This window comes from Spermophilus citellus, assembly GCF_964194105.1.
Source record: "Spermophilus citellus genome assembly, chromosome: 4".
Lineage (NCBI taxonomy): Eukaryota > Metazoa > Chordata > Mammalia > Rodentia > Sciuridae > Spermophilus > Spermophilus citellus.
Window position 1 is genome coordinate 182,431,921 of NC_138185.1, and position 72,089 is coordinate 182,504,009.

Sequence of the window (72,089 nt, forward strand, 5' to 3'; positions counted from 1 at the left end):
TTCACCTCTCCTTGTTTCATAATTGTCATCTTTACATTAGGAAATAATAATAGCACATATTTTTGGTGCTGTAAGAATTAATTAAGCTTTAAAAAAATATGGCATATTATCAAATGTAACAAAAGTGTTTGATCAGTGAGATAGCCCTTGCCCACACTAAGTTATTCAATATAATGATAACCTTCTTGATGATATGTTATGTCAAAAACTTCAAAAAGGCTGGGTGTGATGGTGTATCCCTATAATCCCAGCTGCTCTGGAGGCCAAGGCAGGAAGGATCACAAGTTCAAAGCCAGCCTCAGTAATTTAGTTAGGCCTAAGCAACTTAGCAAGACCTTGTCTCAAAACATAAAATAAAAAGGACTGGGGACGTGGCTCACAGTAGTTAAGTGCCTCTGGGTTCAATCCCTGGTACAAAAAAAAAAAAAAAACCTTCAAAAAGAATATTCAGGAACCAGCTAGGAGGGAACCTCAGGCATAGCAGGACTTTGATGGCACAGAAGAAATATACAGGGTTTCCATTAGAAAAAAAAAAGTTGGGAATGGAAAATGGTACAGATGTCATGAAAAAGTTAAGCTCCTAAAAAAGTTAAACTACATAGAAGTACCATATGACTCAAAAATTTCACTCTGAAGAATGTACCCCAAATAATTGAAAATAGGTACTCAAACATTTAAGCACGCATCTTCATAGCAGCACTATTCACAATAGCCCAAAGGTAGGAAGAACCCAAATACCTATCAGCTGATATGTGAATAAACAAAGTGGCATAACCACACAATGGAATATTATTGAATCCTAAAAAAGGAAGTGCTGATGCACAGTACAATGTGGGTGAAAGCCAGTCTCAAAATAGCACAAATGGTATGATTGATTTACAGGAATTGTCCAGAGTAAGTAAATCTGTGGAGATAGAAAGCAGATCAGTGGTGCCAGGGAATGGGAAGAGGTGAGAATGGATAGCAAGTGCTTAGTGGGTATAGAATTGTGTTTTGCCGTATAGACAATATTTTAGATGTGGAGAGAGGTAATGGTTGCACAACATTGTGAATATACTAAATGTCACTGACTCATTCACTTTAAAATGGTTAATCTTAAGTTTTGTGAATTTTACCTCATGAAAGCATATATATGAGTGTACTTTCTTTGTAATAGCTGAGAAGGCAGAGTGTTCTCAGGAAAATCATTAGTTTCTAGCCCTTCTGGGCCTTTGTTTTCTTATCTGTAAGAGAGTTAAGTTGGACTTGGTGACCACTAAGATTCCTTCTAGTTCAAATTCCAAGATCAAGAAGTTCAACATTCTTCTTTCTCCTCTTCTCTTCCACATGCTTAAAAATGGCTGCATTCTGGGCTGCAGATGCATGCTGGAAGACAAAGTCATAACTGAGTGACAAGGAAATTAATTGGTTTCAGTTATTAATATGAAAAGATATTTTAATATTTGATATGGTTGTATCTTAAGTGTTCCTCAAAAGCCCATATACTAAAGGGTTGGTCACCAGCCTGTGGTGCTATTGGGAGGTGGTAGAACCTTTGTGAGGGGAGACCTAGTGGGAGGAAGTTAGGTCATTGGGAGTGTGCCTTGAAGGGGCTATTGGAACCCTAACCCTTTCTCCCTCTCTTTTCTTCCTGATCACTATGAGGTGATGTACTATACTGTCACAGTCCCAAAGTGATGGGACCAAATGACTATGGACTGAAACTATGAACCAAAATGGATCTTTGTGCATCATAAGTAGATTATTTCAGGTATTTTGTCACAATGACAGAAAACTGGGCACTAAGATTCATTATTGAAATGACACAAATTAATGGACAAATAACTAAAACAAATGCACTTTAACAATAAGCACGGGCTTTGTTTCTCTGATGCTCAGTCTCAGAGCCCATGCCTGACTCCAGGTGTCTCTCCCTTCTGTATAATCATGCACTCTGATTTTTGACAAAGTATCTCTGACTCCTCTGCTAAATGTAGTGCTGGTAACCCCAACTGATGGAGGGGTTCTTGATGAATTAATAAGTGCCCTTACCAAGCAGGGTTGGTGCCATAGGATTGAATTCCTCTCTAAACTGCCCATGCTTTGAAACCAAAGTCACCAGTTACTAGAGCTTCCTTAATCTATCATTCTAGTTACAACTAGACTAGTTCCAATTTTACTCTGAATTTATTGAAAAATTACTTGAACAGTAAATCAAATTATCCAGTCCTGGGATTTATAATCCTGGGTCAACATGTTCATTCTGGGAGGTAGGTATATAATTGCCTGTATTTTACTGACCAATACCTCCTCTACCAGCTACTGTAGGTTTCCAGTCCTTGCATATGCTCTAGAAGTATCCTATTCCTAGAAGTATACTTATTCCTAGAAGTATCAGTTATATCTAGAGAAAACCTTCAGCTAAGCCAGGTGTTGTAGCACACACCTGTATTCCAGGGTCTTGGGAGGATCTCAGGTTTGAGCCAGCTTTAGTAACTTATCAAGGCCCTAAACCACTTGGTGAGACCCTGTCTGAAAATAAGAACTGAAAAGGGCTGGGAATATGGCTCAGTGCTAAAGGGCCCCTGTGTTCAATCTCCTGTAGCAAAACAAACAAAACCAACCACCACAACCAACAACAAACTTCAGCTAGAAAAATTATGGCCAAGGATTATGTGTCATTTGTCCCCTTTTTAAATTCTGGTCCTCTTCAGGGATATCTACTTCTGCTACAACAGTCCACAAAGCTGCAAAAACTGTAAGCCACTGCCACCAGGGCCTATATTCAGGTCACCTCACACTAGTTTTCTCTTGGTTATTCTGTTGTCCATAGTGTCTCTGAAGGAGATCACTGGAGGGGTCAAAGTGGCTTCTGGCTACATGGGATTCAAACAGAAGTGGGAAGAAGACCTTTCTCACTTTTATTTTTATTTTGGCACTGGGATTGAACACAGGGGTACTCTACCACTAAGCTATATCCCAGCCCTTTGTATTTCTTTTTTTTTTTTATTGATTATTTAAAGCATTACATAGTTCATGATATATCATCTTTCATACATTTGACTCAAATTGTGTTTTGAACTCCCATTTTCACCCCAAATACAGATTGCAGAATCACATCTGTTACATATTCACATTTTTACATAATGCCATATTAGTGACTGTTGTATTCTGCTACCTTTCCTATCCCCCACTATCCCCCCTCCCCTCCCCTCCCCTCCCATCTTCCCTCTCTACCTCCCCTGCTGTTGTTCAATTCTCTCCCTCTTTTTCCTTCCCCCTTGCCCCTCATAACCTCTTATAATTTTATGTATCATTGAAGGTCTCCTACCATTTCCATGTGCTTTCCCTTCTCTCCCCGTTTCTCTCCCCCAATTCGTCTTTGTTTACTGTAGTCTTTGTTTACTGTAGTCTTCCTTCCTGTTCTGTTCTTAGTTGTTCTCATTATATCAAAGCAGACATTTGGCATTTGTTTTTTAGGGCTTGGCTAGCTTCACTTAGCATAATCTGTTCTAATGCCATCCATTTCCCTGCAAATTCTATGATTTTGTCATTTCTTAGTGCTGCATAATACTCCATTGTGTATATATGCCACATTTTTTTTATCCATTCATCTATTGAGGGACATCTAGGTTGGTTCCACAGTCTAGCTATTGTGAATTGTGCCGCTATAATCATTGATGCAGCCGTATCCCTATAGAGCACTCTTTTAAGGTCCTCAGGGAATAGTCCGAGAAGGGCGATAGCTGGGTCAAATGGTGGATCCATTCCCGGCTTTCCCAGGAATCTCCATACTGCTTTCCAAATTGGCCTCACCATTTTGCAGCCCCACCAGCAGTGTACAAGTGTGCCCTTTTCCCCACATCCCCACCAACACTTATTGTTGTTTGACTTCATAATGGCTGCCAATCTTACTAGAGTGAGATGGTATCTTAGGGTGGTTTTGATTTGCATTTCTCTGATTGCTAGAGATGGTGAGCATTTTTTCATGTACTTGTTGATTGATTGTATGTCCTCCTCTGAGAAGTGTCTGTTGAGGTCCTTGGCCCATTTGTTAATTGGGTTATTTGTTATCTTATTGTTTAATTTTTTTGAGTTCTTTGTACATTCTGGATATTAGGGCTCTATCAGAGGTGTGGGGGGTAAAAATTTGTTCCCAGGATGTAGGCTCTCTATTTACCTCTTTTATTGTTTCTCTTGCTGAGAAAAAACTTTTTAGTTTAAGTAAGTCCCATTTGTTTATTCTTGTTGTTAACTCTTGGGCTATGGGTGTCCTATTAAGGAATTTGGAGCCCGACCCCACAATATGTAAATCGTATCCAACTTTTTCTTCTATCAGACGCAGTGTCTCTGATTTGATATCTAGCTCCCTGATCCATTTTGAGTTAATTTTTGTGGATGGCAAGAGAAAGGGATTCAATTTCATTTTGTTGCATATGGATTTCCAATTTTCCCAGCACCATTTGTTGAAGATGCTATCCTTCCTCCATTGCATGCTTTTAGCCCCTTTATCAAATATAAGATAGTTGTAACTTTGTGGATTAGTAACAATCATCAATTTGTATGCACCAAACAATGGAGCTGCAACGTTCATAAAACAAACTCTCCTCAAGTTCAAGAGTCAAATAGACCACAACACAATAATTATGGGTGACTTCAACACACCGCTCTCGCCATTAGACAGATCCTCTAGACAAAAGCTGAATAAAGAAACTATAGAACTCAACAGCACAATCAATAACCTAGACTTAACCGACATATATAGAATATATCAACCATCATCAAGTGGATATACGTTCTTCTCAGCAGCACATGGATCCTACTCAAAGATAGACCATGTATTATGCCATAAGGCAACTCTTAGTAAATATAAAGGTGTGGAGATAATACCATGCACCATATCTGATCATAATGGAATGAAATTGGAAATCAATGATAAAAGAAGGAAGGAAAAATCCTACATAACATGGAAAATGAACAATAAGTTATTGAATGATCAATGGGTTATAGAAGACATAAAGGAGGAGATGAAAAAATTCTTAGAATCAAATGATAACACAGACACAACATACCGGAATCTATGGGACACAATGAAAGCAGTTTTAAGAGGGAAATTCATTTCTTGGAGTTCTTACCTCAAAAAAAGAAAAAACCAACAAATAAATGAACTCATGCAACACCTCAAAAACCTAGAAAAGGAAGAGCAAAACAACAGCAAATGTAGTAGAAGACAAGAAATAATTAAAATTAGAGCAGAAATCAACGAAATTGAAACAAATGTATTTCTTATTTTGAGACAGAGTCTTGCTCAGTTGCCAAGGCTGGCCTGGAACTTGCAGTCCTCCTGCCTCAGTCTCCCTAGTAGTTATATATTAAGCTGTGCCAGCCCCAGTACTATTGACTAGGCATCTACTATGTGTTAGGCACTGGGGTTCCAAGGATGATGGGTTCCTGTCATCAAGGAGCTGCTGTGGGAATTTAGATGACAGCTTTTTGAGTCCTAGCCAGCTCAAGCCTTTATCCCAAGGAGGTGTAGCTCCCATTGTCATACAAAAGTGCCAACTCATCACTAATTTGGCAGGACCCCTGCTCTCAATATAACTAGAAGTTTCACCAAAGTTTCTTAGACCCTCCACCACTGATGCCCCTCCTGAACATCCCGCTGGCTTTAACTTGACCACATGTCTCTTCTTCTATCATATAGCAGTATCCTTCCATTTTCTATGCATTTATTTTTGGGTATTAGGGAATGAGAACCCAGGGGCTCTTAATCACTGAGCCACATCCCCAGCACATTTTTATTTTTATTTTATTTTATTTTTTTTTAAAAAGAGAGTGAGAGAGGAGAGAGAGAGAGAGAGAATTTTTAATATTTATTTTTAGTTCTCAGCGGACACAACATCTTTGTTGGTATGTGGTGCTGAGGATCGAACCCGGGCCGTACGCATGCCAGACGAGCGCGCTACCGCTTGAGCCACATCCCCAGCCCTTATTTTTATTTTTTTATTTGAGACAGGGTCTTGTTAAGTTGCTTAGGGCCTTACTAAATTGCTGAGGTCCTGCTTCAACATCCTGACTTGCTGGGATTACAGGCGTGCACCCCACCCTTACCTTTTGTTCTTGATCTGAACTTCACTCCATTTCTCCATTCTGAGCCAGATAGAGAGGGCAATTGGAAGAGTTAAAGTGAAAAGGCTGTAGGGAATTGTGTAAAAATAAACAATACCTGCAGAGCCAGTACATTCTTTTGGTCAGCTTAAATGAAAAAACCTGAGGGCACAATAATGTGAACTAAAAATGTGGAAATGGCTTGGCTTGTTATTTATGAAAAATTTCCCCCTAATTCTGATCTCTGGTATTTGGAAGGAAAGGTAATAAAACATATGCAAAGCAATCAGCTTATCTGTGGAGAATTGGAAGTGTCCAGCTCTCTCATGTGAGTGCAGCTGCTTGTGGAAAAAGTGAGAGGAGAGACCTGGAATAGTGACCTGGAGTGTGACTTGGGGGAGGGGGGCATGCCCATGTCTACTATTACATGAACATGTGATTAATTTTGAAGGTAGAATTTCAGAACATCATATCGTAACAAGAAGCTTGAATGACAGTCATAAACAAGAATGAAATTATCCCATTTGCAGGAAAATGGATGGAATTTGAGAACATTACATCAAGTGAAATAAGCCAGGCTCAGAAAGTCAAGGGTCATATGTTTTCTTTCATATGTGGAAGCTAGAGAGGAAAAAGGAAAAGAAATGTGGGAGGGCCGTCCCTTGAAAATCAAGGGAGATCAGTAGCACAGAGGAAATGGACTAGGAGAAGAAAGGATGGAAAGAAAAGGGGGAATACTGGAGAAAGATATTGCCAAATTATATTATATGCATTATGAATATTTAACAATGAATCCTACCTTTATGTACAACTAAAATGCATACACAAAAAAGAAGCCTGAATGATAAGTGAACGAAATTATGTGGCAAAGCAAAATACAATATTGTAGGGGTCAGCAGATATGATCTAGCATTTCCTCATTGTGCATATCCTCTTCGTTTTAGCATATAGGGCATGCACACAGTAGAGGCTAAGAGAAATATTTGTTAACGGGTTAATTTAAGTTAAAACTGGATTTCTTTCACTCTCTTAGTGACATAAACCTCCTGACCTGGGTCAAACAGCAGAGAAAAGGGGAATAAGGAAAGACTCCAGGTAAAGCTAGACTGAGACCACTGTTTAATAAACATATTTGCTCCTGGGTTTATCACCGTGCTCAGAAGCCTGTGAGGTGACTATCCCAGAATGTGGCAGTGAACTGTGTTGTGAATTTCATGTACATTTCAGAGTGAGGATCCAGATTTTCAAGTTTGCAGTGGGATTTTATGCAAAACAATATGCAAATCGAGAGCATGCTAAAATATCCGTCTGTTCTCCAGCCTTTGCCGGGTCACAAACAACTGAGGTTGCAGCGAAGCTCGCCCGGATCCTCCGCGAGGGGTAGATCGGGACGGGTAATCGGTTGGGGGAAGGGCTGTCCTGGAGGCGTTCCCAGGGCGGGGCAGGGGCGTGGCCCGTGACGCGCCGAGGTCTGCCGGCTTAGGGGCCGGACCTCACCCTCTCCCCGCCTCCGGCCGCCGGCGCTGCAGTGGTGGCTAGGCATCTCCAAAAGGGGCCCTCCGACTTCTCGCGGGCCAGTCGGCCCTTGGTCGTGGCGCCCTGGAGTACTCTCTCGGGTCCTTGAGCCGCGATCCCTTCTCCCCAGAGTTGTGAGCAACTTTCCCCGGTCTCTGGCTCTACTGTGGTTTGGGGACCTTTGCCGCTGCAGGTTGCTGAACTCCGGGCCCCGCACCTCGGCTTCGCGCTTCTTAGGTCCACTCCCTCTTCTGGTGCACCCTGGGGGTCCCCGACCTCGGCTTTAAGGGCGAGATGCCTCTAGGACACATCATGAGGCTGGATCTGGAGAAAATCGCCCTGGAGTACATAGTGCCCTGTCTACACGAGGTCGGCTTCTGCTACCTGGACAACTTCCTGGGCGAGGTGGTGGGAGACTGCGTCCTGGAGCGTGTCAAGCAGCTGCACTACAACGGGGCCCTGCGGGACGGCCAGCTGGCTGGGCCGCGCGCCGGAGTCTCGAAGAGGCACCTGCGGGGCGACCAGATCACGTGGATCGGGGGCAATGAGGAGGGCTGCGAGGCCATCAGCTTCCTCCTGTCTCTAATCGACAGGCTGGTCCTGTACTGCGGGAGCCGGCTAGGCAAATACTACGTCAAGGAAAGGTCCAAGGTAGGACGCGCTCGGGCGCCCCACCGCAGCTGCCGCGGGAATCGGAGGCATTCCGAATCATGTTGTACGTGGCCTTCGCTGGGCTGCAGCGAACTTTGGTTTTTAATCAGAAAGTCATCCTGATTTGTGCTCTTATATCCTTTCTTATCTCCCTCTCCCGCCCCAGATCCTCTGAGCGAAAGTCCATGTTAAGTCAAGGGACTCAGGTGTATCATTATGATGACCTCTGTTGACTTTGAAATAATTGTTCTGGTGGGTGATACAAACAGAACAACTGTGGCTGTTGGTCCGATTTTAAGACATGAAGATTCTCAAAGATCCAAATGAGCGAAAGCATATTAGAGACACACATGTACTCATAATCTTAAATGCCTACTTAAGTAGCCACTTAATCCTTTCGTTGTGGTCAGAAGGGATTCCTACAACAGCACTCCGAATTCTGGAGTCACTTGCGATTTTGCCTTGTGGCAGTTGGGTTTGTGGAATTTAGCAGGGGTGAGAAGAAAGAGTCTGACCTGTCAAAGGCTAAAACTCCTCTTCCCTTCTCAGTGCTGCCCTTGACCTCTTGAACCCAGGATACTGTTAGACCATCTCCCTGACTGAAAATTCCCTCCTGCTGCTGAGCTCCACACCATCACCTTCCTTTTTTTCTGTCAATTAATTGCAAAATCCACTCAAAACAACCGGCTAAGTGCTCCTGAGAATGGTCAAGTGTCTTAGGGTAGAAAGCATATTTTTGTACACATAGTGGGAAATGATTGCTTGGGTGGTAATTTATCTTGGAAACATTTACAGTAGATTGACAAAAATTGGCAACATGTAGGTATCGTGATGTTGGTGCATGTACTTTACTTTGGGATAGTCTTGCTATTCAGTCTTTCTTCCTTCAAATGATAGTCCAGCCAGTTTTCCAGTGGCAGTTCTTTTATGCTCTTGTATGAGGAGCGCTCAGAATGATGGAAAACTTGTCCTGAAGCACTGTGAGGCAGAGAGCATACTAGCATGTGAGGAAAAATGAACACTCACCTTTGTACCATCCTTTGACAATAAATGTAATATTTCTCAATTTAAGGTTTATCCTGTGATAAACTATTATCTCATTTTCCCCCACAAGCTGAGAGGAGCACTCTTAATGAGACTGAAAATATGAAGTGGGTTGAGATGGGTGAGTGGGATGGGCAGCCATGGATTGCTATATATCTTTCTAACCAGGAGGACAAGGGTCTGCAAGCATAGTAGTAAATGGACACAGAGTAAATCTTAGAAGAAAGTATTGCTTTCGAAATTTTACTTTGATTTGGGAAGAGTTCAGAATTGAACTCTGTAGAAGACTGATGTTGAAGTTTTTTGTTTTGTTTTGTTTTTTTACTTCCATGGGTTTGTGGTGTTGGATTAGAAAGTCATTTGTCTTTTGATCAGTTTTGTTTTGCACTGAATGACCTTGCTGTTCTCCTGGGGTTGGAGAGGGGGAGGGGGAGGGGGAGAAAAAGGAGAGGGGGAGGGAAAGCCTTAGTGTGGTGGAGGTGCTTATTGCTTCAACCTGGAAGAGCAAATGGCTTATCAGGTTTTTTTTTTTTTTTTTTTTGAAAGTTTCTTCTAAACTCAGGTGTTAGGAATTCCACCCTTCTCCACCCTAGCATTCTAGGAACACAGTTTTGCTCTGAAGGAAGTCAACTAGTAGAATGATGATGTCACTAACATTTGAAAGTTAAATATTTTTATCTAGTTTTGTCTTAATTGATGAGGATAGGGTTTCAGGCGAGAAGTTAACTCAAATGAAATGAAAATGCTGTGTAAGTCAGGGTAAGGAAAAAAATCTCTAGATATGATTCTTCAGTCATGGGTTATCTTCTGGGTGGATAAATAACTTTTCAGTTGACCCAGTCAGAACGTGACTGAGAGATAGAGAAAATTCATCTTGTCTGCTGAAAAGACATCTGCCCACACCCAGATTCCAGCTTTACTTTGGCTATTTTGGCACAAAGCTCTTCATTCCTGTCTTTAGAAAAATCACCTCTAGGTTGGAATAATCCCTGGTCAATTAGAACCAAGACACAAACCAAGCTTGAGCAATTAGTATTTTTTTTTTTTTTAAGTTTGGTTTGCTTGTCTAAAGAAGTCTGTGACCTTGGGTCTTGTAGTCAAAGTTCATTATTAAAGCATTGGAGAAACACCCATTTCTGTATGCTATATGTTAGTTTCACCTTAATGTAACCTTTTTTCTTCATTACTGGCTTTTCTCCTTCAGTGGAGTCCTTTGTTTGGGCTGCTTCCCAGAGTAGTGATGTACATAGACCCAATTTCCTGCTGTATCCTTTAAACAGGTTTTCAGTAAAAACTAAATTTTCAAAAGACAGAATTTGTACATATATTTTAAACTTATTTGTAGCATTCTATTAAACTTTTCAAACAGACAAATGTAGAGGCTAATATGAGTTCCCTTTACCCAGTTTCAACAATTGTCAATATATACATGTAGTTTAGACCAACTGTTTTTTAAGTACTTTAGATTTCTTGGGGTTATACTTAGGAATGCATACATCCTAATGAACTTTTTTTTTTTTTTTTTTTTTTTTTTTGCTGGACTCTTATTAAAGGTCATTGAATAATGTAATGTATATCTTTTTTTTTTTTGAGGTATGAGGAATTGAATTCAGTGGCACTCTACCACTGAACCACATCTGCAGTCCCTTTTTTTTTAATATTTATTTTTTAGTTGTATTTGGACACAATACCTTTTTTTATTTATTTTTATGTGGTGCTGAGGATTGAACCCAGAGCCTCACACGTGCTAGGCAAGTACTCTACCACTGAGCCATAACCCCAGTCCCGTAATGTATATCTTAATGAATACATAGCAAAGGCAATAGAAATAAACAAGAATATATACTGGACCTAAAACTGAAATAATGAAAGAATTACTTCCTGCCAAAAAATTATTATTGGTCAGAATTTATCTACTTAATCTTTGTTGGAGAAAAAAAAAAAACAGGGTGCTGAAGACCCACTGGGGGGAGTGATTTTCTATAATGCACTGCAGAATGGCGCCCCCTAACTTCAAGTATGATCCTTGCTTTCATGCTAGCAAAGGATTTCTTATCGGTTTGTTACTCCCTCCTGGAGAGTTTAGACTATATCCAAGATAAATACTGGTTATAGTTTGCTCTTTTTCTTTGGCTGCCTAAATCTTGTAAATGGCTGTTTTCCAGAGAACGTGTAATTTATAGAACCAAAAGTTCCCTCTGCTTGAAGCAGTTCACTGTAGACTCACCAGTTACTAACTCTAATAATAACAAAAAACTTTTATTGAGTAGTTTGTGCTGTCTGGTACCGTGTTAAGCACTATACAAATACTATCTTCAGAACCACAATCTTAAACAAATTGAGCGCTTAAATAATTTGCCCAGGGTTTCAAAGTGGTAAGAAGCAGTTTATGAAAGGGGTTAGGGGATTAGGTTTCCAGTTACTAAACCTCGTGGCCTTAAGTAAGTTGCTTAGGTTTCACCAAGTGTAAAAATGGGGGAAGATAATATTTAAAGTTTTTTTTTTTTTTTAAGTCCTTGGGATAGAACCCTGAGCTACGTCCTCTGCCCTTTTTTATTATATTTTAAGACAGGGTGTGACTGAGTTGCCTAGGCTGCCTCAAATTTGTTATCCTCCTGCCTCAGCCTCCTGAGTAGCTGGGATTACAGGGGCTGACCCGCATGACTTGTTCACCAGAAAGCTTTTGAGAGGAAGAAACATTAAATAGATAATGTACATAAAATTCTTAGTAAAATTCTGATCTTCATCAGTGTTATAAGGCTTTAAGTGACATGTGGGAGTCCAACCCAGATCCGTCTGACTCCAGAGTCTGTACTCTTAACCATTATCTTCTCCCACTTCTTACCCCTTCATGTATTCAGCTTGTGCTGAGGGAGTATTCACTTTGTGGGGTACTGTTTCAGAGCTGGGGGTACAACAGTGAGTATATTCAGATATACCTTTGAATTTTAGGAACCTTTAGTGCACACTTGACTAATTCTTAAACTTTACAAAAAGACTAAACAGGAAAAAAAAATATTGATGTCTGTCAGTTGAGTATATCTAAGAAAAAAGGGACTCCTGTGGTAGTGTTTCCTATTATTTTGAGGAAAAGTATTAACAACATTGGGTGTAGGGATTCCTAACCCAGGTGTCTCTGGACAATGATGTTCTGAGGGTTGCATTGTGAACAGATGGACCAGTCTTTTTTCCTGGAACCAATCTAGAGGACTATTAAAAGGACAAAAAGTTTATGAATAAAAGAAAAGGTATTACAAGGTGCTGTTGAACAATAACAGTTTTGGCCCCCCTTCTCATGTGATGTTAGGAATATTCTGATTGTTTGTTAGAACTTATCCTGGTTGCAAGCTACTTGAAGCAAACATGGGCTAGGATGTCTCTCAGGATCCAAGTGCAGGAAAGGCAATCAGTGTTCTCAGAAGACTGGAGCCATGAACTAGAAAGTCCTTCAGATTCAGGCCATCTGGTGTGTTAGTTCCTTGAGTTTTTCGGCCTCCATTCTTGCTTCTCTGCTTGTGCACCTTATTTCTTCCCCTCTCTCCTTCTAATCAGATGGCTGCCCTATGATAGCCAGTGCAGCCTTCAGTTCCAGGTGAATGGAGGCTTGATTAACATTACAGAATTCATATTTTCATTGCCTTGGAGAGAGTCTGACTGTCCCACTTTGGCTCATGGGACATGTCAGCCTTGGATGGGGTGGTGGGAAGCACATAAAATCAGTCATGTCACAAAAACAAGGTTGCCAGAGTCTATGAGAGGTGCAGTTCTCAGAGCACAGAATTTGTGGTCTGGACACCATAGCCATATTTCTGCAACTAAAATCTTAAAAGTCTGTGAATAAGGTATTTAAGGGACTGAGGCACTGTTTGAATCTCTGAACATTTTTTTTATAAGGATTCCTATAAAAGGTAACTTATCTCTTGAAGGAAGGAAGTTAATCCAAGGAAATAATTTATGGAATACAGTTCCAGTGACAGGGAAGCAAGGCATTTTGCTGGATGAGTTTTCATGGTGTTCTTCGTCTATTTTATTGAGTGACACTTGGAACAAAGAAGGGAGAGTGGTGAGAGTGTGTGTGTGTGTGTGTATGTGTGTGTGTGTATGTGTGTGTGTTTGTGTGTTTAATTTACATTCCTCTTGCTCAATTTTGGGCCACTGGCCACTTAATCACACCCTTATCTGCTTGCAGTAAAGCCCGAAATTAGGGGTTATCAATTTAATTTGCAAACCATTAAATTGCCTTGAACTGTGGTAGATGTGCACATGGATGGGGGAAGTACGGGTGAAATGACTCTAAAGCCACCTGAAGAAGTGAGCTGAGAATTGAGTATGGTACAATAGTTGTCACCAACTTTTTTTTTCTTGCTGACTTTTTTTTTCTTTCTTTCTTTCTTGCCTTCCCTATCGCCCCCCTCGGTGAAAAAGTCCACTTCTGGGCTCATTAGTCATTTTTTCTCTTTGGGCTTTATATAATTTCTCTATTGTTTAAAACTAAATGATCAGTATAAGTAACCAGGACTTTAATAGTAAGGACTATTAGAGTCAGAGAGGTATCAGAAATCACATCCACCCAATCTCTCAGTCATTCATCAGTTGTTTTTGTATTTAGACAGAAAATACCCTGAGCAGGTCTTGAGAAGGGCCTGGGGTAGGTGTTGGGCCTGAGAACAGGGGCTTCACGGAGAAGAACCTACACTAGCTCGTGCTGTTCCATGTGTCAGCTGCATTAGCATTTTATGTGAGAATTTTGAATAGAATTTTGACTAAATATTTAAAAATACCCTTTGGTGGAAATTATATAGCCTACTTTTGTATTCAGGTTTTGGATATTGGGAATTATTTCACTTTCTGACCATATTCAAGCAAAACTTTTCCAGACTCTGATTCCAGACTCTGGCTGGAAAACTTCTAATTGTATAAATAGCAAACAGCCTTGCATCTTATGACCCCTCCTGAGACCTACCATGTGTGGAAGACACCTCTGAAGAGGCCAGAAAGTGGACATGGGGAAGTTCCATACCACCCACCCCATGAGGAGCAGAGCTCCTGTGAGAAGCATCTCCAAGCATCCATAGCATGTGTACTTCAGAAGAAGCACAGAGGCTTCTCACCTGTGGGTTATGTTTGTTCCGTCTGGCAAGGCCTCTGTTTTTGGTTCAACTTTGTAGCCCTGGGTAAATAAATGACATTTTAACCTGTGCCCATTGAAGACCAAGGAGCACCTTACAGGTTAACACTATGAACAAGGCTATTAATTTTGTGTTAATTATTACAGCAACAGACTTGATAATTCTTTTGTAGCAGCACTTTGTAGCTGTTAGCTGATATTGTTCTAAGAAATGCACGTCACTTTTCTCTGGTGTTTGTCAAATGCACATGTTCTGACAGTAATGATAGTTCAGATGTATTCTGCTGGGCATCTGCCAGGGGTGCCCAGCAGGTAGCTGAATCCAGAGGCATTGGAATTGTAAATACAACAGACAAATCATTTTGTGATGCCAGACTAAGGAATTCAGCTTTGGCAGATTGCCAGGAACCATTGATTTGGCTTAGATTCAGTGCTAGTGTCTGTTTGCCAAGCAAGATTAGTTAGCTTGGTTAATTATACATAGAATTTGTATCCCCTTTCTCTCAATTATTTCTAACTTAAACCAGTATGACACTTACTTTAATTTTGCATCCTCTTTCGATATTGATTTGTGGATGACTTTCTGTTCTTGTTTTTAGTGAGCTGGTAGTGACTATATGTACATATTTTTCACTCCCTACCTCAACCCTACCTCAGCTAAATACCCGTGGGTTGCTGTTGTATAATGCACTCTTTCAGATCTTGTATTGGATTTATTTGGTACCTACTTGCTATAAATGTTCCTTATGTTCAAAGCAGTGTCAATACATCCTTATAAGTCAAGACAACTTTTTATTCTTTAGAAAGGTACTAGGATAACATTTCTAAAATTCTGGAATGAATGTGTCTATCTCATATTAAAATATATATATATATATATATATATATATTTTTTTTTTTTTTTCCTTTCAAAATGAGACCAAAATACTGACTGTTGCTGGGCATGGTGGCATTTGCCTATAATTCCAGCTACTTAGGAGGTTGTGGCAGGAGGATCTCAACTTCGAGGCCAGTCTGGGTAGTTTAGCAGGAACCTATCCCAACAAACAGAAAAGAGCTGGGGATGTAGCTTGTTAGTAGAGTGTCCCTGGGTTTCATATCTAGTACTGGCAATAAAAATACCAAGTATTACCCATAAAAATAATCTCCAAACACAGAATCAAAGAATATGATAGTAGTCTTGATTATTTGCCAGTGAGAAGAAGACAAAAATGGGAAACTGAATTCTAGGTGTCAGTGCCATCTCTTTTTGGTTCTAATGGGGGACATTGAAGTTGTTTTGAAGTTTTCAGGATAATATTCTACTTAAGCATTGCTTGGAAATGTAGTAAAGACATGTTGCTTTAGACAGTTTGCATACCTTCAAGAGCTCGCTCCCGGGGCTGGGGATGTGGCTCAAGCGGTAGCGCGCTCGCCTGGCATGCGTGTGGCCCGGGTTCGATCCTCAGCACCACATACAAACAAAGATGTTGTGTCCGCCGAAAACTAAAAAATAAATATTAAAAATCAATCTCTCTCTCTCTCTCTCTCTCTTAAAAAAAAAAAAAAAAAGCTCGCTCTGTGCTGTCTAGACAGAGAGCAAAGAATTCTACCTGTCACCTGTGCCCCTCCCTCCATCCAGTTCATCCTCCAGACAATTCTGGGAACTATTAACCAGAAATCTCAGTCCCTCCCATGCAATCATGGTGAGTTGTTTTTGGCTAGCTATTTTTTCATCTTCATCACTTTGTGGGTTAATATGAGTGACTGGAATGGCGCAGCAAAATGCTTTTAAAATACACAGTATTGAACGGGAATATGTAGTATTATTAGTCAAAATCTGGCCTGTTGTGCTTTTTTCACTGATGTGTGTTTTAGGTTCATTATGAAACCTCAAGTTTTGTCTTTTTCTTTTCAACTAAAATTTCTTCTTCTTAGTAGAAAACCCCGAGGAAGAAAGTTTTTAAAAGAGATTGGCTTTAACCATAAATCACCTGCCTTTGGGTCTCATTCTCTCTGTAATCCATCTTCTGTGGTTCAGTGAGAGTGTAGTAGTCTGGACCCACTTCTAAATCACACAGTCTCCATTCTTAAAAACAAAACACAAACCAGCCATGCTCTTTCCCCATTGTCTGCCTACAGCGCTGTAAACTTCTTGGTGACACACTGAAAGTTTTCCACATCTGACCGCATCTGACCTTTCTACATTTAATCTCCTGCTGACTGCCTTCCTTCCCTCCCGGTTCCTGAAATGCTAGAAAATGATTTGCTAGGTATGGTGAGTTCTAGTGCCCATCTGATGAAGTTTTTCTGTTCCCTAGAACTCTGTGGTGGCTCAGTCTAGGCTACCCTAGCACATTTCTTTCTTTGCCTGTTTTACTTTATCCCTCACAGATTTAGAAGTTCCTTGAATGCAGAGACTGTTGCATTTTGCATATACTTTTACTGCCTAGAATAGTCCCTTAAAATTCATAGGTGCTTAGCTGGGCACTGTGGCCCATGCCTGTCATCTCATGGACTCCGATTGAGGCAGGAGGATCGCTGAATGGAGGCCAGCCTCAGCAATTTAGTGAGCCCTGTCTCAAAAACTAAAAAGGGCTGGGAAAATAGCTCAGTGGTAAAGCACCCTGGATACAATCTCCACTACCAAAAACAAAGACAAAACCCAACCCTAAAGATGCTTGTTGGATGCCAGAGCATCAAAAAAAAAAAAAAAAAAAAAAAAAGCCATAAAATGTTAAAGTAATGAGTTTGCAGAATGGTCTCTAATGGGATGCCGAGTGTTTACATAATTTGACACTGTATAAGAGATCATCTCGAAGGAGGACCTTAGCTTTGTAAATTTTTTCTTCAGTTCTGAAATTATGTGGTCTACCCTAGAAAGTACCAGAGTCACATCGGGATTCTGGCAGCTCCTACATAGTTCGTATATAAAGCAGCTCCTCTATAAGTCTGACTCAAAGAAGCAAGAAAAGCCCAGGACCATGAGGCTTAGAGCCCCCAGGTTCTGATCCTGGCTCAACCCCTGACAAGGGACATCTCAGGACCTCTATTTCCACTTCTTTTTGGATGATTTAATTATTTATTTTCTGTTTTAATTTAACTTTGGTCAATACCTACGACTAGGCATAGGGATGGACATTATATTTTACCTCATCTTACTGTGATCTTGAGCAAGTCAGTTCTCTGAGCCCCCTTTCTCCATCTATAGCATAAGCACAATATGGTCTCTGTTTCCAGGATTATAAGGAATTAAATAAAAATTGAGACCAGATTTCCATCTATGCTTTCGGTGCCTCATATTTGATTCCTGGAGAGAGTAAAATGCATACCTACAGTCAGACCCCAGAACTGACAAGACAGCAATCCCCAGAGGCACAGCCCAACACCAAACAGTGATGCTAGAAAGTGACAACTGGAGGTGCTGAGGTTGTGGCTCAGTGGTGATGCACTGTCTGGTATGTGTGAGGCACTGGGTTCGATCCTCAGCACCACATAAAAATAAATGAGTGAATAAGATTTAAAAAAAAAAAGTGACAATTAGAATGTTTCTTGCCAGTTTAGGAATGACCCTGAAAAGCTTCTGCCAGAAACTGCCCTACAAATTTCTTTCACTTCCTGCTCTATCCCCCTGCTTTCAGTTCTCCAAATTAATTAGTACTGGTGACTTTTTTTTTTTTTTTTAAGCCTTTTATCATTGAGGGTGAGGCATCACACAACCACTCTTGGTTTTGGCACAGAATAGTTGTGGTTCTCAGAGGCCAGACCAGCAGCATCACTATTAGCAGGGAACATGCTGTAAATGCAAATTCTTGGGCTTCTTCCCAAATCTAAATCAGAGCTGCACCAATTCTTCAGGTGGTTCTCATACATGCTAAAGTTTGAGAACCACTGAGTAGGAGTTCATGCTTTAAGAGGAGCTAAATAGGGATGGTGATATATTTCCCTATAATTTTTCTGTTAGCAAGACAAATAATAGTTCAGTTGAACAGCTCCAAAACTTATTCACTGCTAAAACTTAAACTAAAAATTCCCCTTGTTTTTTATTTGGGACATTTTTTCAAAAAATCTCTCCATGTGTTAAACATACACATACATTATGTTTCTATTATTTGTACTTAATTTTCCAGGACTATAATTGGAGTAAAAAATTTGGAACTGTTTCCCTCCTGTTGTGGTGAGTGGAATAGAAAAAAAAAATCTTTGTGAATGACTGCAAGTTATCGCTCCTTTTCATGCATGAATCCAACAGTCTTGCAAGGGGTGTGAGCTGAAGACCCCAGGAAGAATGAGAAAGAATCACAGTGACTTTGGAGGATCCCAAATGGGAAGTAGTGCCTTGTGAGCAGGTGATTCTCTAAATCATGAGCATCTATTATGTGCTAACTTGAACATCATACAGGAGCCTGAAGTGGTCTCTGGCCCTCCAGGGCAAGATGGCTATCCTTAGGAGGCTAGAGAAGGATGAGCTATGGGGGTCTGGGGGGAAACTTGACAAACAAATTGAATTCAGCTTGATTGGAGTCAAAGGTATGATTAGGTAGGAGTGGTTAAGTGGCTGCCATTTGTCTTTTCCTATTTGGGCACGGAGGGCTTTGATTTTCCACTTACAGGTTTGAGCCTGTGTTTGGTGAGTTGGGAATTATCTGAGAATCTTTGCTTATTCTGAAGTTGAAAGAAAGTAATATCATTCCTTTCCCTCTGGAAATAATAACTCCTGTTTTTGAATAAGACTTTTCCCCTGATATTTCAGAAGCAGTGTTTAGTGATGGAAAGACCGTGGGGTTTGGAATTCTGGCTCATCTACTTGGTTCCATAAGATCCAATAAATCACTCTTTTAGTTTCCAAATTTGTAAAATGGGGCTCATGGCCATCTTTGAGGAGCAGGGGGACATTTAACCATCCCCCCCACCCCATGTTCATAGCCAGGCTTGCCTTTATTTCTAATCCCCCTTTCCATTCCCCATAATAGTTTTTAGTCATTTCTTTCAAAAGTCTTCTACTTTCTACCCTTGTAACAGGCCTTCTGGATCTCAGCCCTCCTCTAAGCTAGTGAGTCTGTATCCAGTGAATTCTAATTAACGTGACTTTAGAAAGTTCTGTATCCCATGAATTCTAATTAGTGTGGTAGTAGTAGAGTTAAGATGTTTCCTAAATCAGCACTGTGGCTGAACAGGGAAAAATTGATCCCATCTTGGGGATTCCTTTACCAGGTGCTGCTCTTTTTCTTTCCAGGGGAAATATGTTTTTGTATTTCCTTTTAGAATTATTTTGCATTGGCCATTTATCATCTTGAGTTTGAAACAAGTCTGAAAGCCTTGGTTGGTGTTGGCCTGATCTAATGAAGGAAGGACCTAGAGAGAGGGGCTGAATTCCTCCTGCAGGACCTCAGGGAGGGAAGAACAGCTCAGCCTGTGGACTGGCCTTGGGTTTAAGATGTAGGCTGTTGACCTACTGTACATGAAGCGGATGGAGCCCAGGAGTTTTTATGGTGGGATTGAGGTTGGCCCTGCAGTGGGAATAAGTTGGACAGACAAGAAGTTGGACACTAGTGCTTTTCTGCAGGATTCAGGGTCAATTTCCTTTGCCTCTGGCTCTTGTTAAAATATCTCCCTTGGAGCTTTTATTTCATAGCTTCAATTTCAGGTCCACTCAGTTTTTTCATATTTTTGTGTTTTTTTTTTTGCATTTTATGATTTTGTATCACTATGGAAAGGGTGAATCAAATAAAGTAGGCTCTTTATATCTTCTGATTTGACCAACTGTGGATTGAAAGTATGTTTTAAAAATTGGCTCTGTATTGAACGTGGATAGACTTTTTCACAGTTATGTAATATAAAAAGTATTTGCAAGGCATTTGCATTGTATTAGGTATTATAAATAATCTAGAGATAATTTAAAGTATAGGGAAGGGTGTAAGTAGGTTATATGCAAATACTTTGCTGTTTTGTATAAAGATTTTGAGTATCCATGGATTTTGATATCTGAGCAAGGGTTGGTGGTGGGGGTATCCTGGAACCAACTCCAGGTGAAGACTAAAGGATAACTGTACTTCAAGTGGAGATCCTAGTTCCCTCAAAAATAGAGAAATAGGATAGGAATAAATAGGCTAATGTTAGATGCTACCAAACTGTTGGTAAAGCATGGCCTGATGACTTACGCCTCACACTCTTCTGCCAGACCAGTTGGGTTTGAAAAGTCATGTTATCCAGCCTCCTGTGCCTCCCTTTCTTCATCTGTAAAGTGGAGAAAATGTTCCCACCTTGTGAGGTTGTTATGGATTGAATGAGGCAGTATTTTATGAAGCACACAAAACAATGTCAGGCACACAGTAAGCACAGTATAAGTGTTTGGTGAGCAAATAAGAATGGTTGCTGTTTGATGAGTTTTGAGTCTCTGCTTGACTTGCTATGTACTATTTCTTTCATTCAGCAGATACGTTTTTCCCAGTGCTGAAATGCAAATATAGGTTTCTTCTGTCTAAACAATATGCTTCAAGATAGTTTTCATGACATGTTTTGATTGGTAACCATGCTTTTAGACATTATCCACTAATAAAGTGTTGTCTTACTAGTTTGTATTTAAGTTATCGTGGATTCCTTCAACTATTTTAGAAGTAATTTCAGATGAGAAATGTAAAGAGATCCACACTTAATCCTTTGACAATTCTGCAGTCACAGCATTCCTTTTCTCTAGTATCCTCAAAGTCTCTATAGATCTACAGGTGAAGTTGTATTTTTCTGATAAGCCTGTTTTCTCACATCAAAAGAAGTTAAATGTTGTTGAGTCCCTATCCCCACATTGCCTTAAGGATTACTTATGAATTTGCTTTTCTATATAATGAAAACTTCTAGATCTGTTCGAGAACTTCCAGGGTTAATGACTTCCACTGAAGCCTTGGGAGCAGTGTGACTCAGGGAACATGGCCGCTGCTCACCTTTCCCTGAACCAGGCAATTAGAGAGGGATGTGTGCCACCAGGCTACACGGGTTCTCAGGAAGTGGCAGCTGTTAATATTTGGTGAAAGGCATCAGAAAGGACATGGTTAAATGCCTGTCTTATTTAATGTCGTCAACCCTGGCTTTGACTGACTTTCACTGATTTTGTAATGGTGAGGAAGTCCCTGTTGAAAACATTTCTCTGGTGACTGGGGTAGTGATGGGGGAGGAGGGGGAGGGCTCCCCAGTGTCCGTTCCCTCCTCAGGCTGCCTGGCGGTGTGCTCGGGTGTGGGCTGGCTGCCACCCTCACGAAGCGCACGTAGCCCTGTCACTCAGTCGTCACCCAGCTGGCTTAGAGCCAGGCCTCCACGGGAAGGGCGCTTTCCCAAACCCAAAGAGCCTGTATTGATATGTCGATGTTGCCTGGCCTGTTTACTGTGCCTAATTGCAGGGCTCTGGCTGAATCCCCTCCAAGGAGAGGAATTAATTGAGAAAGGAATGACAATACTCTCTTAAATTCCTGGTCTCAGAGTTTTAGAGGCTGCTTGGGGGAGGGTGATTTAATCAGAAATTTATGCATGAAGTGTAGGATTCTCTGGAAAGGAATCTTGACCTAGTACAGATAGACTTTACAGGCCTGGGAATACTCTGTAGTTTTGTGCAGATGTGTGTGTGTGTGTGTGTGTGTGTGTGTGTGTGTGTGTGTGTGTGTTGGGGGGTGGTTCAGGTGGAGGGATATGTATATTTCCTGCAGGTGGGAGCAATTCTGGTGAGGTAGATTTATATTGTCACTGACTCAACACAACTAAATTGAAGACTTCAGAATCTCAAGAGTTGTTGATGCTTGTTTGCATGATCCGGAATTAAGGGCCAAGTTCATCTGAAGGCAGGTTTTAAAATGAAGATGGTAAATTCTCTGCCCTTCTAGTCACAGTACTCTTGCCTGACAAGGAAGAGCAGGCAGACCCACTTCACCAAAGTAACTAAGTGTCGGTTATGACTTCCTTTGCAGAAGTACAGAAATCCCCACATTATTACACAATTCAGGTGTAAGGGCATGGTGAGCACTGTTCTACACTGGGAGGTGAGGTTAATGTGTAGCAACATTCTGGGTTATAGATTCAGGGAATGGAGTTACTTGTAGTGTGGATTTTTGAACAAACGAGGTGGAAGTAGTTTTTACTGTGGAAATAGAATGGTAGAAAACGTTTTCATGAATAATTTGGGGTTTATTGGAAGAACTACTAACCTGACAGAGTCTTTCAAATTGTCTGGTGAGATGCTAAAACGTTGGGAAAGGGAATGTGGTAGCTGGACGCAGCTCATGTTATTGACCACTCTAAAAGTATATTTTCTATTTTCCCCTTATTTTTTCCTCCAATCTCTAACTAGAGGCCTTAGAAGGAAGGAAATAGCTAGAATCAATCTTAACTAACAACATGGATAACAAGCAAGATGCCTAAGATAGCAAATGACAGCTTGAGCAGTTTCCTATCTTTTTCTCTAAAGTCCTTACATTATCTACAACTCATTTCTCTTTCCCAGTCTCGGGATGAAATGTATATGTATATGAATGAAAGTATAAAAATTCTAAAGCACTTTTTTAATGCTTCATAAGGTAGTGCCATTTGGTCATCACATCGAGATCTGGCTCATATGTTCTACTTTGTATAATAGACAGGACTAGTTAGCAGCAAGTATGAACTTTGTGTTGGTGACATTTTCTTGAACCTTGGTGAAAGCTTTGCATAGTTGTTATCATTTTGTAAAGAGCCTTGTGACCATGTATTATAGGAACTTATCTAAGTGACAACGGATCCCACAGGGTATCCTTGAAGATCACAAACCTTTGAACAAGGAAGGTGACAAAAGGCTAATGCAGCAATTCCAGTTAGTTTTTTTCATGCCCTCTGGAATTAATTTGCAAAGGATTTCTGGAGTTCTCTTTGTCAAAGCCAAATGGAAAATAAGGTAATTTGACATTTGGCCTTAATTTGGCTTTAATTTTTTTTTTTTAAGAACAAAACTTGCAAAGATCATGCCTCTTCAGTTTTTTCCTACTCTGACCTTTCCTGTGGGATGCCTGCATATAGCAGTTTGGATACTTAAGGGTTTTGTATTTTTGCTTTACTTTTTAAATGGGATAATTTCAATTTTAGAGCTGCTGCTAGCACATTCAGTGCCTCTGTTCCCCTCCCCCACCCTGATGAATTACCAGGGGACCCCGAACCTCAGTAGGCGTCTTTATGAATGAAGGACATAGGCCATGCAACCATGGGACTGCCCTGCCCGCTGTCCCCATTCAATATGTGTGTTACAAGATCTGCTGAACACAAATCACCCAGAAAAATGTCCCCGGAAGTGTAGCCTTCAGCTCCTCTGCCCTCAGACTGAAAACATTGGCAAGTTTGTCACCTAGCCTGCTGGCACCTGAATATAAATGAGACTCATGTCTGGCTACAAAACTTCAGCTATTACTTTCTCCACTGTGATGAGTTGCTTGGCTGTTTTTTCCAGGCTAAAGAAGGTGCTTGGTCTCTTTTATTCCCTCCTCAACTCTTTCTTGTTTATTTTATTTTGAGAAAGGGTCTTGCTAAGTTGTCTAGACTGGCCTTGAACTTGTGGTTCTCCTCCTCATCCATCTGAGTAGCTAGGATTATAGCCATGTGCTGCTGTGCCCCGTAAAGTTAGGCTATTCTTGACAAATATAAGACAATGGATTTTCATGTATTGCAAATTTTGTAAAGTGAGGCACTTAATGTTTTAATTTACTGAGGTAAATCTGCACAAAATGCCACTTTATTATAACTGGTTCAAAATCAATTCCTATTAGCAAATCTGACTCCAAATTTATGAATAAAGTAAAATACGTTTGCACAAAAATACATGGTATGATTTTTTGTTGTTGTTTTTGTATTTTGTGGCGCTGGGGATTGTATAATTTATTAGAGAAGTACAAGTCTAACTGGAGGGTGGATGTCCCCTTTCCCACCCGTGGGTCTGAAAAAATGATCATCATTGCTGAATAGACAGTAGAGGTTGCTGGTGCTAATTTTTCAGTGGTTTGTATATTATAGTTAAGCTGTGGTTAACTAATGGCATTCAGGAACATTCTGTTTCAGGAACATTTTCATTCAGTCTTGGAATGAAAAACCTAGACTTTTGTTTTACAGCTTTATCTTTGAACTTGAACGAGATACAGTTTTATGAAGTCAATTCACTAATAACAACTCAGCATAATCACTGTTTTCTTTTCCACCAGTATCATTTAGGGAGCAAATCTGATACTTGGACTTGGATGGTCATGATTCTATATGTCTGTTTACGTCTTTAAAGAATGCATGCATACTTCCTGCTTGAACTTACTTCGTAGATGTCTAGAGCACATATCTCTGATCTGAAGCTGGCCTAGGAATACCTGGTACACTCCTCTTCTCATTTCCTGTTGCTACAGAGCTATGGAGAGGCCTCTGGGGATGGGGGCCTGACAGGTACACAGAGGGGCCAGAGGAATGAATGGTGATGCACAAGGGGACAAGTGAATTCATCGGCATTTCCAAGAATTAGAGCAATCGGACTACACTGGATATGCTACTATAGGTGACACTATTGTGTTATTAACTTTCTCTAAGATAAATAGTAATCCAGTCAGGAAGTTTTAAAATGAAAGGTTTGTAATAAGACATCCTCCTGGTGGATGTCAATGTTAGTGCTTGCCATGTTGGTTACATAATCATTAAATTACTCCTGCTCCGTTCTTTTAACAATAAAGCATAAAAACTTTTTTCTTCCATTATACAGTTTAGGTCCCTTCCCGGGATTGATGAGATTTAGATAGCAACTTAGTTGAGCTGCTTAGCTTCCGGAGTTTGTTACTGCCCCGTGCACAAATTGGCTCAGAAGCAAATGACTAGTTATTTATTAAGTGTGGTTTGCTTCTTAGCACATCCTTTGCCTGGTAGTTTTAGCCCCTGTCAGAGATCAGCAGATAGTTGGGAATGTGCCTGAGGTGAGACCCATCTCCTATGGCACTCATCCAGAAAACTCGCTGATACAATTGGCTAGTGTAGTTTCAACAGGCCCACTGAGGCTCACAATAATTTCCTTCCATTGTAACAAACATGATGCACGTGGCTTCTGGAACAAGGAGAGAGGGTGAATATTCGCTCTGGCCAGAAAAATGGTCCCTTTGTCTCCCTTAAGCAATCAGAATGTTTGCTTACATTTAGGGGTTTTGTCCTAATAGTAAGTTCTTTAGATTTGTGCTAGCTCTTTATCTATGTGTGTTTTATACGTGCAGCAATTAGTAGCGGATGTACTTTTATGCTTTCTTTTTTTTTTTAATCTAAGCTGAGTTCTGAGGCAACTAAGCATTTCAGAATTCCCTGAAGAATCTTGCTTTTCCTGGAGCTGATGCATGGATCAAGTCTTAGCTCTTTTTGGACTTTGAAGACCATGTAACCCGAGTCTTTCTATTTTGGGGGGAGGAGCAGGGATACTGGGGGTTGACCCCAGGGGCACTTTACCACTAAGCTACTCCCCAGATCTTTTAATTTTTTATTTCGACACAGGATCTTGCTAAGTTGCTTAGGGCCTCGCTAAGTTGCTGAGATTGGTCTTGAACTAGTAATCATCTTACCCATGCCTCCTGTGGCTGGGATCACCGGCATGCGCTATGTGTGCTCAGCTAAGCCCCTCTTTATAGGAAAGAAACTGAGCCTGGGATCACACAATTAGTTGCAGAGTGCACTAGATGGCAGACATCCAGACCACTGACCTTTTCCTTAGAGTAGAGCTGTTTAAGAATATAAGATTATAGCATTGATGGAATACTTTTTCTTTTCAGACAGACATAGTGGGGGAGGCTGAGATGATAGGGAATCTAGCCAGTAATTGTTTGTGGCCTAAGTGACTTTCATTATTGGCTCAGTTGTGGCTCTTATAATCCTAATAGTTGCTTCCAGGGATGGGTAATTCCCTACTCATTATGGATGACTTCATTTATCCCTTCCTCTCCAACTAGGCCTATCATTTCTGTCTGCTCCCAGTTCTCTTTCTCTAAGCCATCTTTTACTTGGAGTTACCATCATTTATTAAATCTTTATTGCACTCTTCTCAAAACCCCATCTTTGGAAAGATGTTAAACTAACAGGCTAACTTCAGCTGTATGAATGACATGGCATTAACATTTTCAAGGTTCAAAGGCAAGATGGCTAGTTGCATGAGGATATGAAGTGTGGGGGGATATGGTGATTTAAGCTTTAAGACTCATTGTAAAGTCAGATTACCATTCAGCCTGATTATTCTAGTACATAATGTGTGAGAGGCCTAGTTCCATGTTTCCCTGTTACTACTGGCAATGACCTGCATTGAAACTGATTCATTGAACTATTACTGCATCAGTTTGGTGCTCTTCCCAGCTGGTAGTTTTACCAATGAAGCAACTCCGCCATTTATCAGAGAATATTATGACCTGTTTCTCCACATATATGTTTGAAGGTGGATTTTTTGTTTTAATTATTTGTTCTAATTAGTTACACATGACAGCAGAATGTGTTTCAACTCATTGTACATGAATGGAGCACAGCTTTTCATTTCTCTGGTTGTACATGATACAGAGTCACACCATTCATGCAATCATACATGTACACAGGGTAATAATGTCCATCTTATTCCATTGTCCTTCCCACTCTTCTACCCCCTCCCCTCCCCTCACTCCCCTCTGCTCAATCCAAAGTTCTTCCATTCTTCCTGAAAGTAGGTTTTTTAAAATGGCAGAAAGACCTATCAATCTAGGTAGAATGTGAGCATACATTTTTGGGAAAGAGCCAAATTTGATTTATTCATCAAATTTTAAATGGGCACCATCTATGTGTCAGGCACTGTCCTAGGTGCTAAGAATACATCAGTGAACAGGAAAAAAAAAATTCTCTGCCCTCATTTTATATTACCAATTCACTAATTTCCTGCACATTGAATCTCTATAAACATATTTTAAAAATATAGTAGTGTCCTGTAAAGAAAAGGCTTTTGTACTTTGCTCCCCTGCCCCCCACTTTCTGTTACAATTTTTTCATGGAACGATTAGAAGTTTTGTTACCCTCAGATAGTAACTCTCAAATAGTAATTTTCAGAAAGGTTTCTGACATGGCTTTCTGCTTTATTCTCTACCTGATTTGATACAGGTAGCACTTAGACAAAGGAAGAGAACTTCAGATTATCACTCGATTTGATAATTATCAGTAGAAAGAAGAAAATCACTAAGAAGTGCATATTAAAATGTGTGTTGGGGACCCAGTGGCACATACCTGTAATCCCACTAAGGTAGGAGGATTGCACATTCCAAGCCAGCCTTGGTAACTTAGTGATACCCTGTCTCAAAATAAAAAACAAAAACAGAATGCCCCTGGCTTCCATCCCCAGTACCACCCCCCAAATTAAAAAAAAAAAAAAAAGATATGTGTAGCTTTTTCCCTGAAAGGGATCTCCCTTGGCTGCTTTTGCTAAGTTAGGACATAGCTTCCTCTTGACCCTTCTGCCTTCCTCTGGCCCAACGTTGTATTGAGTAAACCTACCCTTTTCTTCCTCTGTGTTTGGATTTGTGTATTTGTAAATAAGACAGTACGATTCTGCCATTCAGCAGTACTCAGTAACCAGGCACGCTCTCTAAGCTCCACACGTGTGATTCTGATCTTGTAGGTGGGTTGAGGATGGGAACCCAGAACCTGGATTTTCATTAAGGAATTTTACAGAAATGTGGGTCATCCTAATGATGAGGTAGATGGGTTATAAGTCTTTTAAAACATTCTTGAACTGTAAGGGTGTTGTTGGACCATCTTCCACTGGGTGTGACTTGCCTGTTAATCTTACATGTTGAAGATTAATATTTTAATCTTCTGTTTGTAATCTGAATTTATGTACTATACGTGCAATTAAGAATCTAGTGACCACCCATAAATATCATATATCACAGAAGGAGGCTTGTCTGTTTATCAGTAGGAGGGGAGGATTGCCCAGCTTTGTTAACCATGTCCTTGGAATTTCTCCCTAGGCAATGGTGGCTTGTTATCCAGGCAACGGAACAGGTTATGTTCGCCATGTGGACAACCCCAATGGTGATGGCCGCTGTATCACCTGCATCTACTATCTGAACAAGAATTGGGATGCGAAGGTACTTTGGAACAGTGGCAGTGCATGTGGGGTTATATGTCATAAAAGGTGCAGATAAGGTGGACTAAGAATTTAGAAAAAAGAGAAGAGCATGTGACGTCCAAATAGGAGAAGAATTCACGTAACTCAGTGGGGAGTTTTGAGTTCCTAATAGCCCTATTGCCTCCTGATAAATCTTTTCTATTTCTCCTTTATGCTTTCCCTCCCCCCACCTATGGAATTAGTAGTATAGTTGATGACATAAAAATAATGGATATGAAGTTAATTTTGTGGGGCAATTATTGAAGTGTGGGGAGTAGTTGATGAAAGGAAGGTAATTTAATATGAGGATTATAAATCAGTTTTTTCCCATATAATTCAGAGCTGATATGTCTCTCAGAACAGAGTAAGATATACACTTTTCCCTTCCAGCAGCAACATTGAGAGAATTCCACAAAAATAGAATTGTAGGATCCCCAAGAGAGATTTCCCACACAATCCTCTTTTGCTGAGTGATACGTCTCGTTTGGTGGCCTTTACCATGGCTTACTATGGTTTGTGAGTGCCAAGGCTACGTGGCTTATTTTTGTATTTTATACCATGAGAGAGAGAGAGATATGAAGTCTGGTTCCACACTTACACACACTCGTCTGGACTTTGTATGCTCTCTGAAAGTTAAGCATGATTTAAGAGTCTGGGAAGTCAGAGAATTTTTCGAGCTTATTTGGCTTTTGAACCTTCTGCATGTCCATTTCCTGTTCATTAGGGCAGACTCTGGCTATCATAAAACAGTATATTTTATCTGAGAGTCAGAAAAATGAAACCTGGGAAACTAGTGAATCAGTCAAGAGGCTTATTCTCCCTATTTATTAACATGGTGGGAATATATCCATTAGCTCTCTTTCACAACCTTCACGGGTGCTGCTATGGGTACAGTTATCAGGTCAATAACAGTAAATTGCAAAGTATGAGACCCTCAAATACTTGAGTTTCTGCTAGTGTCAGGCACTGTGCTGTGGAGGAACATTGATGTGGTAGGCCTGCATTATACCGAGAATGTGATTTTTCTAGTAGGATAGATTGGGTATACATGAGAAAAAGAAAAAGCAGTTTAAGAGAGTGATGTATGTCATAAAAGGTACAGGTAGTCTGAGAGTACAGGGAAAAAAATCATGTAACATTCAACTAATGAGGACAGATAGGAGTGAGGCGTGCAGAGAAGAAAGCTATAAATTCTTATTGAAGGGGAAGTTACATGTGATGAATACCTTAGGAAGTTGTTAATATTAGATGTAACCAGATGATGTTGCTAGGGTGTTTGGGTAGGTCAAAAACATAGTGGCAATTCTATATAAGATCTAATAGTACCCTATTTTTTGTCCATGGGCTTTATGGTTGTGGAAGTTGGAAGGCTTAGTTATGAGGTACATAAGGTATCTCTAGCTAAGTTTGAAATAAAATTTAAGAAAGTAAAAATTAGGGGATAAAACATACTTGGAGTGGAGGTTAGAAAGTGGCATTGTTTCCAGATAGGGCTAAAAGTATCATTGTTGATAAACTATACATGTGGCTAGGAAATAATATACTTTCTTGTGGTCCTCAGCTACATGGTGGGATCCTGCGGATATTTCCAGAAGGGAAATCATTCATAGCTGATGTGGAGCCCATTTTTGACAGACTCCTGTTCTTCTGGTCAGATCGCAGGAACCCGCATGAAGTCCAGCCTTCCTATGCTACCAGGTAATAGCCAGGGCCCTGATTCCTCTTTGGGGGATTGTTGTACAAAGTCTAGTTCCCAGTGGACTCTCTAAACTCATGTTCTGTGCATGTGGGGGATGGACCACACCCCAAAGCTGATAGGTAAAACTATTTGGAGTGATAAAAATTAAAGGAGAAACTTTGGATTCTGTACTACACAAATCAAACTTTGGTTTTGAAATAAATATTAACAAATTATTTTCTGTTAGGTGTGTGTACATAGGATTCTAGATTTCTCACTGGCTTTGTTTTATTTCCTTTTCTGCTCCCCTTTTAGAAACTTAAATGTTGCTGGTGTGGTGGCATATGCCTGTGATCACAGCGATTTGGGAGGCTGAGACAGGAAGATCACAAGTTCAAGGCCAGCCTCAGCAATTTAGTGAGGTGCTAAGCAACTTAGTGAGACCCTGTCTCAAAATAAAAAATAAAAAGGGCTGGGGATATGGCACAGTGGCAAAACACACCCCCCTGAATTAAATTCTCAGTACCCCTTCCATATCAAATAATAGCAGTTCTATGTAGTTACCTTAGATGACTTTACAAATTGCCAGTCACAAGCAGAGAAACTTAAAGTAATTTGTTCTGACTTCTTTTCCCTTTTACGTTTTCTGTAGCATAAAATTGGCCTGTTGGACTAGCTATATCCATGTCTCAACAATTAGATGCTTTAAAATCTTTTTTATCAGCATACAGGTGTGAAGATTTTCAGCATAACTGAGCAACTTTGTATTGTTTAGTATTAATATAGGAATTCCTGGTAAAAATCTTAATTCTTGATTCTGTCTCTCATTTGTCTTTGATTTATGGTTGAAGCTGAAGATCTGGCAGTATGGGAGTGATGTGAGTGTAGCCTGTGCTAAGAATAATAGATGAGGGCAGGGGCAGAGAGTTTAGGTAGGGCAAGAACTAAACCTTAATAAGCCTAATTCAGAGAAAATCATGAATCCCCCTTCAGAAGTCACCCATCTGAGCTCCAGAGTTCCATATTCAATGCCAGCTTGGACTGAGCTCTAGATAAGCAGGTAATCACCTCTACCACAGAAGTCTACCACAGAAGTCTGCCTGTGGCTTGTTTTATGGGGTACATTAATTGGACCCTGTGTTATGTGGTAGAATTCTCTGGTTATTCCCAGTCCCATGGTGACTGACTTCACAGGGACATTAGCAAATGTGTATGAGAAGCCCTCGAAAACAAATCAAGTGTTATAGAAATTGCTGTGGTGAACAATAATTACAAAGGGAAACCTTTAAAAAACCCAAGCATGAAATAATGGCTTCTGTTACAATCTATCTCGGACAGGATAAGGCAAATTAATTGGAACGCAGTAGAAAGCTTGAGGGCATTGTTATTCAATTGAATCTCTGCCTTAATGTCCCAAACTAAAGAAAGAAAGCCAAGATTTTTTTTTTGTCCTATCATTTAAATAAGTTATTCTTCAAAGCTTCACTCAATTGTTACCTTATTTTCTTTGTTCTCTCCCCACTAGCTTGAGTTTCCCAGTCTTTAGCAGAATGACTCATTTCCAGTCTTTTCCACATAGGTCACATTTCCTTGTTGTTACATATTTAATTCCCTGTCTTTTCTGCTAAGAGCCTGAGATTCATGAGAAAGAAGATCTGTTGACAGGACCCCCAGTCCCCAATCCCATCACCTCATACTGGAGATTGAACCCAATAGTGCTTTGCTATATCCCCAACCCTTAAGAATTTTATGCTGAAATGGAATCTTGCTATGTTGGTCAGACTGGCCTCAAATTTGCAGTCCTCCTGCCTCAGCCTCCCAAGTAGCTGGGATTACAGGTGTGTGCCACCACACCAGGCATCCTTATGTGTTTCATTAAAACATTTAAATAGAATTGAAACCAGAGAAATTAATTTTAAATTAAAATTGGGGTAGACTTCTCGTAATAGGTAAACCTTTACATGTTGGTTTCATGAGTGACTTTAATGTGAAATTTATAGTAAGCTTGTTTTTTTTGTTTTTTTGGTTTTTTTTTTTTTTTTGGAAGTAGTCTTTTCTTACACCTGCTTATCTTTTACAGATATGCTATGACTGTTTGGTACTTTGATGCTGAAGAAAGGGCAGAAGCCAAAAAGAAATTCAGGAATTTAACTAGTACGTGGTAGTACATGTTTGATAATGTCCTGTGACCTTTGATCAAGTCAATCCTTGAGTTTAACTTTATATATTTTGTAATATATTCTGTTTAATCTCAGTTGTGGTCTAGCTTCCTACATAATGACATCTTATTGGGTTTAATCCTGAAACATTGGATTTAGCACTCTTGGAAAAATCAGAAAAAACGCAAAGAGCATTCCCTGAGATTGCCCACCAATTCTATGATGGCTTATAATTGATAGAAATAATTAACTTTTGTCAGTATCAACTAGTCATAGGTAATATTAAATTTGGTCCATGATTTTGATACATTACAAAGAAAATATAATAGAGCCCAGCTAAAATGGCTAATTTATTATGTTAGTGTGGCACTGTGACTCAATTTAAAAGCAGGATCCATGTAATATAAATTGAACATGACAACACCATTTCTGTCCCCTGCAACCAGTATTGTAAGGTAGCATTCCCCCAAATATGGTGCACTAAAACATTAATCCTAACAAGTTGGTTTAAGAAAAGGTAAACTTCTGGCCCCCCAAATATGGTAAATGCTTATGTACTGTATTCCTCTCTTGAAGAGTGACAGTATTTATTGCATATTAAACAAAGACTCTTAAGTCTTACAATAATGAAATGTATGTAATGTTGCCTAGCTTGTGACCCATTTGGACTATATACCCATCAAACACCAAAGAAGACTGCCTTTTTTTTGGGGGGGGGGGAGACTCTATTAGGGCTTCATTTGCTTTATAAAATGGGAAGTATTTACTGGAACTTTTTTGGTGACATTTGTGACATAAAATTCAACAGATTTGACATTCTACTTTTTTGTTCTCTTTTCTGTCCCCAACCCAGGGAAAACTGAATCTGCCCTTACTGAAGACTGACTGTGCTCTGAAATCTGCTGGCCTTGTTCATTTTAGTAATGGTTCCAGAATTCTCTTTTAAGAGTTGAGATCCAAAGATGACCTCTTCATTGACCATAAGTTCCCCTCTACTGCTTGCATCCTTCACATCCCTGTCTTGTATGTGGTACTTCATGTTTTCTTGCCAGGACTTCTTGAACTGTCTTCTCCAGATGAATTCATTTGTTAACTCCAGAAAGACCTGCAGACATCCTCGTTGGCCAGCAGTTTAACTGACAGATTTGGTGATACTGGCTATCAAAACTAGACCCTGGGAGCACAGAAATGAACTTTACTTGCACTTTATTTACATTTCCTGATTTGAAAGGAGGAGGTTTGCAAAGAAACCAATTTGTGACATATGCCACAGAGAGACATCACTGAAGCCTGAACAGAAGGAGATAGAAATTGGTGTCATCTGAACCATTTCCAGATGCTGTTAATCCCGAGCTGTTGGGGTTTCTGGAAAATTACTACAACCCAATGAAACATGACCTCTAGAAAGGGCTGCAGTCATAGTGATCAATTTATAAGTGTCCCATGGTGCAGACACTCCTTTTTTCTTATCTTACAATTTGGACTTTATGCCTCTGCCCCATTTTGCTGAAAATAATGATTTTCTGATTGAAGAGGATATCACCATTCATTCTTTATTTTCCCTTCTACTTGGAGACACCACTTACCCAGAGGCCCAAACTAGACATTAATTGTTTTGGTTGTTTTGTTGGAATGGGAATTTGAATTTAAATCAGAGGACAAAAGTCTACCTGGTAGTTTAGGGTTAGCCTCTGAAAAGAGTGTGAAGAGAGCTAGATCTGTTGATAGACTGTGAACGTGTGTGCAGTGTGAACAGTTGTTTGAGAAGGAAGATGGAGTCGGAAATATGGGTGTTCTCTCTTTTTTTTTTTTCAGTATTTTTTTTTAATGAGCTCACCCTTTAACAAAATAAAAAAGGATAGGGTGTCATTTTCAAGAGGAAATGGAAATTTAAAAAAATCTCAGAGCTATTTGAGTTCTTTTATATTGTGTGTCCCTACTGGACTTTCTTTAGCCAACTTGACTCCTCAGATCCACTGTGGTTGGCAGTGCTTCAGGAACTCTGTGTTGAGCACCTATTTTATGAAAGTCACCCTTCCTAGTTTCCAATTCTATGTTTGAATTTTTAAAGGCCCATTAATTTCTTACTTGAAAATCTCGTAAACATTAAAGACTCAGAAACATTTTCTTTGGTTGGGCATGGATATCTAGTCTTTTCAAGAAATAAATTTTTTCCTTCTATGGTTTTGGAAGATTTCTACATAAGACTTGTCATTCATTCTCACAACTGCTCTATTTTGTTTTATCATAGTACTTATCACCTTCTAACTTACTATGTAATATACTTATTTATTACGTTCATTGTCTTATATCCTTCCTCTAGAGTGTAAGCACAATGAAGACAGGGATTTTGTATGTTTTTAATCAATGCAATATATTTCCAGCACCTAAAATAGGGCCTGGTGCATAGTAAAGGCTCAGTAAATACTTGTTGAATAAACTCAGTCTCCTCTGTTAGTATTGTAATGGTTTGATTCATTTCTCCATCTTTTGCAGGAAGGGCTCACAAAAATTTTCACACGCATCTTTCTGTCACTATTGACTTATAAATTTAGGTTAAGAGTTTTAGAATGCTTTTCCATAGTGTCATTTTCTATGTGTTTATCTCCAAACCACTCACTCATTGACCACTATGAATCCCAAAACTGATCAAATAGCATTTCTTCCCTTTTGTATTTTGGGACTCTAGGAATAACAGAAGAATAGCTTCAGATGGGACAGAGTACATTCTGCCTTTGGACCAATTTTTTAAAAACTCATCAAGAGAGAAAGAATGGGCTGGACATAGTGACGCACACCTGTAATCCCAGCAACTCGGGAGCCTGAGGCAGGAGGATTGCAAGTTCGAGGCCAGCCTCAGCAAGTTAGCAAAGCCCTAAATAACTTAGCAAGACCTGTCTTAAAAAATAAAAAGGGCTGGGGATGTGGCTCAGTGGTTAAGTGACCCCGGGTTCAATCCCCAGTACCAAAAAGAAAAAGAAAGAAGGAAGGTTGTTTATTAGGAAATTTTATATTCTGTAATCTTGTGACTGTATTTTCTCTATGATTACGAATGCCAGGAGAACGATAGTGATACTATTCTGAAGGAGTGTTGTGTGGTTCCAGTAGCATGACTTATCTTTTTTTTTAATCTTCATTTTAATTGATATTTTGACTTGCCAAAAGATCTGACCTCATTGCCTCCAGACAAAAGTCCTACGAACTAATAAACTGTACAACAAATCAGTGTGTATCATGCAGGCTGATTTTTCATGGCTGAATTTGAGTACTGCACAATTAAGCTGAAAATATAAGTTTAATACCCATGTCTGCTTTTTGTTCTTCTATTTGACAGCCCACTTAGGGGACGACTTAGCTCTGCTAAAGAAACATTATTTGGCAAATAATCTGATCAATTTCATTTATATTCCTGGCAATGAAATGTTAAGAGCCTACCTCACCGTTACATCATCTATATTGTACAGAGTTGTTGGTAGGAGATTAAATTTTGAACCAAAAATCCAATTTCACAGAAATAAAAAGTCTTACCTAAGTGCATTAAATAGATCTTTAGTAGAGTAGTTAATACCAATTATATTCTGGGCTGTCTAAATCATGAATTATCCATTCAGACATGATTCTATTTTTTATCTTTAAATAACTCAGGTTTTTTTTTTAGAGGCTAGATCATCCTACTTTCTTTTGGCTGTTCAGTCTTGAAATTTCCTATGTTGTTTTAGAAAGCAATGATGGGAAAGCCATGCTGGGTCAGCAGTTTGTATAAGACAGGAGTTGATCTGTCAGGTACTTTGACATTCAATCAACTATAAAGATGAGCAAAAGGGATATTCTTAGTAAAGTCATTTTAAATAAAAAGATACAAAATTGACTTAGCTTCTGTCTTGAATTATTTTGAATGGCATGAAAAGAATACCATTTTTTTTTTTTTTTTTTTTTGGTGAGGTAGTTAGAGACTATTATCAGAACAGACTGGCAATAAACAGTTCATAATGAAGCTGACTATGGTTGAACTCTGTTGGTAATATATGCTGGTTTATATTAAAGATCGAGACTATCCAAACTACCTCCATCTAACCAGGATCTTTAATATGTTGCTTTTCACTGGGTTGATAGTTTAGATCTTTTGAAAGCTGGATTTGGTTCCGCATGGGGGCACATGCCTATAATCCCATCAATTTGGGAGGCTGAGGCAGGAGGATTGCAAATTCAGGCAGCCTCAGCAACTTAGTGAGAATCTGTCTCAAAATGCAAAATAAAAACAACTGGGGTTGTTGCTCAGTTGTAAAGTGTCTTTGGGCCCAATACCTGATATCAAATAAATGGTAAAAAAAAAATTAATAAATAGAAAGGACCAGTCCTTTGGCTTGGTGGCCACCCCTGAGTTCAGTTCACAGCATTACAAAAAAATAGAAGAAAGAAAGAGAGAGAGAGATGCTGGATTTACCATGGTTTAGCTCCTTCACATTTTCAAGGCCAAGGTTAGAGGTTAAAGAGTCATGATGTACAGAAGCTGAGAACAATGGGTAGGTTGACTCAGTATTCTGAATACCTATGTGACGGAGCCTGTGCTACGTGCTCTCGCATGTTTATTCTTTGCAACCACCGTGGGACAGTTCTTCCTCTTTCATAGCTGAGGAAATGTGCTCAGAGAGGCTAGGTGGCTCATCCAAGGTTACATGGTGATGGACTAGCACACCAGCATTTGCCTCTAGACTTCCAGCTCCTCAGTGTTTGTTGTTTTTGGCATCTCCTTCCCGCAGGGCAGAAGCCAAACAAAAGAACAGGATTGAGTGCAGATCAGAGAGGTAGAGCTTTAAATGCTTATTTGATATTTTTGCATAATAATAACTATAGTCATAATTGTGGTTATTAACAAGAGTGTCATGTCCAGCATCTGAAGAGAGTGTCAATTCTTTGATAGCAATCACACAAGCAGAAATGCCACAGCGGGGCATGGTGGCACATTCTTGTAATCCCAGCAATTTGGGAGGCTGAGACAGGAGGATCACAAGTTTGGAGGCCTGCCTGAGCAGCTTAGCAAGAATCTGTTTCAAAATAAATAAAGGGTTGGGGATGTAGCTCCATGGTAGAGCACCCCTGGGTTCAATCCTCAGTATTGCAAAAGCACACACACACAAAACAGCTTCATGGTTGAATTTTCTCTTGACTTTGAAATGGGATCTTCCCTCCAGACCTCATGGGATCATGGAGGAGCTTTGGGTTTACATCCAACGTTGGCCCCTTGAGTTAAGGCTCTGCATAAGCTCTTTGGTGTGTGCCCCCACCCTAATATCTATTAAGCAGCAGGGACCATTAAGAACAGGAAACACTGGAATTCCTGGGTACAGTTTGGAGAAATTCCATCAGGCCCCAGCACCGTAGGACATTTTGGCAAGGATACAAGCTGCTGCCCTCCTGTCCCTATGTTGGATGCATTCTGTGAAGAGTAAAGGAGATGTTGCCTTTTTTTTTGCTCACCTAACTTCCCACCTTGCTCTGGAGGCAGAGCTTGGTGGGTTCTGTTGCTGATAGCTCTCCATCTGATAAGGAAGTGGAATACTTCTCTCACCTCCCGGCAACAGTGAGTGCAGATTTACAAACTTTTAATTCTCCAAGGTACTTGAGCTACCTACCTAATCGTTTTAAGTTATCTGTAGAAGGATGTCTTCTTAAATTCTTTAAAACACTCAGCTCTTTGGCTTATGTACTGTGAAAGACTGGGTGTTGGAAAGGGGCCACATTTCATCCTTAGATCTCATTTGTTTGATCTTTGATAAACTTAGCCCTTAGGAAAGATATCTTTTATGGAAGTAGTTGCTCCATAATGTTCCTGAGTGCCAAAATTTCTCAGAACATTTTGTGGGGTTTTTTGTTTTTGTTTTTTTTTTGTTTTTTTTTTTTTTTGATACTGGGAAGTGAGCCCAGGGATGCTTTACTACTGAGCTACATCCCCAGTCCTTTTTATTTTTCATCTTGAGATAAGGTCTGATGAAGTTGCCTAGGCTGGCCTTGAACTTTGGAACCTCTAGAATCCCGGGCATACTGTGCTCTTTTTGTGGCCACCACCACACCCAGCTATTTTTGTGATTTTTTTTTTTTTTTTTTTAAGTTAGAGAAACATCTCAGAGAATGGCTGTTGTGTTATTGTCTCAGGTCTGCAAATAGATTTGAAAGCAGTGGAGTGAAATTATTTTAGAAGTAGATAAGTTAATTCATTGACAATTAATTTAATGGGTAGTCTGTTTTGCCTTTTTCTAAGGGGAAACACATATCCCTATGACCTATGCATAATGTATGAAGGGGCAAAAGGTGTCCTTGGGATTAAGGAATGTCTTTTTTTTTTTTTTTTTTTTTTTGGTACTGGGGATTAGACCCAAGAGTGCTTCACCACTGAGCTACATCCTCAGTCCTTTTTTTTTTTTTTAAATTTTTAATTTTGGGACAGTGTCTTGCTAAATTGCTAAAGATGGCCTTGAATTTGTAATCCTCTGGCTTCCACCTCCTGAATTGCTGGGATTACTGGTGTACACAAGTGCACCCAGATGGGATGAAGGAGTAGAGAGAATATTTATCACTCAAGAGCTGCAGGGGAAGTGGGATTTAAGAGAGAACAGTTCATGGTGTGGTGTGCACCTTTGAAGAGACTTCTGGGAACAGCTCCGGATCACAGGTCTCAGAGTAGGAGAAAGGCTGTTCCCAGCAAGCCTCTTCCCTTCAGGGCTGGGGCATGGCCTTGGGCAGATGAGGGAGAAGCAAGCACCTGGGAAAGAATTTAAGTATTCACGAATTCTCTCTCGATTTTGAAAAATTTATTGGGGACCAGGTTACCTGCCATAAGATGCTGGTAAGTAGGAATTTCCCAAGAACTTTCCATAGACATTAATTCTTTTGAAAGAAAGTAATGCATGTACATAAAAAAAAAAAACACAATCTATTTGGAAAGGCATAGAGAGGGGGAAAAATGGCTTTCCCCACCAAACAGTGCCTCTGGCAGTTTCTTCCTATCCCTCGAGGGGTTTGGGCTTCTATTAATTCTCTAATTCTCAGTGACTCCTCCTCCGGGGAGAGCTGAGTGATCCTGGGAAGTCCGTACCTCCAGAGGTCCTCCTCCAGCACGTTTGGCACGTTTGCTTGGTCATTTCCTCCTATTTTTTATGCTTATTCATCCTGTGGCCTGTGCTCTCCTTGACATGCCTATATTTTTTTCCACCCTCCTGCGGGGAGAGATAACATTCTCAGGACTTAATTCTCATCTGATAAGTTTTATTTTTAACCAACCCCTACATCCTTTCCGTGTTGCTTCTTATTTTCATAGGCCCACACACTTCTCTCTGCCTTCTCTGGCTTTCTCAGAAGGTGAGAGCGAAATGTCTGGTTATGCTTTTCTGTGCCAGAGTTTTTCTGATGGAGCAGCTGGTCAGGGCGCTGGGAACCTGGTGTGGTTTCCAAGGTCAGGGAACTTTCTTCTGCGAGTACTTTGCTGTTTTTAACCGGGCCAGTCACCTTTACCTCCTGCTTCCCCTCTGGGCTGTCTGTAAATTTCCTTTTGTCAGTAAATTTACGTTATCTTGATGAAGGACACCCGCTTAAAAAAAAAAAAAAAACAACTCCTTGACAGCTGGCACTTGCAATGATTAGCATGGCCTTGTAGCCACTGGGACTTCCACAATGTAACAACTACCGTAAGTTTACAAGATGTTTGGATTGAGATTTAATCAAAGAGCCAGTTTTCACCCAAGTGAAGGCAAAGGGCTTTGGTTTTGTTTTGTTTTGTTGTCACATGACCTCTGCCCGAGGCTTTTCCAGACAAGTGTGTTGGTCATAAACTTAGCTACTTAAGTATATGTACATTCTTTTTTTTTCTTTTTAGCCTTTGACCTGCCACTCCCCCTCTCTGAATATGACTATTTATGGTTATGGCAGAAACTTTTCCAACTAACACTAGAGTGAGGAGGAAGTTTTTAACCTGAAGAGGGGGCTGGGGCTTGCAGTGAATGGCTGTGTTCTCCAGAGAGGACTGTGCATGGGAATGCTGCCTGGGACTTGAACTTCACGTTCTCTGACTTCATTTTGCTCTCATTGGACCAGTTATCTCTCAAGTCTTACTCAATTCTGTTGTGCATCAAACATATGGTCACTTAGCATTTTCTATAACATTGAAATAGGCACTTGGAAACAACAATTAAGGAAAAAAAAACATCTGTAGTACAACTTTACAGGAAGGAAGACTTATCGAATAACTTGAGTACGACTAATAAATCATGCACACCTTATCCCAGAATACCAATAGAGTGCGTGGGTAGAATCAGTGGTAGCCTACTGGGCTGTTGAGTTGTTCTGTTTCTCTTAAGAGGATATGGGCAGCTCAGGCACTGGTAGGTATTCCTGTTCTAGGGCTCTACAGTGGTGAGGCAGATAAAGGAGTTCTGAGGGCTGGGGTTGTAGTTCAGAGCACTTGCCTAGCATGCACAAAGCCCCAGGTTTGATCACCAGCACTGCCTTTTATCCTCCCAAAGGAGTTTCAAGAATCCTATCTGTTCCCCAAATATCTTGCAAGTCCTTGATAGCAGTATCTGATTTGAACCTCTATTTTTAATCAGGGGATAGCCAATATGTTTATTCATGGACTTTAGAGTCATTAGCAATTCAAAGGTTGGGATCAGGTCTTAGTATATGAATTTATTTCACCCTCTCCAGATCACATAGGACACTCTGAGTCCATTTTTCATTAGAATAATGAAAGACATGATGTGATTGACTTTATGAAGAAAGGAAGTTTTCTTAGCTCATAGTTCTGAAAATTCAAGATTAGGAGGTCCCATTGGTTATACCTCTGGTGAGGGTCTAAAAGATGGCATCATGGTGGGGGTGCATAGGAGTGCAAGAGATGACATCCCCATACCGGAGACCAGCATTCCCTTCCTCTGCCAGTGTCCCAAACCACTTAAGGACCTCCCATTAGGGCCCGCCTCTTATAGGTTCCATCACCTCCCATGTCACCACATCAGGTACCAGGCTTCCAACAAGTGAATGGTTGGGTGACAAACCCTATCCAAACTACAGCAGGTGCTTTCACTCTGTGAAAAACAAGAGTGAAGTAATTCCAATGACTTGTCTCCTAAGAGGCTCTGTTTTTAAAAATATAAACATTTCACTTTGATGAAGACAATCTCTCATGCAGCTCATGGAGGCCTCAGAAGAGGGTCTGCTTCTATGAGTCCCCTCTCTTCTTGTCACTGGGCTCTGCTGTCTCTGCAGTGGCCTGGGCCATGGCTACAGAATACAGAGGGGAAGGAGTCTGGGATAGGCCCAGGTGGAGGAGCCAGCCAGATCCACACTCCTGGGCTCTCTAGCTCTTACCAGTCTCATCTCTTGGGTCAGGTTTCTAGTTTGTGTTGAGTTGGATGGATAAAAATCTTAGGTATTGTTAGTTCCAGGTTGCTTATTAGTAGCAAGCAAGAGAAGATGGTGGTATTGGCTGACTTCAGATGACAGAGGGATCTGAGATTGACGGCTGTCACTGCTAATTTGGAACAAAATAAACAGAAAAGAAAGGCCTACCTTCTAAATAAACAATACATCCTTCTTTGGTTTCTGCTCGAACATCTTTTATATCTCTTTATAATAGGGGTTTTCTCTAATTGCAAATGCAGAGCAGGCTTGCCATTCTGAGAATTTCACATGGTAAATGCCAAACTTGTATGTGTGGGTATAGGAGAAAGTACTGAACTTTTGAAACTTGCCTTAGCTTGCTAGCTGTGTGGCCTTGGGTAAATTCCTTACCCTCTCTGTGCCCCAGTTTCTTTGCCTATAAAACAAGGCAAACAATAGAACATATTTCCTAAAGGCTTTTATAAGATTTTTTTTTTTTTGTACCGGGGATTGAACTCAGGGTTACTCGACCACTGAGCCACATCCCCAGCCCTATTTTGTATTTTATTTAGATACAGGGTCTACTGAGTTGCTTAGCGCCTTGCAGTTGCTGAGGCTGGCTTTGAACTCACAATTCTCCTGTCTCAGCCTCCCAAGCTACTGGGATTACAGGTGTGTGTCACTGAACTTGGCAAGGTTTTATAAGTTTTAATGAATGAATATTTGCAAAAGTGCAGGTCACATTACCATGCCAGGTGCCAGTCGTCACATTACCATGCCAGGAGCCACATTCATGTTTGTTAAATAAACTTAAAACTATGATAACTACTGCCATGGTAGAAAAGGTGAATATGTTCTCTCCAAAGACTTCCATGGGGGACATCCTATTTGCCTCTCTGCATATGCACTGGTTGGCGAATCAGATTTATCACTTGATACCTGGGCTCTGAGGGCACGGGATGCAGGTAACATGTTTAGTCAGTGCCAGGCACAGCTGGATAAAACCTAGGCCCAGGGAGTTTGGACCAAGGGGAGAAGGGGCCTCCCTGCTGGGTGGCAGCAGCTGAAAGGCACTTTTCTGTCTCCCAAGGTGGCCTGTGCTTCTTTACCTCTGTGGCTCACTGGGGAACGGAGTAGATGGATAAGACCTGCCCCACCTGAGCACTTAGAACTCACAAACCGGTTCACGTATCTAAACCCACGTGGGAGCCTGGGCTCGTTGATGACTTATACAAATGAAAGTAATGTTGTTATGAAGTTTCATCTTTAGGGAGAACAATTACGTCATGGCCATTTCTTTCCCTATTACATTATGGCCAGCTGCCTCCTTAAAAAAAAAAAAAAAAAAAAAAAGGATCTTGCATTTACTATTGGTCTGAGGTTTTTCCAGATTCCAGCCATGTGTTTGCTCTCCTGCTCCCATGAGTGTGCCATAGAAATAGAGATGATCACAAAACAGCAATTTCAAAGCTGTGAAACACAGGCGTAGGTGACATTTTAAGGGTTCAGCTCCTTCGCAGCTGCTACTCCTGTTCTGAACAAATAGCAGAGCCCAGGCTTGAAGCAGTCCTTAAAGGTCCATGGGCCCCTCCCTCAGAAGCTTGGCCCCGCCCTCTCTGACCAGGTGCACCTTTTTCTATAAAACCGTGATCACCACACTTAAGTCAGCCTGGCTGAATGTCTACGGCCCTTAGGACAAGTGAGGTAATAACGGCCAAGATAATACTGGGCTCAAGGACTCATTCTTGCTGCAGGATTCCAAGATCTTGCTAGAAAAGGTTCAGCTCTTAAACTAAAGGTTCAGTCATAAACTAAGGATTCTCTAGCTATGCAGTTGAGACACTCTGGGGATGGTGAACAACACACATGGGCTGGAACACTGTAGGGCAACTCAGCACAGCTATCAGTGTTGTGTGTCTGTGAGATGTTTTTAAGCTTCTCACATTAAAATTTAGGATATTGGGCTACGGGCGCAGTGGCGAACGCCTGTAATCCCAGTGGTTTGGGAGGCTGAGGCAGGAGGATTGCAAGTTCAAAGCCAGGCTCAGCAAATTAGCAAGGCTCTAAGCAATTCAGATCCTGTCGCTGAATAAATATCAAAAAAGGGCTGGGGAATGTGACTCAGAGATTAAGCACCCCTGGTTCAATCCCCTGAATAATAATAATAATAATAATAATAATAATAATAATAAATTTAGGATATTGAATAGGTGATTCTCCTAGATGCCAAGGGGCAGAGCACTGGATGTTTGTGTCCGTCATTGTCTTAATTAATCTCCAATACTTCATGGCAGCTTGGTAGACCGTAGGAAGCAATATGCTGTATTGGAAACATCGGAGACTTTGGAGTCAAACTTGGTTTTAAACTCTAGGTCAGCTCTTTCTAGCTCTGCAAACTGTGTGAGTGATCAAATCTCTGTGCCTCCGCTTCCTTCTCTATAACCTTGTCTCCGTTCCCCCTAGTGATTATATGATAACCCACTTACAAAGTAATTCTTGTCCCCATGAATTGGGGCTCTGTTAGCGTAAAGGTTTTAGTGCCAAAGGAAATTGGTTCCACCGAGAGGCACAGTGATACTTACACTGAATTTGGTGGTTGAGAGAACCAATATCCAGTCATAGCTTCAAGAGTCACTACGAGGTAAATGGGCAAAAACGAATGATAACAAGAAACGCAGATTTATCTGGAGTGTTTGAAGAAACTATCAAGGGAGAGTTAAAGTCACTGTTGCCAAAAGAGGACTCAGAGGAATGGGGGTGGAAGATATCGGGCTTTGCACAGGTCCAGACTCATAACCAGTAAGAAAGGTTAATTGTTCTAGTAAAGTTGTCCAGGGCTCTGCCCGGTTGGGAATGAGGGTTCAGGTTACTGTTTCAGGTAAAGAACCCTGGACAGCTGTGCAGTTGGTCCAAGAAAAAGGAGGTGAAATGCACAATAAGTTAAATATTTATCCATTTATTTCTTTTCAACTGTAAATCCACCCTTCTCATTGCTTTGGGTATGGAGCTGGAGTCTATAAACTTTTCTCCTTTCCATGCGTGCAACGTTAAACCTCGTCAATAGAGGACGCTAGAGGGACATTGCAGGAGGAAGGGGCCTCTTCCTGTTTTCTGAATGCATCTATTTCAGGTTGCTGTGTGGCTCGTATGTAGGACACCAGGTGGCGCTAGCAAGTTTTATTGTCAGTGCCCATTCTATGTGCTCTTCCTGGTGCCTCCACCATTTAGTCTTAGCACGAGGAGTTTGTATCAGCTCTGGCCCACCATGCAGTGAACTGCAGCCTCATAGCCTCATCCTCTCCCTGGAGATCTGCATCCCAGCCTTGTGAAGGAGGTGCCCTTCAAAGTTTCTTCCTTGGCTACTCTTCCTCAACTCAAGGGTGTTCTTAAACATCAGTATACACTCTCTAGATTTAGTCCTTCCTGTTGAACCTTCCCTGTTCAGATTACTAGTTAATTCCCATCTCCTGCCTGGACCTTGACTAATATAGTCCCAGAAGATAGGTATCTCCTGCCTGAGTGAACATGCCCGCAAATGGTGTTTGGGGGATTTGTTGGGCTTAAGTGCAGTGCTCCACTGCTTGCCAATGGGAACAGGATGCTGGCGATCAACAGCACAGAGTGGCATCACAATTAAGTTCTCACCTGTGGTTAATTGTGACCTAAGGATGCAGATTCTTTAGGATCCCAAACAAATGCTTGGCTTGACTGTTGTGGTAGTGGTGATGATTGTGGCATGGGGCAGATTTTCCAGCGTTTATTGGAGTACTTTCAGAGAGAAAATAATAAGGCCTAGTCCTTTAATGCTCAGCTCAAGTCGTGGTCTGAGAACCAAAAATTTCTTTGTCATTCCCAACAAAGGATTATTTCTTGTGGTCAAAGAGCTGATCTTGCTGAAAATAAGATACAAAATTTAATCTAGTAGGTAGTTGAATCAGTGTTGAATAGTTGGATTCAGTGTTTCAAGTTTATTATGTTAAAATTTAGGATATGGAACAGGAAAGAATGGGATTCAGAAACTTGCAATATCTGGTTAGATTCTGATAAAACTGACAATCTTGAAACCTCAGGTAACACCAACCTTCCTTTGACAGTGGGAGTCCTTCACCTCTGGTGTCTGACCAGTCTAGCTTTCCTATGCATGAAAACCCCATGACAACCCCATCTGAGGCAGAAGCATTGGATGGGAATGCCAGTTCTTTTAAAGACCCACCACAACCATCCCTTGTTACTCTTTCTCCTACAGGTGGAGTCAATCCTCAGTATACTCTAGAGACATATAAATTATGACTTGGGAAGAATTAACTTAGGTACTAAATGAATTGTAGGACATTGCTAATGTAGCAGGAAGATACTGTGGAATATCTATGTGAGTCAATTCCAAGAGGTAGGCCTACTGTGGCCTAGACATATGTCTAAACATTTTTCTGTGTTTCTTCTCCTTATGTTTTTGACAAGGCTATTTGCTTTATGGACTTTGAAGCCACTCTGTCACTTACTATTATATGTGGATTATAATTTTAAAAATATCCTTCTTTGTTTTATCTCGGTGATAGCAGCAACAAAGAGTTTAAGCCACTATTAATATTATTATAATCAACTTTTTACCTTCTTTCCCCCTGGTATTTTTTCATCCATTTATTTTCAGCTTTTATGCAGTATTTCATTTTAGGGCTATCTGTAAATAGCCCAAAGCTTTACTTCCCTTGACGTAGCTTGGGTCGTACTCACTGATGGGTTGATAGGCCATGTCTTATTGTATTTCTTGTTTTCTTATTTGTTTGCTCCTTTCCTGTCTATGATAAGTTTTTTGTTTGTTTACTTTTATTCTTGTTCTTGTTTTTAACTCTAGTTGGTTTGAAACAATATCCTCAAAAAAAAAAAAGAATACTTTATGTTTTTCTAGTAGTTAATCTTAAATTTTTGACATATGTCTAAGCATTTTTCTGTGTTCAGAATGTATGGGTTCTTCCTGTATGAAACAAGAATGTTTGCCTGTTTTTGGTTTCCTCTTTCTGTATCCCATCCACTCCTCACATGCAGATTATCTCAGATAATCTCTCAAGATCTCAATTCTAGGGTTGTTTACTATAACAAAGAATTTTTAGAGGATGTTTAACTGCCTTCTAGATTGTCATGGCTTTTTATATTTCAAGTCTTCCTTTCGGGTTCATGTTTTTGTTTTTGTTTTTCCCTTAATAAGAGAACATTATATAACAATATTTCAGAAACTATCCTTGGGTGTCAAATTTCAGTTTCCTATATGTTTGGATTATCCTCTTCTTGTTTGAATGCTTCTTTGGCTGCCTGGTCTATATTTAACTGAGATTTAGGTTAAAATCTTTCACTATGCCTGTAGATTCTTCTTTTCTTCTTGTAGTTGCAACAATTTTGATATTTATATTACAGCTCTCTTACTGACATACATGTTTTTAGTATTTTTGTATCTTTGTAAATTGAACTTTTTGAAAAATTATTATAATTCTTGCTGATAATGCTTTTTGTTTGAAATCTTTCCTTCCTTCTTTATTTTTTCCTCTCTCTTTCCCCACCACACTGGAGATTGAACCCAGGGGTGCTCTACCATTGAGTTACATCTCCAGTCCTTTTCATTTTTTGTTTCAGACAGATCTGGCTAAATTGTGAAGGCTGTCCTCAAACTTGAAGTACTCCTGCCTCAGCCTCCTGGATTGCTGAATTACTAGGATTACAGTCATACACCCTCATTAAAATCTTTCTTGTTTGATATTTGTAGAACTACCCAGTTTTCTTTCTTTTCATTTTCCTTTTTTTGGGGGGTGGGTGGGTACTGGACTTGAACCCAGGAATGTTTTGCCTCTGAGCTACATCCTCAGTCCTTTTTACTTTTATTTTGAGATAGGGTCTTGCTAAGTTGCCTAGTCTGGCCTTGAACTTGTGATCCTCCTGAGTTCCTGAGATTATAGGTGAATGCCATCACACTTGGCTCATATCCTTAGGTTTAAATGTGGCTCTTAGAAATGGCATATAGTTCAATTTTTTAATAACAACCTTTGTTTTTGAAATGGATGTTTCAGTTAAATTTTCCCTAGCTTTTTATTTTGAAGAGTTTTAAATCTGCAGAAAATTTGCAATAATGAACACCAATTGGATTCACCAATTAATTAACATTTTGCTGTTCTCTCTCTATATATATGTATATACACAAATGCAGATGTATACGCACCTATACTTTTATGAAATGTATGTAAGTTGATTAGCTTTTAAGAATATTTACATTCTCTTAATATAATATGCATTTTTGGCAGAAGTATATAGATAAATGATGTTGCTGTGTTCTTCTAAGTGTGGTATATTAGGATTGCATGATGTATTTGGTTCCATAGTTAATGACACTAAGGTTGATCACTTGGTTCAGGTGAGAATTTGTCAGATTTCTCCACATTCTGCTTCTCAACAACCTTTTATCCAATATTTTATCATCCACTGGTGATTTTTACTGGCTGTAAAATTGTCTTCTATTTCTATCATTCCTTTTATGCCAATTATTTGGAATTCTGCCTTAAGAAAAAGTTTTCTTCCTCTCTTCTTTTGCCTTATCCCTTTTAGAAGAATGTTTTAGTATCAGTGTGGATTAATGAATTACCTCATTACACTGTTACAATGTATTCCTGCATTATTCATTTTGAAGTTTAAATGATCCACTTGCTATAAAGAGCTCTTTTAGATCTCATGTCCTTTTGATAGTACCAACCGTTGTTTGTCCATTTCTTCACTCGCTGACATAAGATTTTCTTTTTTTTTTACTTTTGTTCTTTCTTTCTTTCTTTTTTTTTGTCAGCTTTTTGCCACGACCAAAATACCCAACAAGAACAACTTAGAAGAGGAAAAGTTTATTTGGAGCTCATGGTTTCAGAGGTCTTAGTCCTTAGATAGCTATAGGGTCAAGATGAGGAAAGTCATGGAAGAGGGATGCTGCTCAGCTCATAGCAGGGTCAGGAAGGAGGGAGGTGAAAGGGGCTGCAGAAAAAAACAACCCTTCTAGGACATGTCCTCAGTGACCTACCTCATCCAGCCATAACCCACCTGCCTAAAGTTACCACCCTGTCCTTCCATTCAAACTAAGATGAAATGATTAGGTTACAGCTCTCACAATCCCATCATTTCACCTCTGAACATACCTATGTCAACACAGGAGGCTTTGTGTGGTGTTTTTCCTCCACGATGTTCTGCATCCCCTTGTGCCCAGAGCAATGGAGTTGAAAATCTATGGACTGAGAACTATGAAACCCTCAGCCCCATATCCAAACCAAAACATTTCACTCCTGGCACCCAAAGCTCATGTCCATCCAATAATGCAATACACATTTAGTCCATCTTTAAGAATCCCATAGTCTTAACAGTTTTAGCAATGCCCAAGTCCAAAGTCTCCTTTGAGAGCCAAGGCAAACTCATGGCTGTGAATTCCCATAAAAATTCAAAGCAAATCACATATATCCAACATACAGTGGAACAGAGTAAACATTCCCATTAAGAATAGGGGCATATAAGGAAAGGATGGATGGGGCTGAAGAAAGATCAAAACTTGGCTGGACAAATAGGTCTTGTATTTCCATGTACCAGCAACCAGGACACATGGCTATGAGATGTTCTTTCCAAAGGGTTAGGCAGCTCCACTCCTGTGGTCTTGACAGTTGCAGTGCACATGGGCTTCTTTTTAGCCTGGCTTTCTGTGCAGCTAGCAACTTTTCTTGGCAAACAATCTATATTACTAGCATCTCTTAAGTCCTGGGTCTCCATTCCAGTTTCACCTTCACCTTCACAGCTTCATGCTTCTCCCTATCAGGGGCAGCCTGCAGAGACTCTGACCCTGCTACTCTTTGCTTGGCCTCCCAGGTCTTCCTTTGAAATTTGGGTGGAAGCCTCCATGATCCCTTAGCTCCAACATCCTGCATTCCAGCAGAACCAGTACCACATGGATGATGCCAAGGTATGCTGCCAGCTCATGCAAAACTTGGTCCCTCTGAAATCCTGAGCTTGCTGGAATCACAGCTGCAACAGTCACTGAGTGCCTGTGTGGCTCAACATGGTAAAACAACTTCTTAGCCCTTCCGAGCCCCCATGCAAGCAAGAAACCACCATGATCTCTTCTCAAAGGAATTTTCTCTTCTGAACCCTGGAGTCTGTGGTGGGTGTGGTCTTGCAAATTTCTGAGATTCTCTTGAGGCATCTTTCCTATTATCTGTGCAAAGTACTTAGCATCTCTTTAGGAGCTATAATCTCTTCAAAAAGCACATCTTCCTTGGCTCCAGCTTTCCTTGCACTTTTCTGGCCAAACTGCAAGTTTTTAAAATCCTTCAATTCTGTTTTCTGTTCCTTATTCTCACAGTAAAGTGGCTAAAAGCTGCCAGCAATATCCATGCCACTAAATTTTGTGCTGCCTTAAAATTTTCTTTACCAGGTTGATTGGTCCATCCTTTTAACATTCAGCCTCCCATGAATTCTCAGGATATGGGCAAATTGTAGTTCTTTGCCAGAATATAACATGAGTGGTCTCTAGTCCATTTCTAGAAATAATTCTCATTTTGCTATGAAATATTATAAGCACAGTCCACATTCCTGTGAACATTTGGATCTTCTGGGCTCCTACCAAATCACCCATTAAACTCTGCTTACAACATTCCAAAGGTTTGCTGGCTTGGATGGCTAAACTTTTCAAAATTTGGAGCCCCCAAATCCCCAAAGTCTTCTGAGTCATATGGTCAAATTAGTCACAGAAATGATCCCACTTCTTGGTACCAATTTCTGCTTTAGTGAACGTTTTCATTGCTGTGACCAAAATTATTGACAAGAACAACTTAGAGCAGGAAAAGTGTTTGGGGCTGAGGGTTTCATAGTTCTCAGTCTATAAATGTTCATTTCCATTGCTCTGGGCACAGGGTGAGGCAGAACATCAGGGAGGAAGAACACAACAGAGGGAAGCTGCTCAGCTCATGGAGGGGTCAGGAAGCAGAGAGAGAGGAAGGAAGGAGCCTCAGGAAGAACAGCTCTTCCACAGCACACCCTCAGTGGCCCACATCCTCCAGTCATTCCCCACCTGCCTAAAGTTACCACCTATCAGTTCATCGAAACTAGGATGAAATCAGGTTATAGGTCTCATGATTCAATCACATCTGAATTCTGTGTTAACACAGAAATTTGGGGGGCATCTTATATCCAAACCATAACACCCTGTATTAGTCCTGCAATATTTCACCTTTGCAGTGGGGAACAGTACTTGGAAGCTAAGATCCTGATATGAAGTGCATTCCTTGGTAAGATCCTGATATGAAGTGCATTCCTTGGTACAGAAATTAAATTGCTTCTAGGCATTTTTCTGTGGAAAGAACTAAGTGATATAATGAATGTTGAATTTATTCTAACAATGCCTCTAATTCCATTCTTATATCATTTGGTCTTTTTTTATACTGACCACATCCAATATTTATGCCTTTCTTTTCCCACAATGAAAACCTCAGTTCCCAATCATATATTTTTTTTCGATCCTTTAATATATTCAAAATATTTCATGATTGCTTCATCAACAACAAACTTATGAAGTACAGTTTGCTTTTTGTCCTCAAAGTGTATTACACTGAAGGTGTATTGTCAGAGTACTGTGTTCAGAATTTATTTAATTTTTTTCCTTTTGTGTAATTACGTATGAATGTGAAACTGGAATAGTTTCCATCCTGTATATCCCTTTTCCAATTTCTTTTTTCATTGGCACATTATAATTATACATAATAGTGGGATTTGTTATAATATATTCACAGCCTGTTTTTTTTTTCTGTTTCTATTTGATTTTAGGAGTTTCTGTATTTTTTGGTTTCAATTTATTTCTTGAATACAAAAAATATTAAAATTGTTCAAGAGTTAAAACTATATCAGTAGGTATGGTCAAAAATCTCATTCCAGCTGGGAGTGCTGGTGTGCACTTGTAATCCCAGCAGCTGGGGAGGCTGAGGCAGGAGGATCTCGAGTTCAAAGTCAGCCTCAGCAACAGTGAGGCACTAAGCAACTCTAAATAAAATACAAAATAGGGCAGGGGATGTGGCTCAGTGGTTGAGTGCCCCTGAGTTCAATCCCTAATAAAAAAAAGTCTCATTCCCTTTTCTGTCTCTTCTACCCCATAGATATCAACCCTTTTCATTCCCATAAATAGATAATTTTATTTCATTTATCCTTTCTCTATTATTTTGCAAAAATAAACCTCTATAGGGACTGAGGTTATGGTTCTGCTCTAGAGCGCTCGCCTCACATGTCCAAGGCCCTGGGTTTGATCCTCAGCACCACATAAAAATAAATAAATAAAATAAAGTTAAAAAAATAAACCTATATATATTCCTCTTTCTTCTCTCTTTCATAAAACATAAGAATTTTTGCACTTTTCTTCTTCACTTAAAAGTGTAGTCTCAAAATCACCCGTATCTGCTATTAGAAATTTTCCTTAGTCTCCTGTGTATATTTCAATTGTGATCTTGTTTTATTTGGGTTTAAATCTAACAACTTATTCTATGCTTTGTGCTTACCTTGTCTTGTACTCTTTTTACTTTCTTGCAGTTTTCAATTATTTTTTTTTGTAATTATGTTTTTCCTCTTTTGTTTTAGACATTCTATATTCTCTATCCATTCCTGTTAGATGTTATCCTAGAAATTACAACATGTGTCAAAGTTTAAAGTGAATTTGGAACTTTACCATTCTCCTGGGAAATGAATTGAACTGGAATAGTTTCCACCCTGTATATCCCTTTTCCAATTTCTTTTTTCATTTTTTATTGGCACATTATAATTTTACATAACAGTGGGATTTGTTATAATATATTCATATGTGCACAAAATAAAACAGTGTAATTTAATTAATTATATTCCCTAGTACCTCCCCATTCCCTTCCTCCTTTCCCTTTTCCAATTTATATGCTATCATCATTTATTTTATTTCTATATTTCAAACCCACCAAATCTTTTTTTATGCACTAAGTATTTATTTAGATGAACTCACAAATTCTTTTCACACCTCTTATCTTTGGCTTTGGACCATTTTTACTTCTATCTGAGTTGACTCTATTAAATTGTCCTTTACTTGGAAAATAAAATGTCTTCATCTCACCTAGAAATATTCTAGAAATATTGTCACTGGAGATATAATTCTAAGTTGACAATGATCTTCAATGCATTAAAAGATCAATTCACTGTTTTCTGTCAGTCTGATACTGCTTTAAAGAAAATCTGTTTTTCTGACTTAAATTAGGAGTATTTTCCTTGTCTTTGGTTTTCAGCAGTTTCCCTGTGCTATATTTAGGTCTTATTTTTGTTTATCTTAATTGGATTTCATTGAGCTCTGTAATCCTATATTTATGGAAAAGTCTCAGCCATTATCCCTGTGGTCTCTGTCCCCAAATGAATGCCTTTGACCTTTCCTCTGCACTTTCGACCTCTTACTGGATCTTTTCAAAAATTTTTAAATATTTATTTAAACATAATAATAACCTAGATGCCCTTCAATAGATGAATGGATAAAAAATGTGGCATATATACACAATGGAATATTACTCAGAAATAAAAGAGAATAAAATCATAGTATTTGCAGGTAAATGGATGGAGTTAGAGAAGATAATGCTAAGTGAAGTTAGCCAATCCCAAAAAACCAAATGCAAATGTTTTCTTTGATATAAGGAGGATGACTCATAGTGGGATAGGGAGCAGGAGCACAGGAGGAATAGATGAACTCTAGATAGGGCATAGGGGTTGGAGAGGAAGGGACAGGGGGCATGGGGTTATTAATGATGGTAGAATGTGATGATCATTATTATCCAAAGTACAGATATGAAGACATGAATTGGTGTGAATATACTGTGTATACAACCAGAGATATGAAAAATTGTGTTCTATATGTATAATAAGAATTGTAGTGTATTCCACGGTCATATATAAATAATAATGATAATAAAAGAATTCTCTTATAGTCAATCAGAACCTGGTGCACACATGCGTGCATACACATGTACCTGTTAATACTTTTCTCTCTCATGGTAATTTTTTGTTGTTGTTGTTTGATACTACGGATTGAAACCAGGGGTGCCTTGCCATTGAGCTACATCCCCAAATCTTTTTATTTTTATTTACTTATTCGTTTAAAGACAGGCTCTTGCTAAGTTGCTCAGGGTCTTGCTAAGTTGCTGAGGATGACTGACATAGAACTTGCCATCCTCCTGTCTCAGCCTCCCGAGTCACTGGGATTACAGTCATGCACCACCATTCCCAGCTGATAATTTGTTTTTAATGTACATTCATGTTTGATGACTGTTGCCTTGGAAGTATTTCTAAGAAAACTAGAATAAAGTTATAGCCTTCCAAAGAGTATTTGAATTTGCTTCTATTAATTTTAGTTCAAAACCACCCTAATTCTATTTCAAAGTTTGAGTTCTGAGACTATCTTGGATACAACATCTCATAGAAGGCCTGGATTCATCTGGTTCATCCTCATCTTTGGTCCTCTAGCTTTTTGAGAAGAGAATCTCCTATAAGACTCCCTGTTTTGTCTGATTTTTGACATCTGTCTTTTTTTACAGCCAAGTAAAAGTCATCCACATGCAATTTCAAGACTAATAGAAACAGTAAATCTTCAGACAAAAGTGGCCTCTGTGCCCATTGACTTCTAGAGTTCTTTCTGTTTTAGTTAATTTCTAACTATGTTGTTATTATTCTAAATATGTTGTTATTAGCTCCTCTAACTTTTAAATATTGATTGATTGGAACTGGGGACTGAACCCAGGAACACTCTATCACTAAGCTACAGAGCTACATCCCTGGTCCTTTTGATCTTTTGTGTGTGTGTGTGTGTGTGTGTGTGTGTGTGTGTGAGAGAGAGAGAGAGAGAGTGTTTATTTGTTTGTTTTTGAGGGTTCTTGTTAAGTTGCAGAGGCTGGACTGGAATTTGCGATCCTCCTACCTCAGCCTCCCAAATAGCTGGGGCTACCTGTGTGCACTGTCCCACCTGACTTTTTCTTTCTTTTTTTTAATTGGTGCATTAAAATTATACATGATAGTGGGTAGCTCTTCTTTTAAAAGGGGATGTTTTTGTAATACTTTAATCATAAATTTGAGGTTTGCTTTTGTTCATTTTTTTTTCCCCACAAAGGCTTGTCCATATCCTTAAATGATTATTACAGAGATTCTGAAGTTTCAAGATTTCCTCTGACATTTATTTCTGCCTGCTTTCTGGCTTTGGACGGTTCATATTCTTCAGTTCTTGGTCTGCTCATATCAATTCCTTACTTACCAGTGCTGTGTGTATATATAATGTATATAAGAGGAAAGAAGGAAGCTATTCTGCACCAGGCAACAGACTAACTGCTTTATAATTTGTCTTTACAACAACCCCAGGAAATGGTAGAGTTGGTGGAGGCTATTGTTTCCCCTTTTTATGTAAGAGGAAAATGAGTTTCAGTAACTTTTACCAAGGTCATAAAACCAGCAGGTGGCCAAGCCATAGCCTCAAGCAAAAGTCTGACACCACAGCCTGGGCTCTTGAATGCTGTGTCCCCTACAGTCCCCATTTACAGAGATTTAGTAAGTTCCTGTAATTAAAGCCATTAGAGATGTAATCACTTAGAACTCGATTTTGATTCAATATGCACAGAAATAATAATTAGGACTCAATATACACAGATATGCATAAAATAGTCATGGCATCGCTAGTCAAAGCCATGATTCCAGCAATCCCTCAATCTGTGTGGGTATACAGATCTGCGCTTCTTTCACGACAGCATGGTCACTGGCAAAATCTCAAACTGCCAGGGCAAAATCATTGCCATTTCTTTGTGTGTGTGTGTGTGTGGGGGGGAAGGGTGCCTGGGATTGAACTTAGGGGCACTAGACCACTGATCCACATCTCCAGCCCTATTTTGTATTTTATTTAGAGACATGGTCTCATTGAATTGCTTAGCGCCTCGCTTTTGCTGAGGCTGGCTTTGAACTGGAGATGCCTCAGCCTCCTGGAGTCGCTGGGATTCCAGGCATGGGCCCCCTCGCGCGGGCACCCCTGCTTCTTCTCATCTCTAAACATTTAGAGCACAAGGTAGCAATAGGCTCATTAACAAAGTCTGCCATCCTTTTCGATCTTGGGTTAACAGATCTACATTTCTTAAATATAAAACACAAGGACAGATTTTCTTTGGGGCTTTGGTCATTCCTGTGGGTTTTGTATAAAGTTATTCATTGTATTGGGTGAGATTGTGGGCTTTACCACCAGGCTATCTCGGTTCAAATTCTGACTGCCACTTACTGGCTACACGACCTTGGGCAAATTATTTGACTTCTATGTGCCTCAGTTTATCACTTGAAAAAATGAACACTATCAACATTCATTTCATAGTGTTGTTATAAGGATTTTGTGAGGAATAAGGGAGTTAGAACAGTGTTTGACGTTTAGGTAGACACTGGAATATTTAATTGTAGTAATGTTTTAATTATTTATTTCTGAGTAGTTTCTAACCTCAGGTTATTTTATTTTCTTCTGAACTAAGAATTCTTTTTGGTGTTAAAATTTCCATGTGAAAAAAATGTGTAAGTGGTTAGTATATTTATTATTATTTTTTACTTATTCCCAGTTTGAGAGTATATTTTAAGCAGAACATAACTAAAATTTCAAAGCCATAAGTCTTAAAAGGATTTCAGTAATCTAATATCTGAACAGATTTTGTTTCAGAAACAATTAAAAGTCTGTTTTCATAAGAAGAGAGAATTATCCAGCATACTATAGTGATGCAACCACATCAATGTTCATAGTAGTAGCTCAATTCACAATAGCTAAGCTATGGAACCTGCCTAGGTGCTCTTCAATAGATGAATAAATAAATGTAGTACATATGCACAATGGAATGTTACTTAGCCATAAAGAATGAAATTCTGAATTTGTTGGGAAATGGATGGAAATGGATATCATGCTAAGTAAAATAAACCAATCCCCCCAAAACTTAAGGCCAAATGTTCTCTCTGATATGCGGATGCTGACTCACAATAGGCATGGTTGGGGGTGTGGGTGTGTCAGTGGAGTTTCTCTGGATTGGGAATAATGGGGAAGGTAAGGGGGACAGAATGGGAAAGAGAATAGAACTAATTGGACATAACTTTCCTGTGTTTATATATGAATGCACAACCAATGTAACTCCACATCAGGTACAACCACAAGAATGGGATAATATGTCAAAATACATTCTACTGTCATGTATAACTAAAAAGAACAAATGAAAAAATTATTTAAAAAAGAATATAGAATTACTGTACCCTTATAGACCTCTATTAAATCATCCTTGCTAATGTGCGAGTAATAGAAATACTCTATTAGGGTCTGGAATATTCTTTTTTTTTTTTAAGAGAGATATTGAGTGAGAGAGAGGGGGAGGGGAGGAGAGAGAATTTTTTAATATTTTTATTTTTCAGTTCTCAGTGGACACAACATCTTTGTTTGTATGTGGTGCTGAGGATCGAACCGGGGCCGCATGCATGCCAGGAGAGCGCTACCGCTTGAGCCACATCCCCAGCCCAAGGGTCTGGAATATTCTTTTAAAATTTTTTTTAGTTGTAATAACTTTATTTTATTTATGTATTTTTTTTTTTTTTTTTTTGTGGTGCTGAGGATGGAACCCAGTGCCTCACATGTGTGAGACAAGTGCTCTACCACTGAGCTACAGTTGCAGCCCCACAGGATCTAAAATATTCTGAAAAAAAAATTATAGTTTCTCTAGATACATGTACTTGGGATTTAGATCCTTTTTTTAAAAAAAAAAATGTTTGTTTGTTTTGAAATCTTGCTCTGTAGTTAGTGGTTCTTCTGATCTCTCCTGAGAGTAATATTTCCTATTCAATTTTCCTTTTTCTTCTCATAATTACTTATCTCAGAATTCCTGAGAACTGAGATTTGGTTTAAGATTAGGATGCTCTTTGTAGGAGCTCGAGGAACCCATAACAGAGTGAGCAAGATGTGTCCCCTGCCACTGGCTTGGCACCGGCAGAAACAGGAACTGTCATGTTGAGATACTTGAGTGAAAAGGTGATTAAAAACTGATGATTCAATTAAGCTTGCTCTTGCTTATTTTTAAACCATAATATTCCTTTGGCTTCAATCAGTACAACGACTTTTGTTTTTCTTTTGGCAGCCTGAGGAGCCCACCGCATATTAATCCATAAGCCCCAAGAAGCAACCCCAAATCATATTCTCCATAAAGAGGTAAGGACACCACCCCTGGACCCTCATTGGTCAGGGACAGTCTGCTCTCTCGCAGGGCAGCTCTTCAGAGGCTGTGTTACCAGCGCTCATAGGGGACGACATTGCATACATGGTGCCCTGTATGTGTTCTCAGGCTTCTAGGAGAATTTCCCCCTCCACACTCTACCTATGGAAGTTGCTAGGCAGCCAGGAGATGAAAGTGTTGGAGGATGTGACCGTTTTCTTGCAACTCTTTGTCTGTTTCTTCCAACACAGAGCAAAGCAGCTTTCCTGTGGGGATTTATCTTCAAAAGCAAAGCATTCTTGTCTTTGCTTCTCTGCCTGCATTATTAGTAGTAATGGAGTGGCCCGGTTTTCTAAGGCTACAAAATCAAGGGAGCCCAACCCCTGTGTTTAACTGCCTCTGTCGCACCTCCTGCCTTGAATGCCTCCCTCAGCCCTCGAAGGGCTTTGAAGGTTGCATAGTGCAGGCTTGGTACTGCCCTGGTAGAAGGAGTTGCCTGGCTGCCAGACATTTCTCTTACACAACTCTCCCTTCATTCCCACGTGGACACCTTTCTTTGTATGACTGTGACACCCTTGGTCTGCCGTCAGCTGGATCTGTCTTTTGAACTATTGATCTGGTTGTGGTGACAGGTTTGTTCTTACTCACCTGTTCTTTATCTAGCAATCACTCGAGATGTCTGAAAAACAACTCGTTAATTTAGGAGGAAAAGGCTTTGCTGAGTTTGACTCGCCTGTTTTTTTTTTTTTAACCAGCCAAAATCTTATTGTTTAAAGATGAATTTAAATACTATGTCTTCTTTGAAGCCTTTGTTTTAATTTCCCATTATATTATGTTATGCATCTCAAGGAACTCATTGCAAACTGTTTTTGGAGCAACTAATGAGCATGTTTTATCTTATTTGGTTTTGGATGTATCTTTGGTGAAACAAATTGAATTCTTTTTTATAAAGTCATCACTTAATAGTGGTTGTATAACAGAAGCATTGTTATTTATTTAGCAGTGTGCCAACACCATGCAGACTAACCAGCCGCTAAATAAAGTGGTGTATTTCCATTTATTTCCTTGTTAAGGGAGTGTGTGTGCATGTAGGAAACTTCATTGTGTTTTGATATGTGATGTGCAGTACGCTTCCTAGGTGTCTCAGAGCTGCCAGCATTCACTTCTGCAACTCTCCCTTTTCTGTGTCTCATAGCTTACCCTCTTTTGATGGACTTTTTTGTTGTTGTTAGATTGTAAATACCTACTGACTGTGTGTTATCTGTAGACGGCCCAGATGTTCTCGGTTGCTTTGGGACTGTATTAGTTTTCTGTTATTATAACAAAATACCTGAGGCAAATTCACTTTATGAAGCTCACAGTTCTGGAGATTCAAAAGCATGGCACTGGCTCAGTTCAACTTTGCTCTGGTGAAGACTTCATAGTAAATGTCAGCAATGCATGTGAGAGGAAGAGATCACATTGCTAAGCTGGAAGCCAGAGAATGACTCAGGGTTAGATTCACTCTTAAACTCACTCTCTCTCTCTCTCTCTCTCTCTCTCTCTGTATGAAGACAGAATAACTCAGGGGTTCCATAAGAGTTCCTTAATCTCTTCTGGCAGCAGCTCCCCCAGTGACTCAAGGACCAGCCACTACGCTCCACCTTTTGAAGACCCTACCACCTCTCAGCACTGCCACATTAGGACTAAAGTTCCCAGCACATAAACCCTTGTGGGACATACTGAAACCATATCCAAATCATACCATTTAATAGACAGCAGAATAATTAAGAATCTAGAACAAGATCATGAATATACATTATTGTTTATCACATGTGAACAGGGCCTGTTTCTGATCTTTCCTCCTGATAGGCACAGAAAAGGATGCATTAGCCAGATTAACAGCTACATATTACATTCTAGAGCCTATATTTATATTGTCTAGTAAAGATACCACACCTGGCACAAAAACTGCAATAAGGACTACAACTTGATTAATTTTGTGCTATTCCACTGCTGTCCACTATGATTTATCAATACAGGTGAGTTCAATGAGAATATGCACAGGGCTAGGTACCATTACCTTTGTAGTTAGTGGTTCTTCTGATCTCTGCTGAGAGTAATATTTCTTATTCTGAAATCTGAGAGTGGCTCTAATCTCTCATTGCTCCCTGGAAAATGGTATTGTTTATTAACTTATTCTTTTGGTTATTAATTTATTCTTTTGGTTAAAGTGGGGCAGTTTCAAGGGCTTCCACTTGACCTTTCCTATTATAATTCTTCCAGTGGTTAAGGAAGCAATGTTCAATGTGAGCGTTTTGCAAATTAGCATGTACATTCCATTTACACTTTGGGAACTAGGGAAATGACCATTAGATCCATGGACCCAAAGGTACGACTATTACCTGACACCAAATGACTCTGCTATGATGAAAGTTCAGGATCTAAGTATCAGTGTCAATGGGGATCCTGTGCATAATAGCCCTTTCAAGATCTGGGTATCTACTTCCTCCAGGATATGGTTATCTGAATAAATTACCAGGGACCCCTTTCAGGAAGCTGTAGGATAATCACTACTATATAAGGTTGCTGTGATATTGAAGTTTCCTCACTTTATTTTTATATTAATGTATATTTTTAATTTTTATATAATTTTGAACTTACAGAAAAGTTGCAAGAAAAATGCAAAAAAAAAAAAAAAAATTCTTGGATACTTTTCACCCAGGTCCCCTAAATGTTAACATTTTCCTGTACATGCTCTATCCTTTTCTCTGTAGGTAGATAAGGGAGTATGTATCACACACATTTTTTTCCTGAGCTATATAATATTGTAATAAACATGATTCTATTTAGTTCTGAACACTTTAGCATGCATTTTCTAGAAGCAAAGAGATCTCCATTAAGGGGATCCACACTACAATTATCAAAATCATGAAACTAAAATTGATGCAATTTTATTGTGTGAACTACAGATTGTATTAAAATTTTACCAATTGTCCTTAAAACATCCTTTAAAAAAGAATATCCAAGAACACGCATTATATTCAGTTGTCTGCTCTTTTTGGTTTTGTTACTCTATAACAATTTCTGAGTCTGTATTTCGTGAAACTGACATTTTTGAAGAGTACAGAACAACTTTTTAAATACATGACAATAGAATGTATTTTGACATATTATACATATGTGATAACTTCCCATTCTTCTGGGTGTTCATGATGTGGAATTACATTGGTTGTGTGTTCATATATAGAAGTCTTGGGCAACTTCTTGTCTTTCTTGTGGGCTCATCTTGGCCAGTTCTTGCACTGGTCAGTGTATAATCCTTCTCATCCATTAGCAGGTCTGAAATAATGTTTGATTCATTCTACTAACTTTCCTACTCCAATCCCCTCCCTTCCCTTCACTCCCCTTTGTCAAATCCACATTTTTCCCTACCCTCTATCCCCATTGTAAATTAGCATCTGCATATCAGAGAGAACATTCAGCCTTTGTTTTTTGGGCTTTTTTCACTTAGCATAATAGTCTCCAGTTCCATCCATTTACCAGCAAATGCTATAATTTCATTTTTCTTTATGGCTGAGTAATATTCCTTTATGTATATATACCACATATTTATCCATTTATCTATTGAAAGGCATCTAGGCTGGTTCCATAGTTTAGTTGATTTTAAGTCCTTTGGGTATATACCAAGGAGTGGAATAACTGGGTCAAACGGTGGTTCTACTTAAGTTTTCTGAGACATCTCAATACTGCTTTCCAGAGTACAGACCAATTATTTTGTAAAGTGTCTCTCAATATGGGTTTGTTTGCCTTACAATCAGAAGCAGGAAATGGATTTTTGGTAGAATTACCACTGAAGCAATATTTTCTCCTCTTCAGTCCATCATAGTAATAGGCACAGATTAGTCCTACTACAGCAAATGCTAAATTTGATAATTTGGGTAAGGTTGTTCCTGTCAGTTTGTAAGTGTCTTGTGAGAATGATACTTGAGATTATGTGAATGCTATATTCTCTTTCTTATCAGACTTTCATTATTATTTTAGCAATCATTGATTATTCTTGCCTGAAACTTTTTTCCCCCCAGTTCTGGAGATGCTTATTAAATAGTTAGGTCTAAGTTCATTATTCCCTTAATAGTTATTCACTTTCTACTGCAAGAAAGAGCTGTTTCTTCTCCTTTATTGTATAAGTGTAGCTCTATGAATTTTTACTTATTTAATATGTTATAATCCTTTACCATAATTATTTTGTTGTTCAAATTGTCTCAGATTTAATCTGTCTTCCCTTTCAATCAGTGAATTCTGGATCTGAGAACTTACTCGGGAAAATAGGGAGAGGACCATATGTTTCTATTAGGGAAGCTGATCTCAATTTTCTGCCTATATATCTTGACCTATTAAACAATATTAAGCAATACCCCTTGGCTATCTGTCTTGCCTCTAGGAATATCATGTCCTGTGAATCCCTGTAGATCTGTCAACCTTGACTACCATTCTGACTTTGCTGTCCATTTGAGCTATCATGACCACTTAAGTTCTGGCAATTATGTGCTAATACGAGGCCTCTGGTATTTTTGCATTTTATGATCCTTATAGTTAGTGATGGGCCCACTGCTGAAACAGCATCCTTTATCTATTAATTTCAGTTTACAGAAGACAGCCATTTCTAAGCTTCTCTATGATCCTGGTAAAACCTTTTCTCCAGCACATTTAATATTGTTTGGATAACCAAAATGTTCTCTAGGCTCTTCCAAGGAATATAGTCTGTTAATGGGTTTTCCAGTACAAAGGATTATATTAAGTCCATTCTAGCATGCTCATTTCTATGAGCCCTTAATCCTTTGCCCACAGTCTGTCATGGTAGTTCTGCTAGCTTTTTTTTTCACTTCATATGTGCCATTAAATTTTCTAGGTTTCCAAGAGCCATTTCAACAATAGATTAGGAAAAACCTCTGGAGCTCTATCAGGGTGGTAAATCTTGTGTCATGGAAGATTGGGCCCCAAGTTGATAACTCGTTCTTATTCAGTTTCATATTCTACTCCCCTTAGTTCTCATGGTCCATGTCTGGGCAACTTCTTGTCTTTCCTGTGGGTTCATCTTGGCCAGCTCTTGCACTGGTCAGTGTATAATCCTTCTCATCCATTAACAGGTCTGAACTTCTCTTAGCTGGGCCATTCGGTTTTGACCGTAGTTCTTGGTACAAGAGAGAATGTGAGAGCACATCCCAAAGAGGACATGACTGTCCTATAAGGTACTTTCCTCCACTGAAGAACCTACATTGTCTTCAGGCAAGGAGTAGCCACTATTCTCTAACATGGAGAAACATTTACAGGTTTGAAGGATCCAGGGTAATTTGAGGTTCAGTGTTGTCAAGTGTGTTTACCCAAATATCCCCATCCCAAGTCTTAAGTATCACTCATAGCCCTGCTTTCCTATCAGGGCTATGAATTTGGTATAAAATACTTGCTAGAGCTGAGAATTCATACTGATAGAATTTTGATAGTCTTAAAATTATTTCATGACTTGGTCCTCAGTTTGGTGAGCCCTCTGGCTATAAGAGATGAGGGTTTCTTTAAATACAGCAGGGAGGTAAGGGGGTTCTCTAGCTTTTACACTTTGGTGACTGATTATTCAGAGTGGATCATTTTCTCTTTAACACATCACCAGCAGCCGCCAGTTCCACAGTGCTTACTATTCTATCCTCTTCCCATATCTGTGTCACACTTGAGTTTGTGTACAAGCCAGTGCATCTTCTCAGTCAACACCACCCATCCAGGTAACTATAGGTGAAATGTTTTATTTTTCTAATAATTGATATTTTATTGAGTTTTATACTTAAAGAATAATTAAACAGGTAGAACATTGAGTTCTATATATTCATCCTACCCTTTGCTCAGCCCCAGGTAATATTTTAGGTTGTATGGTACATTTGTTGCAATTAATGAATCAATACTGATACACTATTATTGACTATAGTTCATAGTTTGCATTAAGGTGTACTCATACCATTATATGGGTTTTGACAAATACCTGGGGGTGAGTGTTGCTTTTCAAAAAAAATTTCTCATCTTCAGCTTTTAAAAATGTACAGTTTAGTAGTGTTAAGTATATTCACATTGTTATGAAATGGATCTGCAGAACTTTTTCATCTTGCAAATCTGAAACTCTTCACCCATTAAACAACTACCCTCTGTCCTCTACTCCCAGCTCCTACCACTTTAAATACCTCATAAGTGAAATGATACAGGCCTTTTTTTGTGACTGACATTTAACATGATCTCCTCAATGTTCATCCATATTGTGGGATGTGACAGGATTTCTTTTCCAAAACAAGTTGAATAATATTCCATTGTGTGTGTGTGTGTGTGTGTGTGTGTGCGCGCGCGCGCTACATTTTGTTTATACATTCATATGTTGATGGACATTTGGTTTGCTTCTACCTCTTGTCTATTGTGAAGAGTATACTATGATATAGATATGCAAATATATGTTTGAGAACCATCTTTTAATATTCTTGGATATATACCCATAAAGAGGATTGCTAGATTATATGAAAATTCTATTTTTAACTTTTTGAGGAAACTCTATACTGTTTTCCAAAGAAGTTGCACCATTTTATAAACTCAGTAACATTGCACAAAGTTTCCAAATTCTCCATATCCTCTATAGAACTTCTTACTTTCAGTCTTTAAAAATTTGTTATATATATTTTTTTTACTTTCAGTTTTTTGATAGGGCCATTCTAATAGTGTGAGGTGATACCTCATTGTGGTTTTGATTTGCATTTCTCTGATGATTAGTGATGCTAAACATCTTTTAATATATTGTTGGCTATGTGTCTATTTATCATCTTTGGAGAAAAGTCTTGATTCCTATGCCCATTTTAAAATCAGGTCATCTGATAGTTGTTGTTGTTGTTGAGTTGTAGGAGATCTTTATATATTCTGGATAAGATTTCTTATTATATACATGATTTGCCAATATTTTCTCCCACTCTGTAGGTCGCCTTTTCACTCCATTAACTGTGTCCTTTGTTACACAATGGTCTTGAGGTTTGATACACAGCTTTATCTATTATTCTGCCTATGTTTTTAGTGTCCAGTCTAAAAACTTATTGCCAAGTTCAGTGTCATGAAGATTTTCCTGTTTTTTTTTTTTCCCTAGAAGTTTTGGGTCTTTCATTTAAATCTTTAATCCATTTTGAGTTAATTTTTGTATGTGACTAAAGGCAAGGGTCCAACTTCACTCTTTGTGACTTGTTGAGAGCCACAGCCAAAGGGGCCCCAGCAAACTTCCAGCTGCCAGCAAACTTCCAGCTGCCGGCTGATGATTGGCTCACAGCGGCCCCAGCAACATCTAGCTGATTGGCTCCTCTGCGGTGATGTTCATTGGGCTGTTTCCCTGCCCTTCAGACTGCCAGCTGATGATTGGCTCACAGCGGCCCCAGCAACATCTAGCTGATTGGCTCCTCCACGGAGCTGCTCATTGGGGGACTTCTTTGGCTCCACCCACACGACCCAGCCAATCAGCCTCAAGAGCAGGAGGATTGTGGGAGGTGGTGAGGTTTGTGTGGGGGTGAGAGGCTTGGGGAAGCCGGTGGTGGCAGTTGGGCTCTGAGGGTTTTTTCCTGAGGAGCTGTTTTGTTTGGCGTTTGTAGTTCTAAAAATAAAGTTAGTTTCTTTTGACAAGTGGCTCCTGAATTGTGCCCAGCCAGACTGCGGTATTTGGTGGCCCGTAAGGTGAAATAAAAATTATAGCCAGTTCTCCAAAGGGTATATCAGTAATTTCACCAGGAGATAGAATAGCACAGTTACTAATAATACCAAGCCTACATGATAAATTTTCCAGTCATGCTGTAGAAAGAGGTTCCAAGGGATTAGGCTCCACAGGTGTAGATTGGGCTATGCTTTCTTTAAATTTAGATTCTCGCCCCATGCTAAAACTAAATATTCAAGGACATGAATTTAATGGGCTACTGGATACAGGTGCAGACCTTAGCATCATCTCTCGTCAAGAATGGCCAAAACATTGGCCATTACAACAAGCCACTCAAACGCTTCGAGGCCTAGGAGTGGCAACTAATCCCGATAGAAGCACAATGGTATTAGATTGGAAGGATCCTGAAGGATGTGAAGGAACTATACAGCCATATGTATTGGATCATCTTCCCGTAAATTTATGGGGACGAGATGTCTTAGATCAATTAGGTTTGACATTAACAAATAACACCAATCAAAATGCACCCACTATTATGGGTAGACAAGGTTTTAGGAAAGGAAAAAGATTAGAAAAACAAGAACAAGGTATAGCAGCACCAATACAAATAGATCAAGGAACAGACAGATATGGGTTGGATTTTCACAAAGGGCCACTGAGACAATAAAAATTACATGGAAATCAGAAAGACCAGTATGGGTTCCTCAGTGGCCCTTGACTAAAGAAAAGATACAAGTAGCCCATGATCTGGTCAAACAACAATTAGCGGAAGGACATATACAACCTTCTGTATCTCCCCATAATACTCCCATTTTTGTCATCAAAAAGAAATCTGGTAAATGGAGATTATTGCAAGATTTAAGAGCCATTAATAATGAAATGGTCATTAATGGGACCTGCTCAATCGGGGATTCCTCAATTGTCTGCTTTGCCAAAAACTTGGTATGTTTTAGTTATAGATATCAAAGATTGTTTTTTTTTCAATTCCAATTCATCCTGAGGATAGTCCACGTTTTGCATTTACTATCCCTGCACTAAATCATGAAGGTCCTGATCAGAGATATGAATGGAAAGTACTCCCTCAAGGGATGGCTAACAGCCCAACTATGTGTCAAATTTATGTTAACAAAGTAATCCAGCCACTTAGAAATCAAAATCCTGAACTACAAATATTTCACTATATGGATGATGTATTATTAGCACACAAAGCTAAAAACACATTGCTAGAATGTTATGCCACACTTACAAATTTATTAAAAAATTATAATCTAGAGATAGCAATAGATAAAGTACAATTAAATTTTCCAATTAATTATTTAGGAGTTCTATTATCCTCAACCATGGTCCGTCCACCAAAAATTCAAATACGAGTAGATCAACTCAAATCACTTAATGACTTTCAAAAGTTATTAGGAGACATAAATTGGATAAGGCCTTATCTAGGTATTCCAACAGGAGAATTGGGACCTTTATTTGATATCTTAAAAGGTCCATCAGATCCAAATTCACCCCAAATGTTAACGCCTGAAGCAAGAAAGGCATTAAAAATCATTGAAACATATATGGAAAATATGCATTTGGATAGAATTGATATAAGTTTGCCTTTATTATTTATTGTACTACCAACAAAAAATATTCCTATAGGAGTATTTTGGCAAGAAGGTCCATTATTATGGATACATTTATCTTATTCTCCTAACACTATTCTTACTAGGTATCCTGAGGCTGTAGGACAATTAATACTCAAAGGAATAAAAACAGCAAAGGGAGTATTTGGAATTTCTCCCAATAAAATTATTACTCCATATACTATGAATCAAATTGATGAATTAGCTAATAAGTTAAATACTTGGGCAATAATCATGTGCAAATCTAATGTTTCATTTGATAACCACTTACCATCTAATCCTTTATTGTCTTTTTGGTCATTGCATCCTGTAATTTTTCCAAAAATGACAAGAAAAACACCTATCATGAATGCTCCAAATATATTCACTGATGGGTCAAATAATGGTACAGCAGCAATAGTTACACCTGATCAAAATTTTACATTTTTTAGTACCCAATCAGCTCAAAAGGTAGAGCTTAATGCAGTATTACAAGCTTTTGTGATGTTTAAAGATTCTGTATTTAATTTATTTTCTGATAGTCAGTATATAGTTAATGCTATAGTATCCCTTGAAGATGCTGGTAGGATTTCCCCTTCTTCTACTGTTTTCTCTTTGTTTTCCACTATACAAAGTTTAATCTGGGACAGAAAAGATCCATTCTTTATAGGACATATCAGGGCACATACAGGATTGCCTGGAGCCCTTAGTTTGGGCAATGATTTAGCAGATAAAACTACACATGACATACATCATATTTTCTCTACACTAGAAGAAGCTATAAATTTTCATAAAAGGTTCCATGTCAATGCTAATACTTTACAAAAGTGTTTTAAAATAACTAAGGAACAAGCTAGACAAATAATAAAACAATGTCAAAATTGTGTGACCTTTTTACCACAAGTTAATCTTGGAGTCAATCCTAGAGGATTGATACCTAACCATATTTGGCAGATGGACATCACACACTTGCCAGAATTTGGAAAATTAAAATATTTGCATGTTACAGTTGATACTTCTTCTGGATTTTTGATGGGCTCCCTTCATGCCGGAGAAAAAACTAAAGATGTTATAGCTCATTGCTTACAAAATTTTGCCACTGTGGGCATTCCAAAACAGTTAAAGACAGATAATGCCCCTGGTTATACTTCTACCTCTTTTAAACAATTTTGCTCATCATTTGGCATTACTCATATAACAGGAATCCCATACAATCCACAGGGACAAGGCATAGTTGAAAGAGCTCATCAAACTATTAAAATGTACTTATTAAAGCAAAAAGATGGAATTGGGAAGGGGTATATATTCCCCAAAGATAAACTTAAAATAACCCTTTTTACTCTAAACTTTTTAAATTTGGATTCATCAGGACTTAGTGCTGCAGAAAGGCATATGTGTCCAAAAAATGTACATAAGCCCAAGGTACTTTGGAAAGATATTCTAACAGGACAATGGAAAGGTCCTGACCCAGTAATTGCCTGGAGTCGGGGGTCTGTTTGTGTGTTTCCACAGGAAGAACAGCAGCCAATTTGGATTCCGGAGAGATTAACTAAAGTCCTGACCCAGTGATTGTCTGGAGTCGGGGGCCTGTTTGTGTATTTCCACAGGGAGAACAGCAGCCAATTTGGATTCCAGAGAGATTAACTAAAGCGATTTCTACAGGCCAAAAAGAAGATAAAAAAAGTTATAAGGCCTTTACTATTATGTTATGTGTTGTATGTATTATATTATGTGTGCACACTTGTGTTTTGTGTTATATGTTTGAATGTACGTATGTCCATATATCATATATGATGAGCGCTCATGAAAAAATGGATCCAAATATTTTTTTTATTCACGTGATTTAGATGGTTTAATTTAAATTAGGTAAATAACTATTAAGAATTGTTTTAATATGTAAACAAAAAAGAAGGTTAACAGATCTATTTGTTTACTTTCACCTTTCCTTTTCATTATATTTAATAATTCTCTTCAAGATAATGTAAATTGTTAAGAAAATTGTTTCCTTTTCTCTTCAAGATAATGTAAATTGTTAAGAAAATTGTTTTCTTTTAGTGCCTTCTGGAATGTTACATAATTTTTTCTTTAGCCATTATTGCTAGAATTCCTATCTTCATCCCAGTGCCGGTGAAGACAAAGATAAAACTAATCTACAGTTTCTGCAATAGCCATCACTGAACTGCTTGCAGAACTTGCCTAAACTATGTGTCACTTGTATGCATTGTGAACTCACTTGTATGCATTGTGGACTATCAGTTGGTGCAGCGACTTGTGGTAGTGTTGGAGTATTTTTGCTGATGATGTCATCGGTTGTACAATTTTTCCAACAAGAGCCGTCAATTGGCTTGGTGTATCTTCCTCCCTTCTGCTTGTCATGACAAAGACCTCTCCACAGGTGTGGCTGTATACTGGACCAGTAGTCAATGACGGGTAAGATCCAATTACAATGGTACCAACCTAAGACAGGAGGCTGATGCCCTGAGGTCAGCTCATCCGAAGACAGGTAAGGACCATATGTAGTATTGGACAACCTAAGGCAGGCACGGTCCCTAAGCCACATGCTTGTTGTTTAAACAGAGAGGGGGAGATGTTGAGAGCCACAGCCAAAGGGACCCCAGCAAACTTCCAGCTGCCGGCTGATGATTGGCTCACAGCGGCCCCAGCAACATCTAGCTGATTGGCTCCTCTGCGGTGATGTTCATTGGGCTGTTTCCCCGCCCTTCAGACTGCCAGCTGATGATTGGTTCACAGCGGCCCCAGCAACATCTAGCTGATTGGCTCCTCTGCGGTGATGTTCATTGGGCTGTTTCCCTGCCCTTCAGACTGCCAGCTGATGATTGGCTCACAGCGGCCCCAGCAATATCTATGATTGGCTTCTCCACGGAGCTGCTCATTGGGGGACTTCTTTGGCTCCGCCCACACGACCCAGCCAATCAGCCTCAAGAGCAGGAGGATTGTGGGAGGTGGTGAGGTTTGTGTGGGGGTGAGAGGCTTGGGGAAGCCGGTGGTGGCACTTGGGCTCTGAGGGTTTTTTCCTGAAGAGCTGTTTTGTTTGGCGTTTGTAGTTCTAAAAATAAAGTTAGTTTCTTTTGACAAGTAGCTCCTGAATTGTGCCCAGCCAGACTGCGGCAGTGACTATCCAATTTTCCTAACGTCATCTGTTAAAAAGACTGACTTTTCCCCACTGAGTGGTCTTGTCATTTTTGTTGAGGTCACCTGATCATATATATGAGGATTTATTTCTAGTTTTTTTTAATCCATTGAAATTGGAGTGGCATAGCTGTGTTAGATGGTAGTTCCATTCTTTGTCTTTTAAAGAACCTTCATACTAATTTCCATAGTGGTTGTACTTTTACAATCCCATCAACAGTGTAAAAGTGTTCATTTCCCTCCATATCCTCTCCAGCATTTATTATTGTTTGTATTCTCGGTGGCTGCCATTCTAATTGGATGAAATAAAATCTCTGTGTAATTTTGTTTTTAATTTCCCTAATTGTTAAAAATGTTGAAGATTTTTAAAAAATATTTGTTGGTCTTTGAGAAGTGTCTTTTTAATTCATTTTCCCATTTATTAATTGGGCTATTGGGTTTGGGGTGTTAAATTTCTGGACTATTTTATATACTCTGGTTATTGTCAGAAGAATGGCTAGCAAAGACTTTTCTTCTATTCTATAGATTCTCTCTTTATATTCTTAATTGTTTCCTTTTCTCTGAGGAAGCTTTTTAACTTTATACCATCTCATTTATTAATTCTTGATGTTATTTCCTGAGCTTTGGGAATCTTATTAAGAAAGTCATTGCCTGTGCTTATATGTGGAGTGTTCACCCTATGTTTTCTTCTAGGAGTTGCCTAGTTTCTGTCTAATACCTAGGTCTTTGATCCATTTTGAGTTGACTTTTGTACAAGGTGGGAGATAAGGATCTAGTATCATTCTTTTACATATGAATAACTAGTTTTTCAACATTTTTATTAGAAATATTGTTCGTCTTTTCTTCAATGTCTATTTTTGGCACCTTTGTCAAGGATAAGATGACTGTATCTGTGTGGGTTTGTCTCTGTGTCTTCTATTCTGGGCCTTTGGTCTATCTGTACTTATTCCAATAACCATGTGTTTTCTGTTACTATAGCTCTGTAGTGTAATTTGAAGTCAGATATTGGGATTCCTCTGGCACTGCTTTTTTGGCTTAGAATTGCTTTGTTTATTCTGGGTGTTTTGTTCTTCTAAATGAATTTTAGGACTATTTTTTTTTTCCTAGATCCGTGAAGAATGTTATTGGTATTTTGATGGGATTGCAATAAATTTGCATATTGCTTTTGGTGATATGGCCATTTTAGCAATATTAATTCTGCCTATCCATGAACCTGGAAGGTCTTTCCAATTTGTGTCTTCTTTAATTTCTTTCTTGAGTGTTCTATAGTTTTTGTTGATGAGGTCATTCATCTCCTTGGTTAGATTAATTCCTTGTTTGTTTTTGAGGCTATTGTGAATGGGATTGTTTTCCTGATTTCTTTCTCAGCAGACTGAGGTGTATAGAAAAGCTGTTGATTTTTTTGTATGTTAATTTTGTAAACTGCTACTTCGCTGAATTTATTTATTAGCTCTAAGCAGTCTTCTGGTGGAGCTTTTGGGTCTTCTAAGATCATATCATCTGCAAATAGAGTGTTATGGTTTGGTGATGGGGTGTCCCCGAAAAGCTCCTGTAAATGCAAGTATATTCAGAGGCAAAGTAATTAGGTTATGAGAGCTGCAATCTAATTAATCCATTCTAGTTTGAATAAACTGACTGT

The 72,089-nt window shown here is 39.3% G+C and overlaps 1 protein-coding gene across 1 annotated transcript; it reads left to right on the forward strand.

Moving 5' to 3' along the window:
- The first annotated feature begins 7,548 nt into the window (after nt 1-7,548).
- Nucleotides 7,549-36,240, forward strand: EGLN3 (egl-9 family hypoxia inducible factor 3). Its single transcript, XM_081291726.1, has 5 exons — nt 7,549-8,253; nt 28,396-28,515; nt 30,097-30,233; nt 32,294-32,367; nt 33,226-36,240. The coding sequence occupies exons 1-5, from the start codon at nt 7,897-7,899 to the stop codon at nt 33,255-33,257; spliced, it is 720 nt and encodes a 239-aa protein (XP_081147852.1). The 5' UTR covers nt 7,549-7,896; the 3' UTR covers nt 33,258-36,240.
- The last annotated feature ends 35,849 nt before the right edge of the window (nt 36,241-72,089 follow it).

Excerpts from the sequence above, each read along its gene's own strand:
- EGLN3 (XM_081291726.1), top strand. The coding sequence starts at position 7,897 with ATGCCTCTAGGACACATCATGAGGCTGGATCTGGAGAAAATCGCCCTG. Across the intron at positions 8,254-28,395 it reads ACGTCAAGGAAAGGTCCAAG|GCAATGGTGGCTTGTTATCC; the intron begins GTAGGACGCGCT and ends ATTTCTCCCTAG. Across the intron at positions 28,516-30,096 it reads ACAAGAATTGGGATGCGAAG|CTACATGGTGGGATCCTGCG; the intron begins GTACTTTGGAAC and ends TGTGGTCCTCAG.